The sequence below is a fragment of the Blennius ocellaris genome (assembly GCF_963422515.1).
Source record: "Blennius ocellaris genome assembly, chromosome: 3".
In the NCBI taxonomy this organism is placed as follows: Eukaryota; Metazoa; Chordata; class Actinopteri; order Blenniiformes; family Blenniidae; genus Blennius; species Blennius ocellaris.
Genome location: NC_137652.1, coordinates 1,277,763 through 1,346,283, shown reverse-complemented (window position 1 = coordinate 1,346,283; position 68,521 = coordinate 1,277,763). Strand labels below are relative to the sequence as shown.

The 68,521-nt window shown below is 44.3% G+C and overlaps 3 protein-coding genes across 5 annotated transcripts in view; 2 read left to right on the top strand and 1 right to left on the bottom strand.

Annotated features, from left to right (window-relative positions):
* Positions 1 to 2,853, bottom strand: part of LOC308128618 (cytoplasmic phosphatidylinositol transfer protein 1-like) — a 75,322-nt gene extending 72,469 nt beyond the window's left edge. The window contains exon 1 of the mRNA XM_080494247.1: positions 2,564 to 2,853. Coding sequence (XP_080350373.1) covers positions 2,564 to 2,611 — 48 coding nt within the window. The 5' untranslated portion in view covers positions 2,612 to 2,853. The remainder of the gene's footprint in view (positions 1 to 2,563) is intronic.
* Positions 2,854 to 8,562: 5,709 nt separating this feature from the next.
* On the top strand, positions 8,563 to 14,824 carry psmd12 (proteasome 26S subunit, non-ATPase 12). Its single transcript, XM_080494243.1, has 11 exons — positions 8,563 to 8,747; positions 9,123 to 9,182; positions 10,412 to 10,540; positions 10,925 to 11,032; positions 11,185 to 11,289; positions 11,372 to 11,521; positions 11,739 to 11,873; positions 12,643 to 12,755; positions 12,938 to 13,112; positions 13,269 to 13,346; positions 14,291 to 14,824. The coding sequence occupies exons 1-11, from the start codon at positions 8,640 to 8,642 to the stop codon at positions 14,498 to 14,500; spliced, it is 1,371 nt and encodes a 456-aa protein (XP_080350369.1). The 5' UTR covers positions 8,563 to 8,639; the 3' UTR covers positions 14,501 to 14,824.
* A 2,114-nt stretch (positions 14,825 to 16,938) lies between these two features.
* helz (helicase with zinc finger) lies at positions 16,939 to 65,576 on the top strand. 3 transcript variants are annotated; one of them, XM_080494242.1, is made up of 33 exons: positions 16,939 to 16,989; positions 26,578 to 26,823; positions 27,394 to 27,430; positions 28,901 to 29,025; positions 29,372 to 29,428; positions 30,516 to 30,564; positions 30,774 to 30,849; positions 31,446 to 31,644; positions 32,019 to 32,126; positions 32,279 to 32,420; positions 32,962 to 33,111; positions 33,235 to 33,505; positions 34,938 to 35,064; positions 35,209 to 35,421; positions 36,474 to 36,604; positions 39,061 to 39,240; positions 42,185 to 42,286; positions 43,177 to 43,355; positions 46,923 to 47,041; positions 48,366 to 48,511; positions 49,473 to 49,620; positions 51,021 to 51,204; positions 52,092 to 52,320; positions 53,740 to 54,052; positions 56,888 to 56,933; positions 57,822 to 58,009; positions 58,182 to 58,386; positions 58,527 to 58,609; positions 58,713 to 59,304; positions 60,871 to 61,141; positions 61,338 to 62,010; positions 62,632 to 62,926; positions 64,126 to 65,576. In XM_080494242.1, the coding sequence occupies exons 2-33, from the start codon at positions 26,596 to 26,598 to the stop codon at positions 64,500 to 64,502; spliced, it is 6,243 nt and encodes a 2,080-aa protein (XP_080350368.1). In that variant the 5' UTR covers positions 16,939 to 16,989; positions 26,578 to 26,595; the 3' UTR covers positions 64,503 to 65,576. The 3 variants fall into 3 exon arrangements, with proteins under 3 accessions (XP_080350368.1, XP_080350366.1, XP_080350367.1); XM_080494240.1 differs by having other exon boundaries at positions 32,956 to 33,111; XM_080494241.1 differs by having other exon boundaries at positions 32,956 to 33,111; positions 58,527 to 58,613; positions 58,717 to 59,304.
* Positions 65,577 to 68,521: the final 2,945 nt, after the last annotated feature.

The window sequence follows — 68,521 nt, the reverse complement described above, 5'->3', positions numbered from 1 at the left end:
TACCTCCTGCCACAAGTCTACCTCCTGCCACGAGTCTACCTCCTCCTGCCACAAGTCTACCTCCTCCTGCCACGAGTCTACCTCCTGCCACGAGTCTACCTCCTCCTGCCACGAGTCTACCTCCTCCTGCCACGAGTCTACCTCCTCCTGCCACGAGTCTACCTCCTCCTGCCACGAGTCTACCTCCTCCTGCCACGAGTCTACCTCCTCCTGCCACGAGTCTACCTCCTCCTGCCACGAGTCTACCTCCTCCTGCCACGAGTCTACCTCCTCCTGCCACGAGTCTACCTCCTCCTGCCACGAGTCTACCTCCTCCTGCCACGAGTCTACCTCCTCCTGCCACGAGTCTACCTCCTCCTGCCACAAGTCTACCTCCTGCCACGCGTCTACCTCCTCCTGCCACGAGTCTACCTCCTCCTGCCACGAGTCTACCTCCTCCTGCCACGAGTCTACCTCCTCCTGCCACGAGTCTACCTCCTCCTTCCACGAGTCTACCTCCTGCCACGAGTCTACCTCCTCCTGCCACGAGTCTACCTCCTCCTGCCACGAGTCTACCTCCTCCTTCCACGAATCTACCTCCTCCTTCCACGAGTCTACCTCCTGCCACGAGTCTACCTCCTCCTGCCACGAGTCTACCTCCTCCTTCCACGAGTCTACCTCCTGCCACGAGTCTACCTCCTGCCACGAGTCTACCTCCTGCCACGAGTCTACCTCCTCCTGCCACGAGTCTACCTCCTCCTGCCACGAGTCTACCTCCTCCTGCCACGAGTCTACCTCCTCCTGCCACAAGTCTACCTCCTGCCACGAGTCTACCTCCTCCTGCCACGAGTCTACCTCCTCCTGCCACGAGTCTACCTCCTCCTGCCACGAGTCTACCTCCTGCCACGCGTCTACCTCCTCCTGCCACGAGTCTACCTCCTCCTGCCACGAGTCTACCTCCTCCTGCCACGAGTCTACCTCCTCCTGCCACGAGTCTACCTCCTCCTTCCACGAGTCTACCTCCTGCCACGAGTCTACCTCCTCCTGCCACGAGTCTACCTCCTCCTGCCACGAGTCTACCTCCTCCTTCCACGAATCTACCTCCTCCTTCCACGAGTCTACCTCCTGCCACGAGTCTACCTCCTCCTGCCACGAGTCTACCTCCTCCTTCCACGAGTCTACCTCCTGCCACGAGTCTACCTCCTGCCACGAGTCTACCTCCTGCCACGAGTCTACCTCCTCCTGCCACGAGTCTACCTCCTCCTGCCACGAGTCTACCTCCTCCTGCCACAAGTCTACCTCCTGCCACGAGTCTACCTCCTCCTGCCACGAGTCTACCTCCTCCTGCCACGAGTCTACCTCCTCCTGCCACAAGTCTACCTGAAGGCTGATTGGCTGTTGGAGAGAGGAAGATGCTCCGGAGGCTAGAAGTCGCTGGTAGTGACGTCCCTCTGAAGAACAATATGAAACACAAACTCACGGCCTCCTGCTGCCAGAGGTTCGGAGACCACAACATCTGGTTCGGTGGATTTAATGACGGATTAATAAACGCTGCAGAGAAGCAAGCAGAAGGAGTCCGAGTTCGGATCTGAACCACCAAATAATCAATAAGCATCAGGAACAATGAGGCGTCATCATAAAACGAAGGCATCGGTGATTTTATCTTTCTTTTTTTCAAAAAGCCTCCATGTTTCATTACTACCAGTAAGCTACCAGTCACCAGGAATAATGCGCTTGTAACAACAGGAAGCAGTAAGTTCAGGGGTTAATGCAACACTGCGTCACGTCACACTGCTTTTTAGTTTCAACAGAAATACAGAAGTACATGTGTTATTGGTGTGTTTATTCATTAACCAGGCTACAAGTTAGAAGCTTCACACATAAGAATTATTCCAAGTAAAACAAATCACGTTTCTTGGGGTGCAATGGGGGTGCTGTGGCTCTCCTGGGGGCGCTGCAGTACCACCAAGCCCCCCCCCCCCCCCCCCCCCCCCCCCCCGCATGTGCCACACGTCTTCCTCCTGCCACACGTCTTCCTCCTGCCACACGTCTTCCTCCTGCCACACGTCTGCACATAGAAACCCTCCTGCCACACGTTTTCCTCTTGCCACACGTCTGCACATAATAACCCTCCTGCCACACGTCTTCCTCCTGCCACACGTCTTCCTCCTGCCACACGTCTGCACATAGAAACCCTCCTGCCACACGTCTTCCTCCTGCCACACGTCTTCCTCCTGCCACACGTCTTCCTCCTGCCACACGTCTGCACATAGAAACCCTCCTGCCACACGTCTTCCTCCTGCCACACGTCTTCCTCCTGCCACACGTCTTCCTCCTGCCACACGTCTGCACATAGAAACCCTCCTGCCACACGTCTTCCTCCTGCCACACGTCTTCCTCCTGCCACACGTCTGCACATAGAAACCCTCCTGCCACACGTCTTCCTCCTGCCACACGTCTTCCTCCCGCCACACGTCTGCACAGGGAACCCCTCCTCAGCCAAGGTCGCCAGGCGGCTGGACGTTCCGGGAGCATCACGGAAGCCCGGAGCACCGGGGGGGGGGGGGGGGGGGGGGGGTCTTACCTCCTCCACCGTGAGGGGCATGCATATCCGGTACTCCTTCAGCAACATCTTCCCCCGGAGCGTCTTTCACGGTGAACCGGGCAGTGAAGCTTCCCTCCGCCGCGCCGCGCAACGGGACGACTGGAACGTCTGCAGACGATCAGAGCATCGGTCCTTCCGAGTTCCTCCTCGACCTGCTCCGAGTTACCACTTACTTCTAGTGTGGGAAACTCTCTCGCTCTCTCTCTCTCGCTCTCTCTCTCTCTCTCGCTCTCTCTCTCTGAGAGACGGAATGAACTGAGTTCGCTTCTCGTCTGTCCCCTCCTCTCTCTCCCTTTCTCTCTCTCTCTCTCACTCTCTCTTTCGCTCTCTCTCTCTCTCTCACACACACACACACACACACACACACACACACACACACACACACACACACACACACACACACACACACACACACAAAAACACCGTGTCAAGTTCGTGAAGCGCACGCCGCACCGTGAGCGGAAGCTCAACCGTGTCACACTTTCACAATAAAGGTAGGGTGTCAAATACATGGGCGAAATTTTTTTTTTTAAAGTTGGATAAAGTAGCGGAACAAGATTGATAATTATTTAAAAACCTTCCTCCAGATAGAACAATGGACATTTCTTATATGGAGCCAAACAAGTTTTGCTTATACAATAAATATAGAACAGCCAAACCTATTTATAATGTAATAGGGCACTGTAAAATGTAATTTCATATTTTTTTTTAAAACATCAACGACATGTATTTCTTAATCAGAATTTGAATTAAAATTGTATCCCTCTCTTTTTATTTGCAGCCTTGTGGTTTAAATTTCATCGGTAGCATTTTTCTAAAGCAAATAATAAGGCTAATAATACATTCGGGTTTTTTTTTTATTCAGTTTATTTTTCAGAGACTGTGTACTAAAACATTCATCTTAAAGAAAAGATGCTTCGTGTCAGATTTTAGCCGTAGCTAGTTTTCCTCTGCAGTCCTAGGGCAGTTCATTAAAAAACAATTAACTAATAAAAATATTATTTAATGAGCGTAGTTTCCTGTTACTTGCTTGGTTGTGCAATGTCCAATTTGAAGGGTTGAAATTAGGAGGCAAATTTACAGATACGTAACAGACACTGCTGTCATTTCTCAAGGGTTTTCTAAAAGTCACAGAAAACTAAAGTTTGTTTTGTCTGTCACAAATATTTGAACTAAAGGTGTTGGATAAAAATGTTCAATTGTGGATTCATGTTCGGTGGGCTTATACATAATAATTTAAAAAAAGGTAGAATTTTATATATATTTTGAGGGTATAATCTATTTTTAAAAGCGCATGGCGATGAAGGGAATGCTTTTACATTGAAGAGTCCTCCACCGGAAGCGCTCCTGCTTTGTGTTGAACGGCTGCACGTGGTTCTTCTCGGGATAGCGCCACAAGTAAACGTGTAATCCAGCGGTAGAAGTGATCGCGCACTTCAAGCAAGCTTTTTGTTCACAACCCGAAAACAGACGTCAAGGTTTTCTGTCAAGTTATAGAGGAAACTCCCCGAATGGGAGGAAGAGGAGGAGGAGGAGGAGGAGTCTCTCCTTCCTCTTCTTGTAAAACAGCTTGCGGAGGAATCGGAAAATGTTTAAAAGCAGCTCCGACCCTCCTCTCCCTCGTCGTCTTCTTCCTCCCCCGCCTGGTTGAACTGAGAGGCGACCGGAAGCCTCAGCTTCTTTCTCACGTTGACGCACGTGACTCACCCTGTGGGGTTTTTTCTGGTTTCCGTTCAGCTTATGACAAACTTCATTTTATCATTAATCCTCTGCAATTTGTAGAAATTTGGTAATCCTGACCGCTGTTGACACAAACACACCCTCACAAGTCCGACCTCCCTCCTGGACGTCTGGACGTCTGGAGGTTGACGTCTTGATGTAAAGCAGACCGAACCTGGAGGCGTGTCCCTTTTACTTTCAAACTGAAAGCCTCTTTCTCAACAAACGTCTTCTTTTTTTTGGAGTTAGACCAAAACGTTTGTACCTATGGTGAGTTGAGGGTCCCTATGTTTAAAGTGAATCCATCCACCCACCGTCTCTGGAGCCGGACACACTGGACAGTCCATCACTGACCCAGAGAGACGGTCACTCCTCTGGGGATGTCGGGCTCAAACGTCACCTCATAGACGTGGTTCTGCACAGATGCTTCCGTTTCACTGTGGTGGTTTGAGGTCCTGCTGTAACGCGCCATTTCTGGGTCTCAAACCATAAACATCTTTTTTGGGGGGGGGGGTTGAAGGCATCGAGAGTACGTTTCAATGTAAACACATCGGGATTTGTCCTGTACTTCCTGGTTTGGCCTGGTCACTTTCTTGTTGTTGGTCCATCCGTCCAGCTCACATACTGAGGGGTTTTTTTTTTAAACAGGAAAATAAACAGTGACGTTGGTTTTTACAAACATCTGTGACGGAGGAGGTCTGGTTCCATAAATAGTGCAGGAGTGCTCTTCATCTCCACGACTCTTCGTCGGCACCTTGTTTGTTACTGCTACTGTTTTACAACAAACACGGATTGTTTTATAAACACTTCCTCCAGTTGGCGTGAAGACCTGGAAAGGTGTCTTCAGCTGAGTCACTCAACTCTTCCGTTCAAGAGACCAGAGACGATTTGGTTTATTTCTTTGCTCTGTGAGGGGCTGAGCTATTTCCTCTCTCCTGCACCATCCTGGGGCTCTTTGAGCTGGACGTTGCAGCGGCGAGGACACTGATGGCAGGATTCAGGAGGTTGGAGAAGCTCAGAGACGAAGGTTGAGAAGGTCTGGACGATGATGGATGTAGTGGACTCGGGGTGTTTCCGGATGGAGGTCCAGACGGGAGGAGAGGAACCATCATGGTGTGGTTGAAGGAAGCAGTGGAGGAGACAGGAGGCAGGAGATCAGTGAGGCGAGGGTCCTGGCTGGTGAGGCTCCGCCTCCTCTGGACTCGATTCACATTTCTATTGTAAGAAGTGAAAAGAGCTTCTTATTTCACTCTTCATCCAACAGCATCAGCTGGTAAAGCTTCATATCGTCAACATTCCTCTTTCAGTCACACAAACGTAAACACTGGAACGTGTTGGTCCTACAAACAGTTTCTTCTATAGAGATGATAGAGCGCCTTCTTGTGTCCGAGCTCTTCATATTTACTGTACACTCATTAAAGTGTAGAGATTTAATTTTGACCTTCAGTAAAAGTGTAATGAATTTATTGAATTTACTGATCGCACGTCACTGGAGGAGACGGAGGCCGAAAGAAACGTCTAAATGAGGCTGATGGGGATTGTTCTGTCATCTCAAGAATATGTCTTTTGTCAAAATAGGTCTGCCTTCTTACCTTGAGCTCAAAAAGCCACTGTGGTTCCTCCTGTGGTTCCTCCTGTGGTTCCTCCTGTGGTTCCTCCTCGCCAGAGCAGCCGGAAGACAAAGAAGAAGAAGAATGACGAGGGTTTGTAGAAGTTCTGTCTTTCTTGTTGCTTGTCAGTGTGAGTGACGGCCACAACAAAAGATCCATCCTCTGTAATCCCATCAGTCAGAAAGCCTCCACACTTCCTGTCATCATTCCAAAGGTTTTGTATTGAACACAATAAGGTTCCACGATTCACACTATTGCTCATCCAACAGGACGACACTGTTGCCATTCATACAATTAGTCACTCATAGTCACTGCAAGGCCTCTTGGTCTCCACAAAATGGAGACACAATGTCAGTGCGTTATTAATAAAGTCACTTTTAATTAGAGTAAGAGTTGCACTGCTGGCTTCCACACTGTTGATGTACTGAGGCCGACTCAGCAAAATGTTAATTCATGTTTATTCACTGAAAATGCTGGCAAACAAAATTATGCTTCAGTCAGCAACAAGTTTTCCTCAAGAACTATTTGAAGGCCGAGGTGGGATGACGTCTGACCATCAGTCGTGTTCGGTTCGGAAAGACGCCATGGGAAGTGAGTACACGACAACGTTTGGTGACGCTGGCTGAAAGGAGCTCTTTTCCCCGGGGCTTTGCGGACAAATTATACTCTCAAAACAGTTTATTTTATTAGCAGTTAATCAAGCTCTCCCACTAACAGGCTTCTATAGATTTGACTTCCTGCTTTTCCCCTTAAAGGCCCGGTGGGCGACACGGTGCAGATTATATGGATTTGTCATGGGTGAGTGGAAGAGGAGGATTTTTAGCCGAGTCATTCTGAAATCACAAGTTTCAAAGGAGCTCCGGCAGAAGCTAAAGAGCTGCGCGCTCCCATGACATCGCAGGATGAAGACGTCCAGGAACTCCGTTAAACCTTCAGAGATGTCAAAGATCAGTCGTTCTGTCCTCAAGATGGACCGACGCCCCTGGACATCTCCACAGAGGACAGTCTGTGTTGTCACACAGGGTCAGTTTTCTCTGGAACCACCATCTTTTATCTCCGACAGCTTGTTCCCCTCACACCCAAACTTCCTGAAGGTGAGAGGCCATGAGGCGGCGGCAGGCTCTCGTGTGACGGCGCGATGACGAGCCGACAGTCTCAGTAAAGTCTGCCTTGATTAGAAAGGAGATTAAAGCAGGATGTTATCTGGGCAGCACTGCGTTAATAATACTGAACAAATCTGTAAGCTCCCAAACAGCCAAATAAGCACCTCTGCCCTACTTTTTGATCGCGGATTCCTGCTGAAGTAGGAAAAGACCGGCTCCAGAAACATTCTGGTTTTGTTTTGCATTTGTGTGGATTGTGGTTCGCTCATGTCAGCTCGCCGAAAAATACAGGAAGAAAGTCTTAATCTAGGAAAAGGTCTTCGGATTTGCCAGTGTCATGTTGTAATGTCTTCAGAGGAATCCGGGATCATTTTGTTGAGGACGGACATTGAAAGCTGCGATTCAGCTGCTCCTGAATCTAAAAAGTGTCTTCAAAGCGCTGGGATTATTTTTACGTCTGCACAATCTGAGTTCTTGTTCCACATTCCATCTTCCTCCCAGTGGATCCGGTCATGTTGGGTTTATCAGGCCTCTGAGGTCTGAGCCTGCTCTGGGATCAAAATGATTTGAGCTCCGGGCTTAGGGGCTTTCTCTGCCACGAGCAGGAAAATCACTGACCCACATTAGCTTTATTTACGGGAGCTTTCAAGGCAGTGACCTGGGTGAAGACAGGAATTCATAATGAAGAGCTCCAGAGGACATCTAGCGGTGGATCGTGGTCACTACAGTGTGAGTTCATTCACAGAGTTCTTCATTCATTCATCTCTCCCACTATTTGATTCACGAGAAGAGGACAGATACTTTATTATTCTATTATTGGCCATCATCGGTCAGTCAAATCTGTATTTCAGCCATTTTAACGATAAGCCTCCCGTCTGTTAGAAAGTGCCACTGTCACCAACCCAACATAGTATTAACCCCGAGTCTCATCCTCACCCACTCTTTCACCCCTTGTGTGCATTCTGCATTGTTGTGGATTATTGACCTCGGGTAAACTCTTCTAACCTTCACGCCCTCTTGTTTTTCCACATCCTTCTTTCCATTGACGTACACTTGGAGATCCTCCTGAAAAGTGGACATGAGTCTGAGGCATCACAGTCAAACACTATTCGTCTTAACTTATTGTGGCTTGGCAGACATGGAGTGACACCTCAGATGTGGGGTTATGGCCAACAATGTTAATAAACTCTCTTTTCGTAGTGGTGCACAATAAACATTCTATACGTTATGGTGGCAGAGGCTATCAGTCGACAGCAGAAATGTAAAAAAAAAAAAAATACACCTGCATTTTGAGTAATAATTATTAGCTTTTTGTGGAAATGCAGACAGTTTCATCTCCAATATAATCTATATTCTGATCCACAACAAAGAAAAACTTTAACGTTCAAATCCAAAGATTATTATGACGCTCCAGTACCGTCACCATACGGGCAGGCTGATGTTACGCCTGACTAAAATACACGTGGGTCCGCAGCGGGTCCTTCAGGCGCTTCGGGCAGCCGTCTGGCGCTCCCTGATTGGTCACCTTTCCTCCCGTGCGTTTGACAAAACAGAGCTCGGCGGCGTCTGGTCGGAAGGGGAAAGAAAAGGTCTGCAGATTGTTTTCATTTATTCCCCGCAAACATGTCGGACGAGCGATCTGAAAGGTCCGATGGACGGATTGTGAAGATGGAGATGGACTACAGTGTCACAGTGGACCAGCGCCTCCCGGAGTGTGAGAAACTGGCTAAAGTAAGCGGGGCGGGGGAAGGCCTCAGCCGGCTGAGTCATGGTGCACCGACAGCCTTCACTTAGCATGCGAGCTAACATCTAACGTTCTTAGCTTTAACACCTCGTATAAACACACTATGACATAATATCTTCAGCGTCATGTTGTTGTTTTTTTCTATTATAACGCAAATGGTTTATAAATTACAAAACCCTGTTGCCGTAGATGAAAGTTTAAGTTCAGGATAACCGGTTGAAGATCTTAGTCATCAGTAGCATCTTTAGCTGAGGAGTTAGCCTGGCTGAATCGAGTATAAATATTATTTTACAAACGTTAATGTCTTTCATTTTTAAAGTCACTAGCATGAACAATGTTTTTGTTTTGTTTCTCTGCTGCAGGAGGGCAAATTACAGGAGGCCATCGAGAGCTTGTTGTCACTGGAGAAGCAAACAAGAACTGTAAGTCATGGCAACTACGACCACAACTATACATCAGTAATATCGAACAGGAGACGAGTTAAACATAAAATTCTACATATTTGTTTGTTGCACTTTATTGGTAATTGTAGATTTGATTGGAGGCCGGTGGGTAAAAGTCGATTATATGGAGGTGATGTTTAGGATGTAACTATAAATGTCATTCAGTCTAATGAATGAACCTTATTCGTGCCAAATCTGCAATTATAATGCAGAAACCCAACGCATTGTTATGTAAACTGTGTTCTTCATGTCCTCAATGTACTGGCATGTTTTTTTTCTTAAAAGAACCGTTTGTGTTATTTGTCACCCCCAAAAAGAAAAAGTATTAAACTCCAGTGAACCATACATGCTGGACAGTCTGGCGAGGGGGACTTTTTGTTGTTGTTGTTTTTGTTCCAAGATATTAAAAGTTTGGGAAAACAACTGGAAGATCATGAATATTATTATCAGGAAAACATGCTACTGACATTTCAATCACTTTATTTAGGAGACCCACCAGAAGAAATGACAGATACCTCCTGGAGATATTAAGAGCAGCTGCAAAGAAAGCAATTACTTGTGATTACAAACAAACCCACTTTCGGTCATTTACAGGGTTGAAATAATCAGGGATTCATGAAATGGAAAAGCTACCGTAACCTTCCTCTTGAGATTCAAACACTTCAAGCACTGGGTGAACCTGAATTTCTCAGTCCTGTCGTGGAAATCTTAATTCATTATTAAATCACATTATTTTCCCTCTACAATGGGAAAACATCCCTGCCTCCATAGTTTCTATTAATATGTGTGCAGTTTAGACATTGCTGTTTCTGTTGGACCTCATATCAAAAAGGTAAACAATAACATTCACCCATGGAGGTAAGATAGAATTCAGCCACAATGCAAAATGTAGAAAACCGTCGTAATATTAATATCATTATGGAATCTAAAAAAATGGTTGAAAAGACAAGTTTGTCTTGAAGTTATATAATGAGTATGAAGCCAACTAAACACACAGTAAGTTTTTGGCCATAAATAGAATAATTATACAACATTTCAATTAATCATAGCAATTACAACTGTCTTCATCATTTCATATTGACTTTTTGGGGGGAAACCTCCGACTAAATCCAGTTGACCGGATGAATTAGCTTTAGGAGCTGAATGACGATATGCGTTTGTATGTTTGTGTATATTTCTCTTGATTTATTTGTTTTATTCTTTTCCAGGCATCAGACATGGTGTCCACATCGAGAATCCTTGTGGCTGTGGTCCAGATGTGTCATGAAGCCAAGGACTGGGATTCCCTCAATGAAAACATCATGCTTCTAACAAAAAGGAGGAGTCAGCTCAAACAGGCAGGATGCTTCTTGTTTTTGTTGGGTTTTTTTTTTTTTATTGGGACATTTTTCCTGAACACGTGATCACAAATTTGTTAACAAACCAGCGTTTTTGTTTTTAATTAATTTAGTTTATTTTTCAGGGACCATGTACAAAAGCATTAATGGTAAAGAAGAGATGCTTCGCAGCAGTCTCCCTGTTTCATAGCTAACAGTGTTCTAGTTAGCTGGAATATTTTGCAATATTGTCTTTAGGATTCAGTCTGTCCTATGTGTCCACAGTTTGTCTTTTCTTTTGAAATGAATCTTCATGAATTGGAAAAACTCTAGGATGATTATATAAGATTACATTGAAGCTGCTTTCCTCAGTTTGAGACCGTTGACCGTTGTCTCGTCTCTCAGGCCGTCGCCAAAATGGTGCAGGAATGTTACAAGTATGTGGACGCCATGACTGATTTGACCATCAAGCTGAGACTCATCGACACACTTCGCACTGTGACTGCTGGCAAGGTCTGTATGAGAAATGTCACATTTGATGCGCGTTCTATGGAGTTGAGCGGTTGTTGGGCTCTGTGGTCGAGCTGGGAAGCTGAACCATTGTGTTTTAACCAGGCTTATAAGGTTGTTTTTGTTTTCCACACTAAATGTGTTCTCCCCTTCAGATCTATGTGGAGATCGAGCGTGCCAGGCTGACCAAGACCTTGGCCAACATCAAGGAGCAGAATGGGGAGGTGAAAGAGGCAGCTTCCATCCTCCAGGAGCTGCAGGTGAGTGACCTTGACCTTGGGAGAGGCTTTCTATCCCCGTATGCAGAAAGTACTTCACGTTCATGTACTTCTTATTGTTCAGGTGGAGACGTATGGCTCCATGGAGAAGAAGGAGAAAGCGGAGTTTATTTTGGAACAGATGAGGCTCTGCATCGCCGTCAAGGATTACATCCGCACGCAGATCATCAGCAAGAAGATAAACACCAAATTCTTCCAAGACGAGGGCACTGAGGTAAGAGAGCCTGGCAGCCGGGTGCTGATTAAATCACGTCTTCTTACTTTCAAACAAAGTGATTTTGAGCCTGTTATTTGGAAACTCTTCCATCTTTTTGTTGAGTCTGATCTGAATCAAACAATTAGGAATTCCCACCTTGGAGTAATAAAGTGTCTTCTACTTCTACAATAACAGGAGAATTAACATGTTTCCTTTGATGTCATGTACAACCCAGGAGTTGAAGTTGAAGTACTACAACCTGATGATTCAAGTGGATCAGCATGAGGGCTCCTACCTGTCCATCTGCAAGCACTACCGGGCCATTTATGACACCCCCTGCATCTTGGAGGACGCCACCAAGTGGCAGCAGGTACACACACTGTGCAGGAGCAGCGTAAACATCACAGTTACAATGTCGCCTTTGGTTTGACGCTCACATTTTTAAGTTTGGACTTTGAAAATCAATTCAAATTCAACTTTAAAAAAAAAAATGTTTTAACAAGGTTGATTTAAAGGTTGGCTTCATAAGCCTCATTGAAAAGGTTTTAAAGTAGTTGGTGAAATGTACTTATAAAGTACATTTTAATATAGTGTAATGTGTCTGTATACAATCAGGAGTACCAGTGTCGCCACAGTCTGGAGGAAAACCTGATGGCTTTTCTTTCTTATCAGAAACTGACAATCCACAACATTCATTTGTGGGTAACTTTTTAAAAACATTTTCATCAAAACACAATATGTCAAAACAGTGGCATTAACAAACATTTTGTTAGTATAATTGTGTGACTGTGTAGCAGGAAGGACCCCTGAAAGCAGGAAGTGGATCAGCCTTTCTTTATGTTTAAGAATTAAAGGTTTCACCCTCGCAAAGTCAACTTGACATTATGAAGCTCATTTGTGGGGACGGAAATAAAGGAGAGACGTTAACTCACATTGCAAGATAGAGTCTGAGCTGGTGATGTTGACCTCTGTGCTCCGTCTGGGGTTTACAACTTCCTTTGGCTGTTTTCAGGGCACTCAGAAATCCTTCTCTCCTCAAAGATTGACATGATAATCATACATACAAATGTCTTAAAGTGGCAGAGAATTTCTGAACGCATATTTTACCATTGCTATTTGTTTTTAATTTGTGTGTGCAGGCCCTGAAGAGTGTGGTTCTCTATGTGATCCTGGCTCCATATGACAATGAGCAGTCGGACCTCGTGCACAGAATCAGTGCCGACAAGAAACTGGAAGAAATCCCCAAATACAAGTAGGACACACGTTGCTCTCTGGCTCCTGACCGTAATGACGTAACGCCGTCCTGCTTTCTCTGCCGGTGCCGTTACTGTGTGTGGCTCCTCCAGTTGCTAAGTGACCTTAGCAACTGTTGTCGCCCACGATGTGGGGCTCTGCCCCTCTGAAGGCATTGATGGAGTGTGCATTTCCTCCCAGGGACCTTCTCAAGCAGTTTACCACCATGGAGTTGATGCGCTGGGCTTCGCTGGTGGAGGATTATGGGAAGGAGCTGAGGGAAGGCTCACCTGACAGCCCGGCAACAGACGTCTTCTCTTATTCAGAGGACGCAGAGAAGAGGTGGAAAGACCTGAAGAACAGAGTGGTGGAACATGTAAGTGTGTCACGACAAAGGCTTCTCAGACACAGTTGAATTAAATAGAATCTCCGCAGGCTGTTGCTGGCATTATCAGCATACTGTTTCAAGTGTTGCTGCTGTACTATGTACCAAGTACCGTCCGCTAAGGACTTTCCCCCACTGTCGCCGCAGAACATCAGAATAATGGCCAAGTATTACACCAGAATTACAATGAAGAGGATGGCTGGACTCCTTGACCTCTCCGTTGATGTAAGTATCATTTATTAATATATAAAGTGACACAAATGAGGTTAAACAGATTGGGGCTCTCAGAGGCAGCAGATTAAACTGCTTTAAGAATCGTGTATTAGTTTATTTGTCAGGATTCTTGGCTCAGTTCCAACATTACTGATACAGTCCGAGATGTATTTATTGTGTAGATTCCATGTAGGCATTGTACTTGTGTATATTTAGATATTGCCATTGAAACGGGGATATGACAAGATGCAACTAACCGTGATTCCTGTGGCCCGTATTAGAGCAGATGAGTGGTAGAATCCCCCACAGTGTCCAAGACACTGGAACACAAGGTGACGGCATTGGTGTGAATTAAACAAAGTCTCAGGCTCTGAAGCACTTGGACACTGCTGAAAGGGAGCAAGCATAGTTGGACGAGGCAAACAATGGAGTGTAAAGTAAAGTGGCGTTGTAAGACGTTGCAATTTTAATGAATCCATCAGCCCAGCCGTCCACAGCTGCTTTACTCTGCACACATGGCAGAGTAAGGACATTTAACCGTCCATGTTGTCATCAGTCATGTGCCTCAGCCACACACGTATCCGTCCTCCAACGGGAAACCAGTACTGGTGGCCTCATTAAGTTCAACACCGTGACGATTTGGAACTGTTTCAATTCAACTCAACCAAAACGTTGCTGTTCGGTCTTCTCTTGGACTAAAGGAAATACAGCCATGTTTTATCAGCACTGGATTCAACTTCAGGCTTTAATTTTTACTGTAAGAAATGGTTTCCAAGCAGGTCAGATTACAATCACAAGATGTGTCACAACAATCACAATAAGATTGTTCCTGCGAGGCCTAGCCCCGAAACCTGCAGTGTGTCGTTTCCGCTCTTAATCAGTCTGACCTGCAGATGTGACTTCCTGAAGAAAACGTTAAATCCACCAATGGGGGGGGGGGGGTCTTTCTCTGTCAGGAATCGGAGGAGTTCCTCTCCAGCCTCGTGGTCAACAAGACCATCTACGCCAAGGTGGACCGGATGGCGGGCATCATCAACTTCCAGAGGCCCAAAGACCCCAACGACCTGCTGAACGACTGGTCACACAAACTCAACTCGCTCATGTCGCTGGTCAACAAGACCACCCACCTCATCGCCAAGGAGGAGATGATCCACAATCTGCAGTGAAACCAAACCACAGCACCGTGTTTTATATTTCTTTGTGTTCAGTGTCCTGCCGTGGGAATGTTTTGGAATAAATTGCAGACTAAACCCTGTCTTATAAAAACTTTCTCTCACACCCTCAAGAACTTTTTTTGTTTTTTCCCCCTACTGTCCAATAAAACATTGACGATAAACTCATGGGGACATCTGCCTTTTTGAACAATTCTTTTAAAGTCCCACAAGGCCGCACCTCCGGATCGTACCCGTGTACTGTTTAGTCCTGTAAAAGCCTTTTTTGTTTCATTGTTCATTCTTTGCAATGTAAACAATAAACCCCTTCATATGTTTTTTTGTGTAGCTTCATGTTTAACCTGACAGGATTACAGGCTTGTGAAAAGGCTTAAGTCACACACACACGCACACAACGCTGTATGGAAATCCTGCTTTTATTGTGAAGTTGATGTCCAGTTGGAGCCGCCCTCAGTCGACCTGCCAGCAGGACATTGAAGTTGTACTGCGGTGCAGCGGTTTTCCTCGGCTCTAGTCTCTCACAAAGAAATTCATCAATGTAACATCAGACTTAATTTTGATTTATTTTCCACTTTAAAATATTGCAGCATTTATTTTCAGGGCTGCGACGGCTTCCTGTTGGACGCACCTGAAGTGTCTTGTGGCTTTATAAGTGCCATGATTTAAAATACTGTACATGCTTAATGTGATCTATGGATCACTTTTATAGGCTTCTTTGGAAATACATACGTTAAAAGTGCTTCAGTTGTATAACGATGCACGACTTTTAAAATCATGAAATGCAGTATTAGCTGTACATATCAGATCCCTTCGTTTAAAAATATACAATGCATACAAATGTAAATTATAATGAGCTATATTTTAATTTAATGTAATAATAGAAACTTCCTGGTATTTCTCACAATGCATGTCCTTTACCATATTACACAAGGTATTTAAAATGAAACTATAATTTTAAGAATTAACTGAAAATATTCACTTTGTTACTCAAAAGAAGGCTCACAGATATTTCAGGCTTTAAGTGGTATTCATATTTATTAATTTTTTTCTAAACCTAGGTCAGTTGTAAATCTATATTAAACAGTCTCCTTTTGTGTTGCACATTTTAGGATTCACCATCGCACCTCTGCATAAACTTCACAAAGTATTTCTTGGTTGTGCAGAACACGTGACGAAAATGTCTATTTCCACAAAAAACAAACGCTTTTTATAGAAAATTGCTACAATCAACAGTCAGACACAAAGCTAATTGTACTGATATGCTCTGGTGCAAAGTACAGAGAAACGACCAAAAAGCCTCTATAGCGGCTTTGTTATGCAACATTTTACAAACTCACTCAGGCAACATGGCCGATATCTCCGCTCGGGTGTCACTGTTGTGTTAAGAAATTTGTTAAGAGAATCGATGTTTTCCTTGCAATCTGCTTGGTGGTCAGGCGGGACAGATCGGGGCTTCTTACGAGCTGGTTCAGGCCCACGGGCCTCAGTGTTTAGCACCACTGAAGGAATAGAACCCATCCAGTCGCTTTGTTTACTGGAGATATCTTCTCTACGTACACCTGGGTTACATCATCCTTTCTTTTTAATGCCGCCATTTTGGCCAGGCTTTGTAAAAGTGATCATTTAGCTCCGAAGCAGCTGCCTGTTTAAATAAACTAGAGGTTTGGAATTCCAGAAAAAAAAAATGCAAAAGTGTAAAATGCTGAAGCTGAATAAAGCTGGACTGTAATGCTGATGAAGCTGAAGGAAGTGAGAAGGCATCTCCTCCACAAGGGGCTTCTTCCATCCACTTTGTATGGGACGTTTTTTCATAGTTTTTTGGCAAAGTTGCACATGTTGATATTTGAATTGTTCAAATTGATTCTTCTTCTTTTGGGTTTAATGGCAGTTTGCATCCATAAAGTTGCATTACTGCTATGTTCAAATTGAGATTGTAGGAGAAAAGGTGTGGTACAGAAGAAGTCATACTACTACTACTACTACGACTACTACTACTACTACTACTACTACTACCACCACCACTAATTATACTACTACTACTACTAATAATGATAATTATCATATTATAAAGATAATTATAAATGTCTGAATGCTTTTCAGCATTCACATGATGCAAACAAACAAACCAACGAAAAAAGAAAATATAAAAGTATGGGGTGTTATTAATCTAATCAATCAAACAAGTTAAGGGAAATGTTTTGATAGGGCTGATAGTTAATAAGATCAACTCCACAATGTCACACTTTATCACTGGAGCTGATCGTTGAATAAAAACAGTTACGAACAAATAAAGAATGGATATGAAACAAAAACAAACACTTTTTTATTCTACACCACCACAGGCCTCAGATACACTGATAGACACGCGCACGTGCACGCAGGCAGACACGCGCGCTCGCCCTCAACCTTCAGATGAGTGCATCCCATGATGCTTTGCGATGGTCTGACAAGTGGATCCAAGATGGCGTAGAAAGTAAAGCTAGGTAAGTGTTGACTTCCCATTTTCAGCCCTTCCAGTTGTCTTTTTCACCCCAAAGACGCCAACACGAATCCCCGCCATGAGTCATTAGGGCAACAAGGGACGCTCTGAGTCCATGCACCCACAACAACACGGTGTCACGGCGGTCCTGTGCGCCCGGAGCCCGCGGCCGGAGCGCAGGCCCGAACCCGTTTTGTTTCGGCGAACCTGGGAGCTAGCAGCTAGCCTGCTAACGTGAACAACCAGCCAGCTATTCTTGTTGTGAGCTCGCCACTTTGGCCCGGGAGAGGCCGTGTTCTGGGCCAGTCAGCTCGCCGCCAGCTCCGCACACTGTTTTTAGCGTCAGCTGTGTTTGCGCTGCGCTAAGTTGACCCACACAGCGGGATGTTGCCGAGGCTTTGTAGCGCTGCCGTCATCGCTCCGACTGGCAGCAGTCATGGCAAGTTTTCCAGACAAACAACCACTAGAACTCCCCACCGACTCGCCAAACTGGCCATTTACACAACGCTCGTGGTTTTTTTTATTTTATTGTGTGCTTTCTTGACGGCTACCGATCTGGTTGTGGGTGGAGGGGGGGGGGGGGGGGGGGATCACAAGTTTATTGCATATTGTTGCTAACGATGCTGTCAAATCAAATAACGTGCGATCCGGATGAAATGAGTCTATAATCCTGCGCGGCTTTCTTGTCGCTTATCAAGTCCCGTTTGTTGTGCATCATTGTGCAGACGAAGCTGCTGACCATCTTGCAGAAGCCCCGCGGCTGCACACCTAAAATAAGGCAGGTGTTCGTCCACCGCATCCCGCCAAACTATTTGTAGTTGCTGCCTCAGTGAGGTGGTTGGCTTGGAGCTCCAGCTTTAGGTAACAGATATTCCCGCAGTTGCAAATAGATGTGTGAAACGCTGCGTAGGGTTCGAGCTACCCGCTCTTAACTGGGCTTCGTATCGCAATAATAACATAATTAGTTTCCACTTGCAATCACCAACTCTGTCCGTGAGTTCAGACCAAACTTAACTCGGTCCTTAGATCGCCACAGTTTGTTGGTTAACCCTTGAAATCCGGAGGCATTTCAAAGTATATTTTGTCTTCATCTCTCATGGTGTAAAAAAATGCGTTGGTTATTTTAACTGTTTTGATCACGATCGCGTATGAAAACAGTACTTTTTTTCATAACAACGAGGGCTGTCACAATATGCATGCTGTAGTGCTCGCACGGGTGTAATCCACACTATAACGCAGAGAAAATGATTTAAACTGTACGGAATTGAGTAAAGCATACATTATCCACAAACAAGCTTTTAGTTTTGGAAATTACTCTCCCGAATCTTGTTTATTGGGTGAAAGAAACAAACCTGGGAATAACAGACACACATTTAAACTATTTCTAGTTTCGCTTAATCTTGCCTTACACTTGTATTCAAACACACTTGTATTTATTTGCTGTCTGAGATGAGATGAATGGTGCCATGATTCACAGGGGGATAGTGAACTGATTGAAGCCGGCAGGTAAATGTCGTAGTGCTCGTTTGTCTTTGGATTTGACTGAATACTAAAGCCAACCATAAAAACCAGAACTAAGATCCAGTGGGCCAGCTGAACTTGAAGTCAGCACGGTTATGTTTGATGTTGACAATGCAGCTGTGGTGTGTGATGATGAGAACAATCACAGATTTATCATTGTGAATTAAATCAATCAATCCAAGGCTTCGGTGTCCCTTGACCCCCGACTGGATAAACTATTGAAGATTGTGTACGAGGTGGCTGGATGAATTTGATCACAAAAATTGCCCGGAGCCCATTGTAGAGCTGCAAAAGAGTAAGCTATTGATTCCATATTTTGAAATATGATTGATTTAGGAACAATAATATAAGCATATATGGAGCCAAGCTGTGGTGTGATCACACCAGCAGAGGCCTGAGGCTTAATGACACTGTGATAAATATATACTGCTTCCTCAGGATGTTTACAATTCAATAGTGTAGCTGCAGCAATTGTAATAATGTTGTGACTGCCAGTATTTGTTAAGCACACGTATCTGGTCTGCCTTTAAGTAAATCCACTCTTCACTAATCTATGTTGTGGAAACTGTGGCTGCATCATTTTGTTTAAAACGCTCCACATGAGCAAAGTGTGTTATTGTGGTATAACGGTGTGCTTTGTTACTGATAAGCCGCCTCGTGTTTGTAACATACAGGATGCTTTATAAACCAGTTTACACAAAAAAAATAATAATTTTATGTGTAGATTTGAACTTTCCAGCAAGGGAATTAGTCAGCGCTTTACTTTTCTGTATATTGAAAGCATTTTCTCAGTGAACGTCATATTCTGTCCCGTTTGGTGACACATTCACAGAAACAAGGTTGACTACTCAAGCCAAGCACAGGTCACATGATGGCCCCCTCTTCCTATTCCTTCTGGTCCGTCAGCCAATTTCCTAAACGAAATAAAATATTAGTTTCACACGTGATGGGAGGAGGAAGGTGATTTCAACCACAGTTGAACCAGAGGACTCAATTTATTGGGTTTCAAAATGTATTTCAAGATGCATGCATTAGCCCAATGTGGAGGCATGTAATTAATTCTTTTCGGAAATTTTGTGGTCCCAATTCTTATATATATTAAAAGAGTTTGGTGACGTCTGGCCCCCTGACAATGTTAGAGAAATATTTGTGGCCTTCACAATGATCAGAACCCCTCATGTCAGGTGTAGGTCATAAATAAGCCCCGTCATTCATTCCACACTCACTTTGTATTTGTTGATGTTGCACATAACTTTACATTGAGATTGGGATGCATTCTACAGGAACTTTTTTTTGCCAGAGAAAAATGCATGTTATTCAAATACTGCGTTTACTGCATATAATGTTAATTCCTAGCTTTGTGAAATTAACAAAAAGCAATGATATGTGGGCCTCAGTATATGTTATGGAATATGTCTGTATAATGTTCAATCAAGTGAGAACAGTTTGTTTTTGCAGTGTCAGGGAAGTGTGCTGGAAACAGCTGCCCTCCTACGCATATCTCGTCCTCTGATTCAATGAGTAACTTTCTGATATTTATGCTATTTCAAATGCTTTTACTTCACCTCTTTCTGCTGTAAATGTACATACTGTATGTGGGCTGGTGATTGAACGTTGTGATATAGGAAATAGATTGAGTTTAGTGTGCTGTTCTTTGTGTGTTTATGCTCTGTAAAGTTTAGTTTCAGCTTGTAGAAGTTTTGTTGTGTGCTTTCCAAATGCTTCCTGTAACAATTCCACTCTTTTCCTGTTCTTTCTGCACCATTTTTGATCAAAAGCTGTGGATGGAAATTCAGCATGAGCTAAATGTTGTGGAATTTTAATTCGCAACTCAAATCTTATTCTATCAGCCATCTTTTTCTCATTGAAACTAATAATATTTTTGAGGTGATGTTTTGTTTTTTGTTTGTTTTTTATCGACAACCCTGACGTAAGTTGCAGTGATAATGCTGAACGCGTTGAGGAATGGCAGTAACATTGACGAGGCTGGTGGCCAAGGCTGAGTGTTTGAGGCTGTGTTGTTTACCAGCAGGTCGCAGCGTCTCCCTCTATCCTCGTGTGTGAAGGAGGAGACGCCGCCTCGTGTAATCTCTGACCAAGGTTTCACTCCACATGCTGCTGTTTTTGCCAAGGTACCGATTAGATGTTTCAGAAAAGACTTTAGTGGTGCGTTGTGCAGTGAAAAGAACTGAACCGTAGACCAACAACAGGTTGACACATTTTAAAATCCAATCATTTATCGAAGCAGAAACACTCGGCAAACATACGCTTGTATTTTGGTTTGTTGTGTTATCAACTGGTATCTGGCCGGGCCGTTGTCCAGCCTCCAACCACAGTTCAGAATGGGGGAGAGGTTGTTTGGCAATGTTAGGAATCGTGGAAACTGTCGTCTGTGGCAGCTTTAAAAGCAGTGTCCTGTAAAGTAGAATTCATCAATACCAATACTAATTCTCAAACTGTTTCATTAAAAATATATATTTTCTATATGTGGTGATTTAAATGTTTTTTTGGGGGGAGTTGAGCTCACTTGATACGTTTAGAAAAAGCTATTTTGAGCCTTTTCATTAGGATTGCTTTCATGTATTGGTTCTCACAGCGAGAAGACTGCTGTTGGTATTTGGCATTATGGACAGTGATTAACTGTTTTATTGAGTTTTACTTTGTGCTAAGTACATCCTGAAGTGCTGTAATCACAGCCCTCAGACTCAAGGAGACACGGAGGAGGCTGCTTAGAGTGCTTAGTAAAGTTTATTATTTGTGATGCAGTAAAACGATATCACAAATTCACAAGCTGTGCAGGATGGTGAATGAAACAAACAGATACCCCCACCTCTGACTCTTGGCGTCAAGAAAGCAAGTGGGACAGTTGAGAATGCCAAATTGTGTACCGCACATCCCGTCACCGTGATCTGTTTTTGCTTCACTTTATAAAGTGAGCAGAATGTTGTGTGAGTTGATCGGCACTGAGGATATCGATCACTTCAGTCTCATAATGCTTTGGACTGTAATGTTGATTGTTTTGACTTCTCAGAAAACCCACCAGCACATAAGAATGATTTGTTGGCCTGATTATTGGTTTGAACTGCAATATTCTCCCTTCAAGGTCTGATCAGGATGAGATACTGCGTCTCCTGCGTCGGCCATTTAGGCTTTTCGTTTTTGTCCTCAAAGCTGTGATGCATCACACTTGATTCTCATGTGAAGACATGCACACAAAGGACACTTGGAAGAAACATGGACTCTGATTGGATCATCAACAGTTCCGTGTCACCGTCTCGTTGTAATTTCAGTCTGATAGGGTCAATTTAATCACGTAGTGGTGATTACACAGTGTCATCTTAATGGGATTACTTCAGTTCCACGGAGCCTTAGCTCGTGTTGCACTTATCTCAAATTTGTTTTATCTTTTTTTTTTATGGTCATATTGGATTGCTCTGCAAGTTAAAAGCTTTCTGAAATCATCTTTCATTTGTTATGCCAAAAACTGCTTCCAAGTGTTGACAATATGTGGTGTATTATCAACCCTGAACCAAGTGCATTGTGAAAAACACTTATTTAGAAATATTTGAGGGATTCTTGTAAGTGGCTTGAGCAACTTGCGTGATTTTTCTGACTTAATGTATGCCTTGCTCTTCCTGATGGTTCAATCTGCAGTAAAGTAGTTGCCACATCTTCCCACACCATTAACAACCACACAGCTTCCGCCTACATACAGAATTTATTTGAAAACTCTTATTTGGTGTCTCTTCAAAAGTGCATTTAAAAAAAAATTCCTTCCTTGTCTGAAAACAAACAGCTGTTGGGTCAAGGACCTCTAATAAACAAAATGTGTATTTACATGAATTTATTCATGTCGGCTGCAACATATTTCGGGAATCGAATGTAATTTCAATCAAAACAAAAAAACGATTAAAATGGTACAATTACTATTCGGAAAATTCTTCGCTTTTTCCAGCCCTCAAATATTCCCTTAATGAATATATAGTTTTAACCTGTGTTCACAAACTTCATGAGCGAACTGTAAGCTAGCACATCAACATGCATCACGCCAGCAGTGTTTATAGTCTAACAGCTTGGAGGCCTGTGCACCTTGAAATAACAAAGATACTTAAGGATGATATTTAATAAGACTATAGAACAATTTTTAAATCTTTATTGGCCAGATACCATTAAAAAAAAAAAACCACATTAGAAAGTAATCATTTTTAGAGTGATGGGCAAAATGTGTTGACATAAATAATAAACCCAGCAAAACTAAATCCTAATAAATAGATCTGTTTTTATGAATATAAACGTATCTGTGTTTTTGAGGACAATATGTAAGCCAAAGTTTGAGCTTCACCCAATTTATGTAGCGTCTATGATGTGTCCTCGGCACTCCGTCAGATCGTCTCGCCCTTAAAAAAACCTTTCGCCTTCAGTCTGAGCGCTCACATGACACCAGCTGACTCCACCATTACACATTTACGAGCTTGAGATTTTGTGTGTGTATATATATGTGTGTGTTTGTGTGTTAGTGCTGTCAATCGATTAAAAAAAAATGTAACTAATTAATTTAAATATTTTCTGTAATCAATTGCGATTAAACGTATTGTTCTTCTACTGAAGACTGAAGGTTGTAATGGAAAACCACTGAATTAATGTCAACTCAACACACGCAGACTATAGTTAAATTATATTATACTGCATTTTATTGCATGAAACGGTTTCTCTCCAAGATTAGCAAAATAAGAAAAACATAAATTAATAAACCTCCAACACAAATATGGGTTTGTTAGCGTGCAGCTCCACCACTTTGAGGATTTGCGTATTTATAGAAACAAAGTTGTAAAGTTATTACATGAACTAAGTGATCATATACTGTAACACACAGTATACAGGAGAGCCAGGGAAAGAGTATAAATTAATATTTTACCAGTATTTCCTCCAGTTTCAGCAGTTTGGTGGCTCCTGGTCAGCCAACATGGCAACCTGCTGTTTTGTTGCAGAATTTCATCTGTGCTTGTTAAATTCGACTTTTCAACGTAAAGCTAATGACTTTCACTTTCTCATTCAGCCGTCAGCAAACTTTTAAAAGTCATACTTTCTACCTTAATATTATTCCACTGAGTGTTCTGCAGCTCTGTTGTCACAGTGCTGCATCCAGAGAGGCACATGCTGCAGCTCCGGTAAGGGACTTTGGGGGGAAAAGAAAAAAGGAAGTAAACAAAACTACATTAATTAAGTAAAAAATGTTTTAACAAATGCAATGTTTCAAATCAATTAATTAAATGAACACGTTATTTTTGACAGCACTATACACACACACACACACACAAAACTTCACATATTGCTTCGGGCTTCTCACATGACCAGTGTGTTTTTATTTACAGCGTGAGTAGAGACAGGGAACATGTAGGAAATGCTTTTAGCAGCCTCTTCCTATCTGCACACTGATTCACCCACATGGATCTCCACATGTTCGCCCAGCTGCTGGAGGGCAGACGTCTGCAGCGCTTGTTCCCCCGGTAAAGATAGGTGGGGAGGAAAAATAGGTTGTTTTCAAGAGCTCAGTGTTTTTGTCCACCATGCCCAATCTTTAAAAGAAAAAAAAAAAAAGAGAAAGTGGCAGAAGCTGCTAAGTTGAACACGCCAGATGCTCAAAACAGAGTTAAATGGGGTTTTTTGTAGTTGCTTTTTTCGGTGGTTGCTGGCCTCGCAATTTGTCACTCGAGAGTTGGCAAAAAAATACCTATTTAAAATTCACAATTAAGTAAAATTTAACCTTTAGGAGATCACAATTAAATTCATTCCACTTTTCATTTTTTCGTGGCCCCGCTCACTGAAAATGTCTTCACACAAGAGTTCATAAAAACATCTAAAGAACCAAAAGTGAAATGTGGTGATTCAGCAGGAACAAAAATAAGCTGGGGGAAGACGCATTCAAACAGTTTTAACAAAGCAGGATATGAATGTGTCTTTTGCTGCACATCACACTGATGCATTGCGCCTTTCTCTTCAACTGCTTCGGTCATCCCCTATATTGTCATTTAGAAAATAAAGTCTCCACATTTTCCCATCGGGTGACCCAAAGAAACACGGTTCATCTTCCACTTTGAGTCCAGAATATAACAATGTCATAACTAAAGCACTTTGTTTTTGACTTCAACACATTGGTAGTGTTTTACGCTCAACACTGCGTAGATGTGTAGTTTTATTTATTCAGTATGAGTTTAGTTTCTCGAACAAACTAATTTATTCTCGTCGGCTCTTAATATTGTAATTCTACATTGAGTGGATTGATGGATTGCTGCTTGCTGTAAAACGGGGGTGGGGAACCCTTGTCCTGCAGAGCCACAGCATGTTTCCCATGTTTCCCTGCTCAAACACGCCCGAGTTCTCATGATGCGGCGCTGCAGAACGCTGGATAATGAGCCACCAGTTGCTGTCAGCTGTGTTGATGTGAGGACAGGTTGAAACTCTCCAGAGGACCGGGGTTCCCTACCCCTGCTGGAAAACAACCACATTTAAAACTCGCAAATGTCAACATGGAATCAGTGCTGCCAAGAAAGAAGAAAAAGAGGAACTCTCTCATCTGTGTCTGTGCCCTTCCCCCTTTTCAAAGCCCGTGTTGTGGATAAATGCTTCATTTGTAAGACTATGGAAGTGGAGGGCTGTTCTTCTCTCAGGAGGTGTGAGAAACACACTTCAAGGTTTTATACATCGTGTTCACAGCCAGTCGACTTTCACTTTATGTTTTATTAGTTAGACAAAACATTTGAGCTGAAACTTCAGTAAATGTTTTTTTTTACCAAGTTAGGTAGTGATGAGAAATATATTTAAGCAACGTAGGCTTTTTGAATTCTTTGTGTTGGAGTTCTTTCAGGCTCTGAGTTCGTTTGCTATTGCTCTACTTATTGTGAGATTTTTTCCTTTACAATATCTAAATGCGTATTGGCCATGGAAGTGATAATGTCCCTTTCATGATCTCGGCAGCCACAGTTTGGAGGAATTAGTTCATTTTTTCACACCACCTTATCCGACTCAGGGTGGCGCTGTTTTGCAGCCAATCTTCAACCCACTATAAGTGAATAGTACATGGTGGGCAGATCCCCGGTCGACCAGTGGCCAGCAGAGAGAGAGAGAGAGAGCGCTGGAGAAAACTACGCTCTCGGAGGACATCCATGCTTCACTCAGAAACACCCTAATCCTGAACTCAAACCAGGGACATGTGAGGAAAGGATGATAACCACGACACCCCCGTGCAGCCCCCAAAGTTTATCTCTGCATTTCATAATATTTCATCCCATCCACGTATGATCACTGTCGCTTTTTTGTTGACATGTTGGAATCTTTGCAACGGATAATGGGATTGAGCTACAAACGTACACATTATATTCTTTGTCCGTATAAGACACCACATTAATCTGATCTCTGTATTCACTGATTATGTAAACGGGACATGAGATCTCTCATCAATTTCATGCTGGCTGTTTGTGACATGTCACATGATCCTTACATCCAGCTTTACCTCGCAGCTCGCCAGTACGAAGAGGGATTTGTTAGCTCCACCAATGAAGCGTGTTTTGTTTCTTCTGGGACCGAAACATTCCCCTTCTTCAGTCTCTGATCAGGAAAAGACGAGTGCTTGTTTTAAAAATGTGTCTGGGGCCATGTGTCAGCATTCTCTCCCGTATCACTCACTTGTGACTTTTATTGAGGGTGGTGGAGTCGTTGGCTCCCGACCCCATTAGCTTCTTATCTACATGGCGAAACAACTCTCTTTGTGTCAAAACCCCCCGAAGGAGCATTAACAAGGTTACACTACCTCCTGTGATCTCATTGTCATCTCAGTGGGATCCATTATATGGGATCCAATCCATTTATAGGCGTGTACTTGCACATGATTCTCATCAGATCATTATATAATAACCACGAGTTGTCCGTGTGCCAGGTGAAGCTGGACAACGTAAGAAAAGAGCGAAACACAAAAGGTTCCACTGCTAATGCTGTTTGTACTCGGGTTCAGGAAACAACTGGTCGTCCCCAAGAGCAGGTGTTGGACTGAAGGCATGTTCTCTTGTGCTTCCAGACGTTTTGTCCCTAAGTCATGGCGGACAGGAGAGCGGAGAAGTCATGTGAAGAAGCCAGCAGATCGTTAGCCAGACGGGAGTACGAGGTGGCAGTCAGCCACAGCACGGATGCCCTGGTGGTCCTCGCGCCCCAAGCCCCACCCTCCGGTGCCCCCGTCCCGCCCAGCCCCCCTGCCCTCGTCGCCTCCACGGGACCCCTCCGCAGCCGTGCCCTGCTGTACAGGATCGCTGCCTTCCTGCAGCTGGTGAGGACGCCGCCTGGCCCCACTTTTGTTGCTCAACTAGTGATTGGAATGGCCTAATCCAGAACCACCTCCCGTTTTCTACTTCTTCTTCTGGGCTGTGAGCCTCAAACTTTGTACATCTCTGTGAAACAGACCATTTCCACGTGATATTTCACTGAGTTTACTAAAAAAAAAAAAAAAAAAAAGTAATTATGTGGCAGAAGCCTATCATTGAACAAAATATAATAACTCCTCTTCTCAAATGAATACATTACACCCCAATGACATATGCTGATAATTGTGTTTTAAACCCTTTGTGGTAATAAATCACTGGGCAAATTACAATGAAGAGAAGGTTGGGATTAGAAACAACAGACTGGTTTTTCTCTCTCTGGTGCTGTTCTGTTCTCTTTCCGCAGCACTCAAATTACACCAGTTACCAAAGCCCCGAGGTTATATAAACTACTTAATTCTTGTAATGATACAGTAAGGAAGCCTGCTGTGTAGGGAAGATATCTATACATGAAGCTTATGTGACGTCAGACTCAAATATCAACTATTTGACTTGTTCTCCTCTTTTTGTTTTGATAGAAAAATTATGACGAAGCAGATGAAGACTGCAAACATGGTGAGTGTCAATCCAGACTGAAACCAGGTGCTGTCTGCATGCTCCAACAGTCTGTTGCTGGAACTTACTTTGAACCTGCGTTGGTCTTGTCACGTTCAATTCATGATTAATTAAGACTTGAAGTTGGGCCGGCTTGATTTGCAGAATCCATATGGTATATGTAAAGTCTCTTCTATATGCACCCACAGCTCTCCAGACCAGTCAGACTTGATGATTTGAGTATGTCTGTGGGTTAACCGTTCTTTAAATGCACTCTATGTGTAACTAGGCAATGGTGGTGTGGACAGGCCTTAACAAACGGGGACGATAGAGTGCAGTAATGATTTAGTGCTTCAAAGTAGCATGAAAGACGTCTTTGAGTTTTATCTTTGACACTATTAGATATTTATTGGTTCATGACCATGTGTGTGTCTCATACAGAATGTGTGTAGTCAACATTTAACAAAGTCAGTGATGAACAAATATAAATGTGCGAATACTTAAAATGACAAGTTATAGTTGTGATTATTGTAAATGCTGGCAATTGTTGCAGTTGGAAAAAAAAAATCATAACCTAAACAATGTAATAGACTGATTAATGAATTACTCCTGTTAATTACACTGATTAAACATGAAGTTTTCACATAGTAAACTATGACCCATATATTTCAGACGACCAGCTAACAAATTATTTACCCGATGAAAGCTGCGATATTGAAAAAGACACGAGGCAGGCCTGGTTTGAAACTTGTGATTTATAAATACTAACTGCAGCCCAGCCCTGTGGTTGGTATTGATGTTGATGGATCAGCATTGCCTCATCAATTATGTGCCTGTTTATCCAGCTACTGGTACAAGTGAAAGAGAGCTGTTGACATTGGCTGTAACCGTTGGCACACTTCTGATTTAGGCCTCGCTGGAGTTTGTGGAGGAGAAAGAATCAAGGGACAGGAAAATCTGCACCGTACATGGAAAAGTGTGCTGCAGGAAATACTGAAGCTTCTTTCCAAACGACTTGATATGTGCACGTAGCTGGCCCATCACAGCAGTTTACTCTCGCAGGCTGATGTTTGTACACTTAAATACTACTTGCAATCTTTCAAAAAAAAAAAATCTGGCAGTTCTACGGTGTTTGGCAGCTGTGCTGTTTGTTTTCTTCTCAGCCGAAGTGGTCCGATCTGACCTCTACCGGCTTCGGTCTCGTCGACTTCGTCAGTCTTCGTTTGAAGTCGGGCTAAGAAAATAAATGTGTGGCTCAAACTGTAGGCAGCGCTTTAGTTTGAAGAGTCCTGTCATATAGCAGCAGCAGTAGACTGGTGGTCGCACAGCTTTACTCTCAGCTCCTGTGAAATCTACAAAACTTGATTAAGAAATGTTTGCATTTTCATTAAAGGCTTCCACTCTAGCTGAACACGTTCTCCAGAGCACAGATGTATATTGGGAGGAATTCAACTGACACATTTCCCTCCCCACCTGCTCTCTCTGTCACAGTCTTGGCAGAAGAAATTGCCAGGGGGGGCGGCTCACTACAGGCCAGCTTGCGCTCCATGCTGGTGGATGGCAGCCTGCAGGAGGTGGTCAGCATCCTGTCTAAAGCCTTGTACGGAGAGCCAATGGTATGACCAATATACACTCTGCACACAGACATTTGATGCTGTGGTCAATTATATTGCCTGATGGGGTTCTGTTCAACTTTTCTTCCCCCCCCCCCCAAGCTCTGTGGCTCTAAATCAGCACCACTGTTGTGTTGCACTAGTCTGCCAGCCAGAAGGCAATTGTTAAACATTTCTGATGAGCCATTAAAGCTAATAAACCAAAGAGCTTATGGTACGAAACTGAAAGTGAGCTGTGCAGACAGGCTCCACTGAACAATGTCAAGCAAGTGATTGTCACGTGAAACACGGCGAAAGAAAGGGTTCATCCAGCATTACGTGATTTCAGTTTTTTTCCGTGATTTCACAGAATGGCATCGTTACAAAAGACCTGACCAGATTAAAAATGCTCTTCTCGGAAATCGAGGTGAGTGTATTTGTGATTGTTCCTGTGCATCGTCTTCCTTTTTGATGTTTTTTTTTATTATTATTACCGTATTTTCCGCCCTATAAGGCACCTAAATACCTCAAATTTTCTCAAAAGCTGCCAGTGCGCCTTATAGCCCGGTGCGCCTTATATATGGACGATTGTTCTACTCCAGACTGCTATTTGACAGCTGAACAACCAGAAGCTTTTATTTTGACAACTCTAACTTGGCAACGGGATGTTCAGAGAGGACGACACTCCACACAACACCTTCATCACTCATGGTTGCACACCAACATTCTAACAAACCAAAATAAACTAGATGAAATAATGACTCCCTAAACTGGGGAACAAAAACACATAAACACAATCAACACAACACCAAGCCCAACAACGACCCACAATAACCTCCAACAACACAAAACATGAATTTGTCGCTGCAAGGCATGATGGGACATCATGCCTTGCAGCGACAAATTCAACCTGAGCTCCTCAGTGCAGCCGATAGAAACTCCCATAATTCATTGCAGCTGTTTGTGGTGTTTTAAATGCAATTATTGGGGGTTCTATTTGGTTTGTGGTGTCGGTAATAATTGTGTTGTGTTGTGTTTTTGTTGCTTAGTTCATGTAGTTTAGTTGATTAGCGGTAGTTGTAAGTTGTCAACCAGCAGTGAAGAAGGTTTTGTGTGTAGTGTCGTCCTGGCATAGGCTGCAGGTAGGACTATCAAAATAAAGTGCGTGCACCTCTCTGGGTGTTAGAATCAGTGGAAAATGTAACCTAATGGCTTTGAGCTATAAATGTTGCCGACCACTGGTCTATTCCATGCGCCTTATAGGGCGGTGCGCCTTATATATGAATGAAGTTGTAAATTATGTCAATCAATGTAGGTGCGCCTTATAACCCGGTGCGCCTTATAGGGCAGAAAATACGGTATGTTGTTTTGTTTAATTAGATTTTATTGCTTTTATTCTTTTTCGTAATGTTTGTTCATTGGCCTCGGTGTTTTGGAGCAGATGCTCACATTGGGATATTATACTCGGTGTCATAATGGTAAACCTTTTCCACACTTTCCCAATCCCACTTCAGACTGTAAATAGGGAGATGGCACCAGAATTCACAGACGAACAAGATGAAGGTGAGCAACCGTTTACCGAAATTAAAAAAATAAACAACAACAAAAAAACAGTGTATTTCTTCCTGAAATTACAAAGTAGTGTTCTGTCTGTGTTGTTAATATTCACAATAGCTTCACTTCAACCACCATGAAACCACATTTTGAACAGGTTGCCCACTTCCTGACACGAGGTCTGATTCTGCTTCTTGTCCATCACTTTGTATTGACAGAGGTCCAAGATGGCTGGCAGTTCCGGCCTCCTCCCAGAGGAGTCACCAGCAGTGAGGAGTACACGCTCTGTAAAAGGTAACGCCAGTATTGTGCCTCTGATTTATGTGATTTATTTTGTCCCCCAAAACTCTGCAGAAGAGAATACATATGCTTTGCTTGCTGGTCTATGGATGCAAATTGTCAGTGACTCACAAAGCGTATTCCACCGCAGGCTTAAAAATTACAATTCATGGTATTTGAATAGCTCCTCGCAGTCAAGGACTTTGTTTAGAGAAACAACTACATACTTGCAGCTTTGTGGGAGATGGATACAAACAACCTTAACCCCAGCTTCATGAAATCTGAACTGCCAGCAGGATGCGCGGCTCGAGGGAAGTGTAAGAGGTGTACTGGTCTCTGCTATGCTGCTGCTCCTCACAGTCCAAAGTCGCTTCAGACTGACTTTACTGTATAGATGTAAACACGCTAGAAGTTTCCTCGCAGCAGTATGTCTGTCCAGTTGTATATCTTAGCCTAAAAGTGTCATGGGTCTTAATTGATCAACTAAGCAGAACTTACTATTTGGTCCTACATTCCTTTAAACGGTTGCGCTGAAGTTCTGCTGAGATGTGTTGTTCTATTGTTCAAACGGGTTGTAGCTCCTGTTCAGAATGCCGTCTGCCCCCCTACAGGTACTTGGAGCAGGGTCTGTGTCGGTACGGGGCCCAGTGCACATCGGCTCACTCGCAGGAGGAGCTGATGGAGTGGCAGAAGCGCTACGCGTCACGCCTCATCCGCCTCAAGCAGCAGCAGGAGAGCAAACACTTTGCTGAAAACTACATGGAGACCCTCATAGAGAAGTGGATGAACTCCCTCTCCCCAGAGAAAGTGGTGAGTGGCTCTGTAGTGCAGGCAAGCTCAAACGTGGCCGAGGCGGTAGAAAGCGTACAATAGGCCGTGGCTCACTTTTCTATAGTGAGCCATGACCAGATTTGTGTTTATGAAAAGCGTATACAATGGTTTTCAGTGAACACAACTACATGTGTTGGTCACACAAGCTGAGGCCAAAGAGAAGCAAAAGCTCTGCACCTTCTGCGAGTCATTAGAAATGCATCTTTTCAGTCTGATATACAAGTGATGCACACTGAACATGAACTTTTCTGTTATGCACCAGCCAGCTTGGACTTTTTTACCACTAATTCATTCATACATTTTTGTTGCCAACATGTCTGGACAGTGTCTGATTGTTTGTTCCCCTCCTGCAGCTCAGTGACAGTTTACAAGGGGTGAATGTAGAGATCAGCTCCGGCCACTCTGTTACCGTCACCACCAAGAAATCCTCCCACTCCTGGGTCTTCTCCTTATTGTGCAAGGTATGCTCGGGAATTTCTTTGGTTGCAAATCATCAGCTACACTGACACCAAATAATCAGGAATACGTCTTGATTCCGCCCTTCTCAATATGGTTTTTGTCTGTCTGCATTCTTTTACATTTTCCTAAACCAAATGTGTTTCTGTTCCGCTAGCCGGCCAGAAAGCTGTACCGCATCGCTCTGCTGTATGATGCCCACCGACCACACTTCTTCATCACAGGCGTGTCGGCCGGGGACCGGCTCCAAGCCGTTCCCCAGAGCTGCCAGGAATGGACTCCGGGAGAGGAAACAGCAGGTGGGGTTTTTTCATATGTCACAAAAGGGAATGAGAGATGTTCAGTAGTGCTTTTGTAAACATTGGTCTTCCAGCTGTCGTCACTCACAGATCTTTTGTTCTTGTACGTTGTCACCCAATGTGAGGAAATGTGAATTGATTTCAACAGTTGAACTAGTTTTCTTGTTTCTTCTGGACTGACAAAGAAATGAGGAAGTTTCTTTCTACTTTTCTCACAAACCGCCTCAAAACCAGCTCACATGCATTAACTCCAGTGAGCGTCGAGACAAGTGGACCTCGCATCATATGTCTGTCCAGTGTGGTTTTTTTGAGCAGATGCATTATGTTGCGTTTTAAGGTATTGAAGTAATGAAGTGGGTCCAACAATGCGGCTATCTTTCATCACATAAATTAATATTTGTTGTAAAAAGTCTTCTGTTATTCGGCAGTCATGAATTTAGCAGCGCTTCTTAATAAGAAGTATCTCTTACTTTCAAAACAGCAATGTGTTTGATGAGCAGATGGATTTCTTCACTTGATGTTCCTGTTTGGACAGTTGCAGCGGACAATGGCCTGGACCATTGTGTGTACAAGGTTGCTGTGGGCTTCAGCACAGAGATCTTCGGCACCTTCCGACAGACCATTGTCTTTGACTTCGGCTCAGAGCCTGTGCTGATGCAGCGGATCATGGTGGACGCTGCCTCTATTGAAGGTGTGGATGAGGATTTTGTAAAATGTACAAATTGAAATTGGTATAGAAAGTAATGGCAGCAAAATGGCATTCTGAGTCATTTTCTGTACTCATGGTTTTTTGTGTGTTTTTTTTTTTTTTTAGACCTAGAACATCTGTTGGCAGCCAGGCAGCAGCTGTTGATGACAGCAAAGCGCTGGGACTCCTCCTGCAAGACCATCGTAGAGTTCACGCCCAACGATTCGATGGCTGACCTGGAGCGCAGCCTCCTTTCCCGCTATCAGATACCTCTGTCAGCTGATCAGCTCTTCACCCAGTCAGTCCTTGACAAGACTCTGACCAAAGACAACTATCAGGCCCGGCTGCACGACCTGCTCTACATTGAAGAGATTGCACAGTATAAGGAAGTCAGCAAGTGAGTACTTGCATATTTAGCCTTTCTTTGCACGAGGGCATCAAAAAGCTGACCAGTCTGTCTTTTAATACCAAATTTAAAAAAAAAGACATGAACGATATGGACATTTCAGGGCTGTTCAGATAATCTCACATAAAAGAAATGAGTAAATATGTATTCATAAAAGAAATTCCAATAAATGTAGATATATTCATTATCAAAAGATACTATAAATAATATAATATTGCTAATTCTGTCACAGGCACATGAACATTGCTTGTGAATAAATGAGAAATGTTTTGTTATACCGCCACAAGATGTCAGACTTCTCCTACATTATACATTTGCTGTATGTAAGAGAGTACATCTCATTCACTGAGTGTGAATGATTAATACTGTAGATTTGAGTCTTTTTGAATAATTCCATCTGGTGATCAGTTGGTTTTAGGGGCGCATGCTGTGTCTTACTGCTCAGTTCCCCATAAAGCATGTTGTGTCTTTAAATTGATCTTGTCTAACCGTTTGCAGGTTAATTCTGACTTTTTAATTGATTAATGGAGCCTCCTCTGTTCCTCTAATCTCCACCATTTCCAGTATCCGTATGAATAATCTCTGCCTCCTGAATCCTCCACCTTCTGCAGGGTGCAAAAGTGTTTCTGGCCTATGTTAGACCTCTAAAAGCTCATCTCATCAATTTAAATGCAAACTGTTACTTGATTGTTATTATTATTATTGTTATATATTCTTATTTTCTTTGATTATCAGAGTGTGATTCTCTCTTTGGCAATCTCATGTCAGCAGCATAACGGGCAGGAGATTATCTAAACCTGGAGTGAGTCATGTTGAACCACGAATGCTTTCCTCTCCTCTTCTTTTATTTTCTACAAAGGCCAGTTTTGAGAATCTCTGGAAAGCTGCTGTAAAACTATAAAGCCACAACAACAAACATTGACGTTGCTTTGCTGTTATACCATCTAGTGTGAGCAAGTCACTCCATCAGAATTCATCGCCAATATTGCTTCTGATTTCATCACGTCAGATCCAGCAGCCACTTCAGAGGCTAATCAACCTTAAACAGTTGAAAACTGAATTGATGTTCTGCTAAATATGTGTGGTTGTTAATAGTGCTTTTACAAAATGGCACATCAATACGTCATAAAAGGGCGAATTGCCGGAAAGTAGAATGGATCCAAAATAACTGCATTAAAGATTTGATTCACTTGTAATGTCACAAGAAATATTGTTTTAATAATGCTCGTAAGTATAATGTAATTCCGGAAGTGTTTATATGCAAAACTCACCATCACACAGGGAGCTGAATAGAGGACAAACCCTCATTTGTTTATTTATTTTTTTTAGCAAAAACGCCTGTTTTACATTCAGATCAATAGTGTTTTGCTCAGTCGTGATTCTGTTCAGATCAAAAGTGGGCAATGACGTCTCCGTCTTCCAGGTTTAACATCAAGGTGAACCTGCAGCTGGTCACAAGCTTTATGCTGACCGGCATCTCCGTTGGAGCCAAGTATGCGCAGAATGGACAGCTCTTTGCACGCTTCAGACTCACGGAAACACTTTCGGAGGTAACCAGCATCAGATTCACATACTTGACCTCATTTGATTGTCCCTTTTTAATTTCGTTGTAGCCGCTACTCATTGGGTCCATGTCCGGTCCAATGCGGTGGGCTTGTTGTCTTGTAAACTGCATTGTGGTTGTTTCGTGTCAGGACACGCTGGCGGGTCGACTGGTGATGACCAAGGTGAACTCGGTGCTGGTGCTGCCGTTGGGTCGTGAGGGCATCAGCTGCCAGCCGCCGCCCGGGGTCAAGGAACGTGTTTATGAGGCCGTGATTGAGGAGAAGACCAAGGACTACATCTTTCTGCGAATCTGCAAGGACTGCTGCGATGAGCTGGGCCTGCTGCCTGACAGAGAAATACAGGTGCGGGCCGAGTCGTGCATGTTCCAGCAGCCGGACGGGGATCTTCAGCCAGCCATGCTCGTTCACTTAAGATGATGAGGAATTAGAGAATCTTGCATGAAAAGAAACAAAAAGGTTAATGTGTTAAGTCGTGTTTTGCTTGTTTTTCAGCAGCAAAGGTTTTCAAGGAAATCCAGAGCACTTTCGTATGAGCAGTGACGACACTGCCTTAGGCACAAGAAACCTTTTCTTTTTTCTCCTTGTCACTTCAAAAACACCAAAACATTACCTTTGGCAGCCTGAGCTTGATATTCTCTCGCCTGCAGTCAGAGCAGCGGCACGGGAAACGAGGCACCGTGTTAACAGTTATCAAAACAACCCTCATTCTATCACTGTGGGAACACGTTACTTTTTCTTCTACATGTGCTTCTCTAGCCCACTTATGTGCTACAATTTCATCCCCCCATCTCTGTGGGCTTTTATTTCACCCGGCCTTGATGTTTCACAATTTCTCCACTCTTGCATATCTCCGATTTTTCTCTCAGAATTTTATTTCCTTACACTTCACTCCCCTGTTTTTTTCTTTTCTTCTAATGTTTTACTTTCAATCCCTTTTTTCCTCGTGTTAATCTGTACAAAGCCATTGTTGGACACTTCGGCCCTTGAGCAGTGATTTAATAGAACGGGTGTGATTTCCTATACCTGGAGTAGTAAAAGTGATTGAATTGAAATGTGAGTGAACTTAGTGACTTGGCAATGACTCTTTGAAAGTGTGTGTGAGCCCGTGGTCTCCCTGTCGCTTTCAAGGTGAATAAGCTTTATCTGTCAAGACGCCCCTAATATCTGTCAAGACGCCCCTAAAACCAAGCACCTCATGATTTAAGGAAAAGTGCTCAGGTACTTTGGTTCAAATTGTGAATTTGATTTGGTGCCACAGTTTCATAGAAGTTGTGCCACTGAGTTGTTTGTTTGATGGACTGGATGCTGCTGTTTTGGACAGAGTGTCCCGGGCCTGACTGAATGGAGGTGAAGAAGGGGTTAACAACCTTTGGTCTGTGCCACTTGTGTTCCAGGTGGAACTTCAGTTCCAGCTGAACCGACTGCCACTCTGTGAGATGCACTACGCCCTGGATCGCATCAAGGACAACAACATCCTTTTCCCTGACGTGGGCCTCGTCCCCACCATCCCCTGGAGCCCCAACAGGTGTGCTCTTCAGCCACACACACACTCACCTGCACACACGTTTGACAGTTTGAAGCTTCGGCAAGTCCAGGTGAAGACCTGGCATTGATTACAACCACAATGACGTATGTCAATGCTTGGAATATGAAACTTCAACGGCCAGTTGATTGACGCTCTGGGCACGTTGAATCCAATGACATTTCACTTTATACACAGTGCAGAGTACTTTTAGAGATTCAAGCTCATTGTAGACGGACGACATGTCAGCCGAGGTTTAATATCTGTACAGGTACAATCAGCCTTTAATCCCACATGGGGAACTTTGGTCACTACAACAGCCCCACATAAATAGAAATAATTAAAATAGTATTGTGGCACACAATGTTATTTCACAATAGGTAATTATACACATTACGGTTGTAAAAGTAAAGAAAAGGGGTTTAAATCAGCACATACCCACATTTATGCAAATCAGGTTAGACTAATCCTAAGCATCTTTATTATGCAGGAGCTTTTAAATTCTTTTTAGTAATATTATCTTGACAAATACCGTCACGGGAGGGGGCATCACATCAATTAGACAGTTGACTGAATCTCCGTTGCCTTGTTGACTCACTGGGCATTCAGTAACGCTCGCAGCTTTTCCACAGCTTTAGCGCCGTCTGAAGTCGGGCAGGTGAGAGAACAGAGGCACTAATCTTTATTGACAAGAGCCAAAGTCAAATATAATCCTGCATGTTCCCTTTTGGCTCCTGCTTCTTCTGGACCCCAGAGTAGGATCCACACAGGCTTGTTTGAAATGGAATTTAAGAAAAGTGAACATTTAAAGGGCTGTTCTTGAAAGAACAACGCAACACAACACCGTTACTCTAAACTCGCCACAAGCCAGCGACATGCTTTGTTCAGTGATGGGGAGTTCGTACGATTGGCTTGAAAGTCGTTCAGTAAGCACGACTTTGTGAAAGAGGCGCCCTGAAGCCTGCAGAAGTTATGCAGCCAAGGAAACAACAGGCTTTTCTTAACTTTAAGTTCAAGTCAAACTTCAAGTGTTAAGTTTTGGTTGAGGTTCATTTTCAGACTGAACTCAACCCAAACCTGTGGGGAACGTATCACTGAGTGGATCCATGAAGATCAACTTACAAAGTGTAATGGAGGGTTTTGTTTTTTGGCAGAGATCTTATGTAACCATAGCCCCCCAGGCCCCCACCCTCCTGAATTTATTTATTTATTTATTTTTCAAATAAATTAGATTGACATTAATTTCTTCAACTTTATGTTGTCTTAAACTCTTTTCATGAATCGGTTAAATGTCTACTTTATTTCTACTTTGTAGATTTACCGAAAGGATTTTTTTTTAACAGGCTGTGAATCTGACAACACACCTCTAACCTTTCTGGTAAAAAAAAGATAAACAAAGACACGATGACCATAATGTCGTTGTTTAATTGTTGTTGGTGCCACAATATGTGTTGGTGGTTGGTGGAGGACCCACTGGGCCTCTCATGCTTCTCTGTCAATATGCAATATTGAGAAAGTACGATAGGCGTGATGCATTTTAGGGCTTTTATAATTCTCTCTGAGCTCAGACACTCGTATGAACACATGCATGTATATATATATATATATATACGTTTGCTTTTCATTGCTGAGGAAACATTGTGACGCTCTCCAGCCACATCTCAGTTGGAGTTTAATCAATCGGTGGATTTAGGGCGTCGGACGATGCAGCGTCCATAATGAAGACATTGATGCCTACAGACACGCTGTACGCACATTTACACACTTCTGTGTGTGTGTGTGTGTGTATATATACAATCACATATGTACTACCCATCAGCATTGTTTTAACTCGCATATTATATTATGGTTTTTTTTTGTCTGTTCAAAGCGGAGTGTGTGTGCACTATGACAAGCATTCACAACAATTCTGCTCCTTCAGTTTTAACATATAAAGGTGAAACATATATTTCTGACTTGAGTTCAACTTGAAAACATCTAATGTGTTTAAGCCCTCTGAATGTCACACTTACAATGGAGTCGTGTGTAATACAAACGTCTCTGATATTACAAATACACGTATCTCCCACGTGTCGGACTAATGAACAGAACGTTTGCCCTCAGGACTGACCAATGCAGCTTTTTGCCACTCGTCTCTGTACATCTTCAATTTATTCCTCTTGCTTATTGGATCCACTTGTATCATTCCTATTCGACTGGAATTCAAACTTCACGCAACGCATACTGTCTAAAGCCTGTCTTTGTCTTTACTTCCTTTCTTTCTGTAGAAGAATTCAGCTTCTCACTTTGTTGCTAATCTCCAACGTTACTACTGTATTTATTTGAACTTAACTTAGATGAACTTAATCAAGACACCCACATTGAAAGTGGTTCTATTGTTAGGAAATTGTTGAAGATATTTTGAAGACATTTTGACATGTTGTCAGTTTAAGCGTCTCTCACCGTTGCTTCACCTTCAGGCAATGGGACGAGCAGCTGGACCCCCGTCTGAATGCCAAGCAGAAAGAGGCCATCCTGGCCATCACCACGCCCATTTCAATCTCCCTGCCTCCAATCCTCATCATCGGACCCTATGGTACCGGCAAGACCTTCACCCTGGCCCAGGCTGTCAAGCACATCCTCCGCCAGGACACCAGCAGGTTTCCATACGTTTTCTTCTTCACGTCTAGCGGATGAGTTCGTTTTTGAGATGTCTAGAAAACGTGTTGTTCTCAAAATGTTCCTGATTTTTCTCAACATAGAACCACAATATGAGAATAACATCAACAAATTAAACATGCCCTGATCGCTGGGAGTGTTTGAAGAGGTGATTCCAGATGGTGTAAAGCGTATCGTGACATGTTAGCGGGTGTGAGGCTAAGTGCTCACATGCTCTGTACCTGTGAACTTCATCGAACAAACCCATGAAAACTCTCAGATTGCTGCTGTATGACAACAGCAGTTTTACTCAAGAGCTTAAAAATCCACACTTGCAGATTTGTATATGTGCACAAAGCGTGAGTGTACAGTGTAGTGCTTTTTAGTACAAGACCCTACACAAAGTGTAGGATTTGTATAGTTTTATAGAGCTTTGGATTCAGTTTTATTTGAGTTTTTCCAACGGAGAGACTCTGTACGACACCTTACACTATAATGTGGTGTGTGATTCTCCAAGGCTCTGACCTTGCTTCTCTCAGACATCGTGCATGTATTATCAAGACCACGCACCATCATATGATGTTAACCAATAGCCTTGACGTCACACATCTTCTGACGTGTTTTTAGTAACTGGTCACTGACCGTGTCGGCAGATATGTTCCGGCGTGTGTGTGCATCAGTTGTACCGTATTTTCCGCCCTATAAGGCACCTAAATACCTCAAATTTTCTCAAAAGCTGCCAGTGCGCCTTATAGCCCGGTGCGCCTTATATATGGATGATTGTTCTACTCAAGACTGCTATTTGACAGCCGAACAACCGGAAGCTTTTATTTTGACAACTCTAACTTCGCAACCGGATCTTCAGAGCGGACGACACTCCACACAACACCTTCATCACTCATGGTTGCACACCAACATTCTAACAAACCAAAATAAACTAGATGAAATAATGACTCCCTAAACTGGGGAACAAAAACACATAAACACAATCAACACAACACCAAGCCCAACAACGACCCACAATAACCTCCAACAACACAAAACATGAATTTGTCGCTGCAAGGCATGATGTCCCATCATGCCTTGCAGCGACAAATTCAACCTGAGCTCCTCAGTGCAGCCGATAGAAACTCCCATAATTCATTGCAGCTGTTTGTGGTGTTTTAAATGCAATTATTGGGGGTTCTATTTGGTTTGTGGTGTCGGTAATAATTGTGTTGTGTTGTGTTTTTGTTGCTTAGTTCATGTAGTTTAGTTTATTATTATTATTATTATTACCGGTAGTTGTAAGTTGTCAACCAGTAGTGAAGAAGGTTTTGTGTGTAGTGTCCTCCTGGCATAGGCTGCAGGTAGTCTATTATAATAAAGTGTGTGCACCTCTCTGGGTGTTAGAATCAGTGGAAAATGTAACCTAATGGCTTTGAGCTATAAATGTTGCCGACCACTGGTCTATTCCATGCGCCTTATAGGGCGGTGCGCCTTATATATGAATGAAGTTGTAAATTATGTCAATCAATGTAGGTGCGCCTTATAACCCGGTGCGCCTTATAGGGCAGAAAATACGGTAAATGCATACGACGTTAAAGAGGGTCAGCCAAAGAACAGAGGTGCTGCGCTGTGGCTGCAGCTGCAGCTGCAGGCCGGGTTTGGTTTGACATTCCGAGTTCAGAAAGCACCGTCGTGTAACGCGTCGGCCCGTAAGTGCAGCGCGTCTTGGAGCGTTGGCCTCATTGTGTGTGTGCGCCGCCACTCGGAGGCAGGCGGTGTTGGTGACCGCTCCGATGAATCGGTGTCATTTGTGGTTGATGCACGTGGTTAGTTTGATTACAACACGTTTCCTCTGCCGGGATTGAAGCCCATGCACGCCATAATCTGATCAATCAAGTTATGTCGCTTCAGTGTGCCAAACAATGTGGTGTAAAAATCTAACATGGTGAAATTGCCTTTCATTGGCATTGTTTCCTCATTAGTGCGCTCCCTCGCTGTGTAGATACCTACGGGCCACTGCCATTTCTCCAGTTAGAAGGAAAACATCGTAGTTCAGGCGCCAGAATTGTTCCCCGGTCTTGATGAAATATGGATGCAATATCGTGGCCAGAGTCCCCTAACAGAAGCTAACATTTAGTTATTTCATAAGGCCGAGCAGGGAATGCATGTCGTGTTTCTGGGAAAAAAAATGTCCTGTGAACGATGTACAGCCATGTTATATTAATTCCTCAGTTCACTCTGAAAACATCTAGTATTGTATGGCTCAAATAAATTATAGATATTTTAAAAGCCGGGACACGGGGAGACGTCCCTCTGGGCTCCCGGTGCTCCAGCTCATCGTGTGTTGAAGCCTTGAAGAATGTACGCAAACCTCCAGCAGGTGAAACTGATATATACAGTATGCAACTTTATTTACAGCTGGACGCTTTCTGTGCAGATCAGCTGTGGTTGTTCACCACTAAAGGACACATTTGTTCCAGTTACAGTGTATATACTGCAGGTCAATGTGATATTGAATGAAACCTGCTCTCTTTACTGTCCATACCGTTTATTTTTCTATTTACATTGACTACCATTAGAATGAAAGTTGAAGCTTTGAAAGGCCAGAATGGTAACATAACATGATGTGACAACGCTGGGCCGATGCTGTGTGGCTCTCATTTGTAAATACGTTTCAATCAGTCAAGTTCATTTCCAGATGTTTTTAGACACGATGCTTTACACCCACCATGGATAAATGCACTGTATTATCCTGCTTTCTCTTTAGATCCAGTAGTTGTTGATCACGAATCAATGATGAATATTACATGACATATGAGCGGTCAAAGCCAGGAAACCAGTTTATAAAGTAGGTTTAGGTATTACCCGTCAGAACCCTGCAGGATGTTTCAATCGTACGACTGTCTTTGAGTGTTGCAGAGGTTCACTCTTGCCACTGTGCACCTTTGTTCCGTACAGGGTTCTCATCTGCACCCACTCCAACAGTGCGGCGGACCTTTACATTAAGGACTACCTTCATCCTTACGTTGAAGCAGGCAATCCACATGCCAGACCTCTCAGGTACGGACACATTTACATGGGACATGTAGGTCCATGTGATGCACTGCACACACGTTAGAATAAAGCTTTATTATGAATGTATATTCCTGGGTGGGAATCTCCTTGCTGAGGTATTATTTAAAATTTTTGTATTTAACAGATAATTGATTTTTGTGTATTTAAGTCTGAACTGTTGTTGTTAAAATGATGAAGTCACACCAATATATCCTGAGAGATCATTGTGTTGGTCATTGGGCTGTTTTTCCCATAACAGCTCCAGGCAGACATTTACCCACTTCTGTTATATGACCTCCAAAAGTGTCTCTCTCAGAACTACACCTCCAGGCACCAAATAAACACTCCAGCAACTTGTTTACAGTGTTTGTGGCGTTTAATCCCAGTTCAATAGTCCCAGGCGGCACCAAAGGTTGGATCTGCATTTCTCCCACCTGAGGCCACTAAACCTCCATGGAACCAGTTTCTTTGATTAAGATATAAGATCCAGACTTTCTCTTGTGTGCTTACAAAGACGTACAGTCAAAAAAACAACCTTAAATTAATATTTCCAATGAAAGATCTTCGAGCCTAATCTCTTTGCTTGCAGGCTTTCTTTGTCGATTACTGTTCTGCTGATCTGAAATATTCACTGTTTATAGGTGTGCAGTTTTCTTTCTCAAAGTACAAACCATCAGAATATCACATCGAAATATTTTTGATGTTTTTATTTTTTTTTTAATCTCCTTTCTCCTGAAATGAGACTAAAATCTCCTCGGCGGATCAAAACTACTGCAAATCCTTCAGATCATTTGTAGCCCCGCTTGGAAGTTGAACCAACCCTGCAGTTTCTGGATCTTCACGATGGGCTTCGGTTCGCCGTGGCTGTAACCCAGCGTTCTGTTGTCTGCCTGCAGGGTATACTTCAGGAACCGCTGGGTGAAGACGGTCCACCCGGTGGTCCAGCAGTACTGTCTCATCGCCAGCTCACAGGTCACTTTCCAGATGCCCACAAGGGAGGACATCCTCAGGCACCGCGTGGTGGTGGTCACCCTCAGCACCTCCCAGTACCTCTGCCAGCTCGACCTGGACCCTGGTGAGTCGCCGCCACAGATATCTCGGCCTTTCATATCGGATCAGAATGGCCAGTGGACAGTCGCCGTGTTTACTGCCTTTCATTTACATGTCATGGATTCACAGATGAAAAAAAAAAAATAGACATTTGAATTTAATTTTAATATTTGTTCTCAGACGACCTGAAGCGGAAAAACTAAATGCACATTTCACAGAAACACTGAGTGGGTCTTTATTGTTGCATCCCTGAGAAGTTTCAGAAGAACCTACCCACCGGCTTTATAAATACCCGATATTGACAAAAACAAGATGAAGCCTATTATAACAAAGTATTATTCCAAAATATGAAATAAAAGTTTTTATGAGAGTGTTATACAAGTGTGTGGATGCACGTTTTCCAAAGTTTGCACTGAAGCTAAAAGCGTTTAATCTCACATTGTTGTGTGGTTTCCAGCTGGCGGCCCCGTTCAGAACTAGATGGAAGTCATCTCAGTTGTGTAAAAGACGAGGAAAACAAGCCAATTTGTCAGTGCAGGCTAATAACCGACACTAATGTGTCAGCGGAGGGGCTTGGCCTGTCGCTCGGGAACGCCATCTGCCTGTATCTAATGTACTTTACATAATTAGGCCTCCTCCCATGTTCCATCTAACCTTCGCTCCTGGTGCTTCATGCTGATGAAAATCGCCAGGAAACAAGGCGATTGGGAACCAGTAAGGCTGCTAAGTAGGGATAAAGAATTTCCAGCCCAAAGCACACGGGTCCCTCTTGAAGCTCTGTGAGGCTTTTATCTGTCTTCTGTTCTAGTTGCTCAGGTTTTGTTCTTTTCAGAGCCCAAATTCAGGATTTAGGTCATGGACAGTGAACATGCATGCAATCATGATGTTGTTCATGTCTTGACAAGATTTTGTTGAAATCAATACATCATTTAAAAGCACAATATTTTTTTGGGAAGTGTAAAACTAAGCCAAATCTCACACACACACACACACACACACACGCAATTTATGAATCCAGTCGAAAGAACATCTTGGACTTATGTGAAACGTTGCATACTCACTACGTTTGACTATTATGTAATATAATGGGCAGAAGAACTGCAGAAAGGATTAGGCTGAGTGACCATGAAAATACTGTAAATGAGTCGGGTACTAATTGTAGATAAATGAAGAATTTGTGCCATATATTTCAGGTGGTTTATATAGGATCTTCTAGAAATGATGACTCTGACTAGTACTGCTGTTGAAGCAGAGGCCTGGAATACCGATCTGGATTGAAGTATATTGAATTAATTCCTCCGTAAATCTGCACATATAGTGAACGGCGATGCGTGAACGGTCTCTTTCACACTTGACAAGTGATTTGGAAAACCTTCAAGTGTGAAAAGGGTTGAATGAGTCTCCAAAGGGGGATGTGAGAGACTTGGTGTGTGTGTGTGTGTGTGACAGAAGCTGCATTTATTATTGAACAATCTTTTTCTTGCCCACATGTCACACCTGCAGTTCAGGCCACTTCTCCGTCTCTCTTACACCTCTGCTTATTATCCACCCCTCCCCCACGGCGCTGTTTATTAGTCCATTGATGGATGACAGCCACTGAAATGTAATTTAGGCTGGTGGTTTGGAGGCAGATGAGACATGAAGCACCTTGTTCCTCCGTGGCTGCAGGTCTGGATTTCAGCTCCGTCTCCTCCTCCCTCCTGCCTCGCAGCCAAACGGACCTCCCTGCCTGGGCGCTAGCAAGGGTTATTACACCTTTATGTGTTCATGGCTTTGAAATAATATGTCATGGTTATTGTGAATTTATTTAGAAACAACTGAGTTGCCATGCCCTTCAGACAAAGTAGGATTTTTGCCATTTGCACACATGCTTCTACTTTCACTAAAAAAATGATGATATAACCTTTATTACCGGTTATATTATAGCTTTATGTGTTTTGTAATAAAAACAGGTGTCCGAAATACTTAAAAAACATTGTTCTATTAAAGGGTTGAACATATGATTGATCAGTAAAAGCCATTCTGTAAGAGAACTTTTTAATGTTTGATTTTAAAGCGGAAACTGACTAGAACATTAAGGCTTGTCTGAACGTCCGGGGCCAGTAAAAGCTTTCATCTGCCCACCTTGCCTGAACAGGCTCGTGGTGTTTTGGCAAAATTTTGACTTTTTTTCTGCAAACATCACTTGGTGTCACCAACGGATTACCGATTATCGCTGGGCGACGTTTCAACAAGAGCTCAGTCTCATGGCAGTGACTCAATGTAGTTAGGCATGCAGGTAAGTGCTTGACTCTAGACAACCTGCTGAACCTCAAAGTGATTATGCACATGAGAAATCAGGAGTTTGAAGCGACTTTGAAGGTGGCATGGTTTTCAGGCTGCGGGTTACAGGAAAAGAAAAACTATCCAGTGAGCAGCAGTTGTTTGGGTGAAAAGGCCTTGGTGACACCACAGGTCAGTGAAGAATGGCAGAAACACAGTCGCTCCAGTAAATAGCTGTTCCAGCCAGTAGATTGACCAAATCTGGTCGACGGGAAATAACATGGCCGAATGTGACAAGTGTCATTATTGGAGACAAACTCCAGACGTGAGGGTGTAGTGTGTGTCGCACATATTGTCGTTTGGTGCGTTACTGAGTGGACAATTAACACCAGACTTGTTGTACCAGATGAGTTCACTTGTAGTTATTCCACCGATGTCGGGTTGCCATGCTATCAGGACCTGAGGTGCTCCAGCCGGTGCTCCAGTGAGGAACGAGCAGCTCAGTTTCAGAGCTTCAAAATTAAGAGAAAACCCCCCCCCCCCCCACAGTATGTTTTGTCGGCATTTGTTCAAGCACGGCGCAAATGTTGCCTCAAATCAAACTTCTTCACATCTTCTCCAGCCTGTTGGTTTGTTTACTTTTTGACAGTTGAGTTTATTTCCAGCCGTCACATTTCATGTGTGCTCGTTCGTTCCCCTGGAAATGGTGGAGCTTTAGAGGCTCTGTGCTGGTTGTTATTCAGCGTCTCCCTCTTCCCTGGTGTCTGCTCCAACTCTCATTTGCCATGCCGTTTCATCCCCTCCCCTCACGTCACCCAGCACAGTGAGCCTTTTAAACCGGGGGGAGGCCACCGTTCAGTCCCTTTCAAAACGCCCACACAACATTGCTTTTGTTTTGCAGGACTGCTACCATTTTGTGGTCTTAAACTTGTATTTATTTACACGAGTGTGGTTGTATGCAAAGTAGTTGCAGGCGACTTTCTATGCCTGCATATGTATTTAGTCTATGATTTGCATGACATGGGTGTAATACTTCATTGAAAAAACAAAAGCCCTAACATTGTTGCTTTAAATAAAAAGTGTGGCGATGGCGACTACTTCAATTGTTGGCCAGTTCCAATTTAGTGGTTTAGTGTACTTTCATGAGACTGACCAATTTTGTGTTTTTCTTTTCTTTTCCACTTGTATGAAAATTGTAATATTTGGTAGTTATTATTGAAGAAAATACCTCTGATGTCCCTTTATAAAAAAACAACAACAAAAAAACACCCAACATTTAAATGGACAAATGTTTCCCTTTGTTGATGCTTCATGTGTTTTGTTTTGACAGGGTTGTTCAGTCACATCCTGTTGGATGAAGCAGCTCAGGCTATGGAGTGTGAAACCATCATGCCTTTTGCTCTGGCGAGCCAGACCACCCGCATCGTGCTGGCCGGAGACCACATGCAGGTAAGAAACAAACATGACTGCATCTCCTTGTGACAAAAAAAACCAACAAACTCGGCCGCTCTTTGCTTATCTACTGTGATTTTTTTTAATGTGTTATTCAAAGATGGAAGTGGAGCCGTTAGAGCGAAGTCCTGGGATCTTAACATTTTATTAAAGCGTGCTTTCACCTACTTCTAAATACAAAGCAGCAGACGGCAGCCTCCGTGGAGCTGCAGCTCCAGCCACAGATGACACAAATAGAAACTCCCGTCAGTCAAGCTTTCTGAGCCAACACAAGGAATTAAAACCTCGTTTCCTTGACTCCTGCTTTTCAGACAGTGCGCAGGATTACCAGTAGGAGGTGGACGAGGTTGAGGCGAGAGGCTGCCGTGCAGTAATTACTTGATGCTTCTCAACTCTTTCTCGGCTTAAAAAAAAAAAACGTTTTAAAGGACAATGTCTACTTGTTTGTCCATCTGTTTCCTCTCAGTGACTCTCTTCCTCTTGTCGGTTTACTCTTCACGCTCAGAGCAGCTCAGTCACTCTGCAGGCGCAGAAAAGACATTGGCCTTCATCTTTCTGCTTCCCCTCACTCCATCCATTCATCTCTGTCCTTTCAACAAGCAGAGGCAGCTATTTAGCTTCATTGATGGTCAATGAAGGCCAAGACCTCCATTGATTTCTCTCTTTAGGATTGACTGCTAAATCTCATTAAAGCAAGCTGACCCTCTCCACGGGCACACTTGCATTAATGCTCGGCCTAAAAGTAAACCTCCGTTTTTGATCCGAAGGGCATCAAACAAAAAATTTTAAAGGATTTTTGTGTGTGTGTGTGTGCTGAGGATGGTTTGTGTGCATTTAATAAATCGGTTCTTTCAGACAAACACAACACATTTTCACAGCGGGTTGAAACTTGATTACGCTATATTGTATAAGTATTGGAGCATTTATTTAATCGTGGATTACTCCCCATCTTATTTAAAGCAGTATCTAGGTCTAATAATTGCTTTTATACCAAATTAACTTTGTGGTGTGACTCGGCCTGTTGCCACTGGAAGGCTTCAGAAGTGTCACTTGGTCTAAAGTCTTTCAGGAGGGGATTTCCATCAAATCCTGATTGAGGTGTGCAGTTTTTGAGCAAACGGACTGTAACACTGCTGGAGTCTCGAAATGTAGAGGTTAGAGTTGTAGAGTCCTTCACTGTTAGTTGTGGGTTCGCTTTAGTTGAGAAATTGTACATTTTTGGTTGACGGGAGAGGAAACGTAACGGTGTAGTAGCATTTTAAATGTTTGATTTATTTTGGAACCTTCAAACTAAGAGTCCTTTCTTTCCTTTGGTTCACAGCTCAGCCCATTTGTGTACAGCGAGTTTGCACGGGAGCGTAACCTGCACGTGTCGCTGCTGGACCGACTGTACGAGCACTACCCCTCTGAATACCCCTGTCGCATCCTCCTGTGTGAAAACTACCGCTCCCATGAAGCAATCATCAAGTAGGTGTGAGCCTTCAACACTGCCTTGTGTGCAATCTAAGGGTTCAAGCTGAATAGATGGGGAACCAGAGGACCGGGGTGGTGCGGCGGTTCACTGGTTCACTGGTTCCCAGCCTCTCCGGGGACGCAGCTGTAGTTCATTACTCCAAGGAAATTGAATAACGGCAACAAAACGCTGTTCATGCGTGTGTGTGCGTCTGGCTCATTGTGGTGTTCAGTAAATGACCCAGACTGGATTTTATCCAACATTATAAAGATGTAGGAGTGCAGATTTGACACCATCCAACCATCTGACATGCAGGTCAGACCAAGCATAAATCCTGCTCAGGCTGCGTTCAAGCAGACGCTATATATATATATATATATATATATATATATATCACTGTCAGGTTTGCTTTGTTCTCCATTTCCCTGATGGCTGCAGTGCCTTACTGGCACCAACATAAAATCTTAGAGATTTGATCATCCTATTTTAATTTGATGTAATGAAGTACACTGTATTCACAGAGCAGTTTCAGTGAAACTTGAATATTCATTACAACCTGAGACAAACAAATCACAAATGATTAAACCAAACACAAACATGCACACGATCACAGTAGTTCAGAATAGGTGGATGTTGAGCTGCAATTTCAAACATTGCATTTTACGGGTTTGACTTGAATCATTTGTTTTGATCAGAGAGATTATGGAATATCAATAAATACAATCGTGATTGTATTTCATGGCTGAAATAAGTCAACATCCGTCAAAATCAATGAAACAAGTATGCTATTTTCTTGAAATATGTCGGGTTTGTGAACAAGTTCTGACTTAAAGATGGACATTTCAACAATGTTGATGCTGGGTTTTATTATATAAAATCCTCTGTGGTGTAATTTTTCTTGCAGATTGATGTTGCGTGATTTTATGATAAATTGTCTTGCCTGCTTTTCCTCCTCTGTCCCCCGCCTTCCTAAAGCTACACGTCAGAGTTATTTTACGATGGGAAGCTGATGGCAAGTGGGAAGCAGCCGTCCCATAAGGACTTCTACCCTCTGACCTTCTTCACAGCCAGAGGAGAAGATGTTCAGGAGAAGAACAGCACTGCCTACTACAACAACGCTGAGGTAGGCTGGACAGACGCAGCCTTCACATGCGGTGTAATTGCTCCGTGTGCATCTTTCATGTGAACTGCCACCTGAAGCATATTTTATGTGCTTTGAGTCGATAAAAATTCCTTACTAGAACTTGTTACCTCTTGACTTGTAATTATGTGGTGAACCAAAGCGGTTCAGCTCGACACTCGCTGCTAATTGCTCTTCCAGTTCCTCAAACTCTGAAGAGTTATTAAATGTGCTGCATTTAATCCACACGAGGCAGAGCTGTCATTTTCTCGCAGGATTGTAATCGTGTGCATTGCCTTTCCCGGCGGCTGGTTCACTACCATGTCAACTTTAAAATCCTGGCCCTCACTCTCATAGCCCTCCATAATCTAATCTGGAGCTCACTGAACTCCTGGAAATGAACAATCCTTCTGGCTGTTCGCCAGGGCGCTGAGATCGTTTAGCCTTTCCATAACTCACTGAGGACACTCACTGTCCTTTAAATGTGGCTGGAATTGAAACCCATAAACCTCATTAGGAACCCAACCAAGAGCTTCATGTGACGCCCAGGATCTCAGTAACAGTCCCAGCTGAGAGGAGTGGTTCTGTACCTTCACCAGGCTGTGGCCCCCAGACCCTCTTCAGACACTCCAACCAGTCGGAACATGGACGCATCTTGATTTTACTGCGTTGCTGTCAGACGAATTGTCTCTGGTCTCCCCGATACAGCACCCATGTCAAACAGTTAACATTATCATAATCTCGGGAATTAAAATGCAATGGAGGAAAAAACCGGAGCCGTTTGCTTGTCATGTGGGAGTGTCTTTGATGGGCTTAGCGTCAAGTGGAAGACAATATTTCCACGGCAGTTCAGAGCCTTGAACAGTATTCCTAAGCTCTGACCTCCAGGTGAGTCGGGGGCCGACGACCTCCCGTTGGTGAGGTTGATCCCATGAGCACGCTGCCCATTGTGGGAAGCTATAAATTGTGCTCTTGTTGTGAATTAAAGCCACAGGATCTGTCTCCTGGAATTGTTGATGTTTAATATGGTGATTTAGATCTCGTCAGCCTTTGAGCTTTCACAGCACTTCTATTGGGCACTGCTTACTCTTTTAATGATGGACCTGGGTGGCTCAGAGGTGTATTCAACATAAAACCTCCTTTGTTCTTCAAAGAATTTGTCCCCAACTGATCCCTTTTAACCTATGATGAATAAAAACATCCCCCTCTCCAATGTCTGCTCTCACTTCTTCGTGATGTGAAAGAGAACGTGGACTCTTGTTTCCCCCTCGTTCTCACATCACTATCTTCAAAATATATTCTTCATTGTCTCTACCACTTACTTGAAGTCGTACTTTTTTAGTGCAGAAAGACACCTTGAAGTTAACGCCTGAAAATCTCTGTTATATTTTCCATCTCCTCAGGTGTTTGAGATTGTGGAGCGGGTGGAAGAGTTACGGAAGAAGTGGCCGGTGTCCTGGGGTAAGCTGGACGACGGCAGCATCGGCGTGGTGTCGCCATACGCCGACCAGGTGTTCCGTATTCGTGCTGAGCTCCGGAAGAAGAGGATGCATGAGGTCAGCGTTGAAAGAGTGCTCAATGTCCAAGGTGAGACGAGCGACTGCTGTGGTTTGTATTTGTGTGGCTTGTGATCACGGACAAATATACCGATATGCAGAAATCTACACGATAAATCAGCGGCATGTGAACTCCTGACGTTGATTCTACAGGTGGGGTCGGTGGTACCATTGCTAGAATCCTGCTCTTCCAAAATGTTGGAATATTTTGACCTGGAACCAAAATGATGAACGCATTACAATTAACGGAGAAATTGGCGATAAAAACTGGAACAGTAAGCTTGAATGCCGGCCAGTTTGTAAAGCAGCAGGCCTTCATTCATCTGTTGTGACCAGGATGTATCTGCAGGAGAAGCTACAGCGGTCAGAGAAACTCCATGATGGTTGTGTGAAATGATATGGTACTTCTGAACCCAGAACAATGAATCCATATGGAGCCGCAGGCCTTTGCTGCCCGTATTGCCTTCACACGATGATTTGATATGCATAAAGTTTCCCCTCAGCTTCAGCCTCGTTAGGCTCCGTCTTGTATGGCATCCAGCTGCTTTCTGCCGGCAGTTAACCTCATTAATCACGTGAGAAATGTGCGAAAATATGGTGAAGCTAAAATCTAGTTTGTGTTGTGTTGATGGTGTTTGTGCCCCCAGCTGCTCTGGGTTTTGGGAGATTTGTTTATTACTAGATGCATGTTTTTTTTCTATTTATAGGCCATTTTATTTGGCATTCACATTTATTATAGTTGCGGCGCATTCACAAAACGGCTCACAAGTTGTTTGTGTCGGTTGATAGCAGCATATTGACCACCGGTGGGCAAATTGGAGTCGCACGTTTTTCCCCACTCTCAAAAAAAACAACAACAAAAGTTTGTTTCCTGGTGATGATCTGCAGAGTTACTAACAAAGTGAACTCTTTTGACAGGTAAACAGTTCCGGGTGCTTTTTCTCAGCACGGTGCGAACGCGGCACACCTGCAAGCACAAACAGACGGCCATCAAGCGCAAAGAGCAGCTGGTTGAGGACTCGACTGAGGACCTGGACTACGGCTTCCTTTCCAACTACAAGCTTCTCAACACGGCCATCACAAGAGCTCAGTCGCTGGTTGCAGTGGTGGGAGACCCCATCGCGCTGTGCTCCGTCGGCCGCTGCAGGTACATTTGACCCTTCGGCTTTCTGTTCTGGGACGTTGTAAATGATGTAGTTTTATCTGATTGAGCCTCACTATTTATGTTTGTATTGTTATTGCATTTTAACTTCTAAAGCTTTCACAGAAAACAGAAAAAACAAGGCTCTTGGGAGCTCTTGACACAACACTGAGGCCAGAGCTAGGATACGGGTGATGCTACCAGGAAATGGAGCTACTTCATAGCTAGCAAAGCCTTGAAAACATGATGTCCTGCTCAGTTTGTAAAATCAATCATAATGCAGCAGTTGTAGAAGTGAAATTTTTAATTTATTTAATTTTTGACGTTTCACTGCACTTCGCACTAGAAGGTATCATAAATATGGCTTTATGCTGAGGTTGTAGTAATTTTCTGTAGTAATATTTAGGTTTTTGCCAAAATATAGACATTTCCATCACCTATAATCTGCGCCACAGCAAGGAAAAGTGTAAAAGTTAAACGTTTGAGGGATTTTATGGCACTATTTTGCCAGGCTGGTCCACTTCAGATGGATTTGTGCTGAATGTGATCCAGAGTTCAGGTGAAACTGATCATTGGCTCCGAGCCTTTTTTATTATTTGAATCTGTTTAGCCCACCTCTGCGACTATCTCCATAGCAACCTTGTTTTTGTCTATGCTTGTCAGCACTACATGTCAGGGTTTTTTCTTTATAGTTGCTGTGTTTGTAAATGGTCAGCGGACAGACACTAAGCAGTCATCTGCAGGGAAAGGATGCGTCGTTTACCACACTGAAAGGTGTGGGATTGTACAGCAACTGAAGGAAGTGTGAGGATGTAGTCAGTGAGAAGTCGCCTTGCTGCTTGAGGTGCTGCTAGAACAGTCTTTGGATTCCGGTCGTGTGCTCTAATGGAGTTTAGCAAAGTCCACTAGTGACGGTCTGCAGGCACCAGGAACGACGGAAGAAACAACTTTTAACGAACGCCTTCTCTTCCCCTCCATCGGTGTCCTACTCGGGTTCTAGATAAGAACAAATGGATTAAATGAGTTCCTCAACCCATTTCCCCTCAGGGGAACGGTGGCCTGCACTGAATCAGGCTCTAGTACCAGTTACATTACAGTTACAGTGGGAATCCAGAGTGACCGTCTCCTCATTTGAACCCAGTCAAAGAATCGATTCTGAACTTGTATCTGTAGGAGATAATTATTTCAACTGAACGACAAATACTGTTTGAAAATGATTTTTGAAATGCAACATTTTAACTTCACTATCACGCTTGTCCTTGTGCATTTCAGCAATTTCACAGTTGGCTTATTATTCAGTTCTCAGAAGTTGATTTCAAGGATTTTTCAGCACCATTAAATTTTCCGTCCCAAAAATATGAAGCACATTATAAGAATGCAAGAGAAACTCCATGTTCATTTTTTTTTTTTCTTTCTCATTTTCAGAAAATTTTGGGAGCACTTTATTTCCATCTGCTATGAAAACTCGAGTCTACATGGCATCACCTTTGAGCAGATCAAGTCTCAACTGGAGGCCCTGGAACTGAAGAAAACCTACGTCCTCAACCCTCTGGCACCAGAGTTCATCCCCCGAGCGCTCAGGCCCATGCAAGGGCACCTCTCTGCTCCGCAGGGCCTTCATCCCCACCACCATCCTCATCCTCAGCACGCACAGCCCGCCTCCAACAAGCAGCAGCAGCAGCAGCAGCAGCAGCAGCAGCAGCAGCAGCAGCAGCAGCAGGAGCAGTCGCCCCCTAAGGTACGCTGCTTCACAGGGGGGCCGTTCTCCTCCTCAAGGAATCACTGTTGACATGCTTGTGCCTCTTTTTAGTTTGCTGGTTCCTTTTGCGTTTCGATGACCATGACAATGTTCATCTGAAATAGAATAAACAAGCTGCAACTGCCGGTTTATTTTATATTTTCACATGTATTTGCTTTGACTGAACACAGAAGTGTTAATTATGCGGCCTGGCAGCTCACGGCACCACAATAACACCCGTCTGAGCTCAGAGCCGCTTGTCCACCAGTGCAAAGAATGGAAAGATTTCATCCAGTAAGAAACAAGTGACTCTGAGGTAAAAATGGCAAGCCGAGTGAGAAACGATTTTTCTGTTACGGATGTGAAATTGTCATCCGTCTCTGCCCATGATGCGGTCCGAGACACACGGAGAACCCGGCACTCTGAGTCCTGGTACGGATTCAATCCACACTAGTGACCAGCACAAGTTCAATGTGAAGCAAGTCTTAAAAATATCCCTGAAACCTTTGTTCATAATCCGTCTACAAATCTGCTCGACACACTCAAAGGCCTCAGGTTGTGGCTGTACTCGTCGTCTGTGAAGTGACGTGTCTTAAATTAATTTGTCTGGTAGATCGGGGTGAGTCGCTTGTCCAAAAAAGGCGATTATCAGAAATAAATTGTGCTAAATTCTTTTTGTTTTTACGCTGTATGCCTGTGTGACCACGGAAGGCAATCCTTTTGGAATTAGTGGAAGGTGAACAACTCGGATGTAAAATAGTTTGGAACGAAGTGTGTTTTGGTGGCTGAGCTCAGGTTTTCTCCGTGTGTCCGAGATAAAGGTTAACCAAATCACAGCAGCTGCCAGCCGGCTGCCGTCTCCCACTGGGCTTAATGAGCCAAAGCTCTGCAGCATCGGCCGGCTTTGAACCTGCACCCCGTCTCCCCTTTTTCTCTATACAGTGAGACGGGATCGCTGCTGCAGCGCACACACCAGTGTGGCGCTTCTACATCACATGGCGTCAGTGTTGCAGTTTATCAGCGTATTCTGCTTGAAGCTCCCGTCGAGGGAGTCTTTGCTCATGTTATCTGCCCACACGTTAAAAAAAAAAAACAGTACACCCACTTACCATGCAGCTGTAATTCAGTTATAGCCACTCTTCAGAGTTTAAAATGTGCCTCACGGCCTTTTCTGTTCAGTTGTGAATTTTAATCTTTCAGCATTTTGCATTTTCACACTATAAGCTCTGGTGTCTGAGCTATTCTGGTGTGAACCATCCTCACTGCACACGCAGCACCACGGTGGTTAGAATATAGAGCAGCCTTCATTATGAGACCATTCCCATTTTATTGCCGCTGACAGTTACGAAATGGTTTTTGCAAGCCAAATCTTGTTTTAATAGCAATGATGAAATAATTATTATTATACTGAAAACAGTTGTCATTAATATTTTAAAGCCCATTATTACACTGATGCGCACAGGGATCATGTTCATGCACACACATACTTAGTGGAGGTTTATGTTTTCTTCTCACATCGTGAGATATATATATATATATATATATATAAATCAGATATACTAATTTATTTATTTTATTTTTTTTATTGAAGTTGATCAGTAACATCAAATCAGCAAAATATAGCATATTTATTCACTTTAGAGACACACAACAGATCTTTTTTTATCACATGAGCCGTTGATGAATTTCTAATAAGCCGGCAGATCCCCGGTGTTCACGGTCCTGCTCCTTCATGGCATGTTTACTTTGCCATCCGAAGGGTTTGAGTAGCAGCATTCGAACGGCTCTGGATACCATTTAACACGTCATCATGTGATCCCCGGTGTTTTCACTCGGTCACGGTTCAGTCAGGTCCCTGCAGTGTTCTCAAATATAACACGACTCCACGTCAATGTCCATTTCACTGAATCTTTGTCCACGTGTAATTTGACAGACGGATACACAAGACCTTGGAAAAAATGTATTCATAGTATTATCAAATAAAATCAGTTGGCATAATTACTATTCTTTGACACAAATGAGGTTTTCATGCAAAAACAAAAGCCTTTTGTCACTTGTGTTGAATATGTATCACACATATGAACTGCTAGGTGGTTTTCAGCAGGGGGGGGGGGGTGAGATCAGACCACCAGGACGTTGAGGCACCATGTTCTGCCCGGTGTGTCTGACATCCCACGGTTAATGTTACCGCCTGAAATAGCATCCAGCCAAAGCTGCGTCTGCCTCAGAGCATCACTCCTCGGGTTTAAGAAGTTGTTGTTTCTCCAGATCTGACTCGTTTTGCGCAGCAGCCTTGACGTCAGCCCCGTTTTATTCCACGTCTGTGATGCTGTGCTTAAGCTGCTAGGTTAAGTGGAGTCAGATTGGAAGTGAACAGAACGTATATATATATATATATATATATATCTCTCTGCTGTTGTTTAGTTTGGCTCCTCCTCAGGTTTGCTCCCTCACAACTGTATTTCACACACCCGTAAACATTGTCTTTCGTCTGTGTGACAGAGTCGGACACAAAGATTAAATGCTTTGGCAGGATGTTGCTGAAGTCATTTCTTCGGTGGCACCAGGAAGTCGTTTCTGCTCAGCTCGGCTGTCGCTCTGAACCATATATCGAATACTGAATTCCTGCATTTTCACTTGTGCCCTCACACGTCTCCTTGCAGTGAGTGTGTCTGTACTGCGGAACATGTCTGTCATCATGTCAGTGCAGTGTTCGCTGCTGCCACTCTGCTCAGGATGCAGATTAGATGCTTTTATTAGAATTCCAGCAGTTCAAATAATCCAATAACTCCCTGACTTCTTTTTCATGTGACCTGGAACTCTTTTATCTTTCAGGGGAAACACGCAAACCACACGGAGCACCTTCCTCCTGACGGCTATGGTGAGTTCATCAGGCTTTCTCTAGCAATCCGCCGTACTGCGTCAGAGCCCTTTGCTTTCCAACCAGCTCTTTATGTTTCCTCTGTCACTGCTCTTTCATTCTGCAGTTGTTATAACAGTAACGCTATAGATCTGTCTGAAATCATTCAGTGGCTTCTGTTCTGAAGTCGACTGAACTCCAGTGAGGAGGACAAACAAAACGTTTACAACCCGCCTACTTTATACATATTTAAATTCAAAATACCTGTCCTGTGGTAATAAGGTCGGATAAATTCTTTCACTCCCTCCGAAGTTGTGTTATGATGTACGTTATAACATTTCTGAATTAAAACTGAGAAGCAAACGTGTAGCTCACGACCACAAGGTGCTTCGGACCATCGTCGGCCTGTTTGTGCTGCATGTTGATGTCTGGAAGGTTCTCCATTAATACACATGGAATCCATTCCAAATAGATGGTTCCAAGATTAGAAAAGTAGACGGGCACATATGACGGCCAAATTGATATTCAGCAATGAAAATGTTGCTGTAAAAATTCCCTGCTTTAAATGCAGTATTGTTCTCTATAGTCACTATTTACTGCAGTACAAGTCCCCTGCAGTGTGACATGACCAGATAGACGCATGAAGGCCGGGGGCTGGTGAAGACATCAAAGCACTTCGGCCTTCAACCACATAATGAGGAGCAGTGAACGACAATACTTTGCTTTTGGGGCTCATAAGCAGCCCACATTAATGAAGATTTATCTTAAACATCACATATTCCTGGCTTCCGTTTATCTTCATCTTCTAGTACGTCTTGTATTTATACTACATACAAACTCTGAATCAGATGATCTTTTTGTATTACTCAGGGTTTTTTTTTTTTCAAATGTCTGTGTGTCTCATTGCAGTCCAACCAAGCCCAGCCGTGTTGATGGGAAACCCCATTCGCGCTTTCACGCCGCCTCTGGGCGGCACGCCGGCCGCTATGGGCAAATCACCCAGTCCTGTGCAGAGGATCGACCCTCACACGGGCGCCAGCATCCTCTACGTTCCCGCGGTGTACGGTGGAAACATGGTCATGTCCATGCCCCTGCCTGTAAGACACATTTTAATAGATTCACAAGACACCCTGTGCACTTTTCAACGTCGGACAATTCAACCTTTTGTATTAGGAAAATGTAACAATGCATACTCCGGTATTACTCGAGACTTAAGATGTCATTGATATGATTCAATATGGGTTTTTAAAAAAAATGTTTTATTTGAAGCTTCCCTGGCCTGGTTACCAGAATCGCTTCGCTGTGGACCCTCGCATCATGAGCCACCCTGCCGCCATGGCCTACAACTTCAATCTGCTGCAGGCGCAGAACCGAGGCTCCCCTATTCCGTACAGTGGGGTGACCCACCCCTCTCCGCTTGGAATGGGACAGCCCAGCCCAGACAAGGAGCTGCAGGCGGATCCCATCAGAAACGGTGTGCTTTTAGTTTCGTTGCCTGTTGGGGGGGGGGACAAACAAACAAAACTGGTGAAATGGGGGAAAAACAATCATGTTTTCCGAACAACAAATCAATCATTTATTTATTTAATGGTGTTTTGTTATTTTTTTGCTCAGGGAAATTAGAAGGATGTCCCAAGGCAGAGCAGAGCCGTCTCCAGACTCCAGAAAGAAAAAACACAGATATGAAGGATAAACAGGCAAGTTGTTGAGATTTGAACATTTCCCTGCACTCACATTGAACTGAAGTGGACAACTCTTATGTCCACGTGCCTCCATCTGACTTTATATGTTTTGCTTCAGGGAGACTTGGACCCGGGTCAAAGTCGAGGTGTGGATTTGCAGACGGAGGGGCTGGTTGGGTTTCCCAACACGCTGCTCCATCGAAAAGACCCCTCAGCTGCTCAACGACCCCTCAACTACCACCTGGCGCCCCCCAACCCAGCTTTCCCCCCACATCCAGCCAGCGGGAGAAACTTCCCCCAACAGTATCCCGTCTCCAGGCTTCCGTATCGGGTCAACCAGCCTCCGCACCCGGGGCTGGCCCAGCAGCAGCAGCAGCAGCAGCAGCAGCAGCAGCAGCAGCTCAGCCCTGCCTACTCTGGTGGAAGTCACAGTGCTTCCTTCTTCAGTGGCGCCATGCCCACTCACAGATCGGTCCAGTCGCCCACTCTGGACGGGCCGGAGTCTGGAGCCATGGAGGAGATGAGCAGCTCCATTAGGACTTCAATGGGGCACCACCCAGCAGGGCACCACCCAGCGGGGCACCACCCAGCAGGGGGCCACCACCCAGCCGGCCACCACCCAGCCGGCCACCATCCTGGCTCGTCACAGCATAACAGGGTCAGCAGCTTTGGAGAAGATGGCCAGGACGGGAACCTGGCAGACGGTTTGGGTGAGTGGATTCTATCCCTCGTTATTAGCCCCGGAGAAAATAATACCCATGGTGTTTATGGATAAATAACTAACATCACACAGGAGTTGGCTTTGAATGCACTCGTAAATTAATCTGTGCATGAGACGGAGAGATGAAGTATGTAATGAAAAATATCTTGCATTTGTTGCAATACCAATTTTTGTATTTACTTTGTGATTCATCAGTGTGATTAATTGGATAAAGACACCCTGACATTTAATTCCATCATGTTAATTGTTGCAGCAGTCTGTTGGATAACAAATATATCCAACACACAGTGGCATATTAGAATTAGGTTATTTAATTAGGTTCTTCCAATAAACTCAATAATCATTTTTATAGTTTTTTTTAGTTTTTGGTTGAACTGGCTTCACTCACACATTTTTAACTTCATGGTTACTTTTCAAATTTGTCTCGGTATGTTTTTATTTGAGTTACATGAATATAACTCATTTTGTCCATTAATGTGCTCAAACAAATAGTTGTTTCTTCAGTGAAGTTGTTAATTCTCTATGACATGGAGCACGAAAGACTGATTAAGTCAGATTAGGCCAATACTTTCAGTATAAATGTTCAAATAAGTGCAGTTTGGCTTCAACCAAATGAATTAATTTTTTACAGCTTCTGTATTATCTTGGAAGTCCATGCTACTCTATTACATAAACAATATTTTAAATGCAATTGAAAATCAATATCGAACCGCACGTCGATCAAAACATTGGTGCGCATTTTAAAATGTTAATACTTTGAACGTGGTGTCAACTTGTTTCTTTTGGCTCATGTGATGTGAATTATTGAGGCATTGAGGAAAACTATGTTTGTATTTATATAGAAAACTGAGAAACATGAATATACAAACATATGAGTACTTGGGATTCAAGAATCGACGTCATGGGCGCATTAATATCAAGTTGAAATGCAACTGGATGTGTCCTTCACACTGAGTTTAGTTTGGCTGCAATCAGCCGAGCGTTGGGCAGTACTGCAGTACTGCAGCCGAGTGTTGGGCAGTACTGCAGTACTGCAGCCGAGCGTTGGGCAGTACTGCAGTACTGCAGCCGAGCGTTGGGCAGTACTGCAGTACTGCAGCCGAGCGTTGGGCAGTACTGCAGCCGAGCGTTGGGCAGTACTGCGGTACTGCAGCCGAGCGTTGGGCAGTACTGCGGTACTGCAGCCGAGCGTTGGGCAGTACTGCAGTACTGCAGCCGAGCGTTGGGCAGTACTGCAGTACTGCAGCCGAGCGTTGTGTGCAGGTTTTTATATATTTAGTTTTGTTCAGAAGTGCCAGGTTGTGGGACTGAAGACGGGAAACGACCTTCCTGACATGCTGATTATTCCTACTTTGCATTCAGAACCGCACAAATCTGTGAATTGTGTGTTGCTGGTTAAAATGGAATTATATTTTAGTAACACAAGAAACAGGATTATAACTCCTTTTACTTGGTTTTTATTTTGAGAATCTTGGCATCCTAACCGTTTCACAGACGCGTGCAGACCACAGACCACACCTGTGACTCCCAAACTAACCCCGTGGTTTCCCTTCAGACCTCCAGGGTCCGTTGGCTCTGGAGGCCCTGAGCCAGCAGCAGCAGCAGCAGCAGCAGCAGGCGGCCAGGCTGGGGCAGTGGGGGGAGGCAGCAGGCCCCTTCCTCCAGGGCGGCGTTGCCTTTCCTTTGCCCCAACAACTGGCACACCTGGCTCAGCCCAGCATGGCGCGCTTCCCCCATCAACTGCTCCGCGCAGCCAGCTGGGGGCTCGGGGCCAATATGGACGACGAAGCGGTTCCTTCTGCCTCGACTGGGCCACCTTTCACCAGGTAGGGGGTTTTTCTTTTTTAATTAAAATTGACTATTAGTTTAACTACTTTTCATCATTTCTGTCACTTTGAGATAATGTTGATTAACCAGATTGATATAAAACAGTGCAGACAATGACGTCTTGGTTAGTTTGCTGTCTTTTGCCCCGAGAACATGTCGCATAGTAAAGGAACCATGTTTCCCCCCCCCCCCCAGATACCCCGGCCTCTTGAGAGAAATGCCTCCGCAGGATCAGCCTGAACCCAGAGACGCAGCAGAGATGCAGCCTCCGCCTCAGTCCCGCCTCCTGCAGTACCGCCAGACCCAGTCCCGGCCTTCAGGCGACCCCCCGTCTTCTTTAGCTCCCCTTTCAAACCACGCCGGCCCGTTTCCATCGGGGCTGTACTCCCACGAGGCGAGTCGCAGTCTCCTTAGTGACAACCTTCTCAATAACCCCGCCCTGCAGCAGCAGCACCACCCGGGAGCCCCCATGTACAACGCTGGGGGCTTCTCACATCAGCCGCCGGCCCACTCTGCCAGCCCCCCTCCATCCCAGGTCAAGTACCTCCTCCAGGAGGCTCCGTGGCCGCACGGCGGCGCCACGTCAGTGAGTCCGCCGCAGCAGAACCACCTGCTGGCCAACCAGGCTCACAGCCTTCCTTATGGACTGCCCATCATGGCTCACCCTGGCAGGCAGGACAATGTCCACTTGATGCAATTTCACCATCAGCACCAGCAGCAGCAGCAGCATCAACAACAACAACAACATCAACAACAACATCAACAGCAGCAGCATCAGCAGCAGCAGAATCCGGGTCCTGACCAGGAGTCGTACCACCCGCTGTCTCCCAGGACTTCAGCAGCCACAGCCATTCACAACGTAGACGAGGTGACGCTTCTTCATATTTCGCTTGTCTGACGGGTTTAATACCATTTTCCCCTCCAAATGGAATAAATCACACGTTGGCTCTCACAAAACTATACGTCTTACTTTTTGCATGACCTGTTGTCTGGTAGGACGAGAAGCTTCAGGTGCGTTGATGCTGCAGCTCTTTTCAAATGTTCTTCTCTCCTTGTTGAAGTGCAGCTTTTAAACCACACTTTGAAAATAAGTAAGACCTTTGCTGGAGGCAAACAAAGACGTGTAATTGTGATGATAACTTCCCCGAATCTGATATGTGGAGAGATGAAGACGTGATGAAGGCTTCTTTTCCCAGAGGAATGGAAGCGTGTGTTTCCCCCCCTAATGTCTTCCTTCTGCATTCTTTCATGCCACAGTGACTAAACTGATATCTGGTCTCATGCATTTGAAAGACTGCTAGTTATTAATGATTATAAATATTTGATCAAGTCGTCGACAGGCATTTAATTCGATCTGAGCAAAGCCACATTTTGGTTTTCAATAATTAATTTGATAAAAATGGACGTTGTTCCGATGGCCCCCGTCTTTATCTGCCTCCCTGTGACCCCCCCCCCCCCGTGGTCTAATGCCGTTGTGTCCTGCCTGCAGTATGAACCCAGGGGTCCGGGCCGGCCCCTCTATCAGCGCCGCATCTCTTCCAGCTACCCGGACGAGTCGTCTCCAGCCGGCGCTCACGGCGCCCTCTGCCAGCAGCCCCCGCCCTGTGCACTAGACCCCCAGGACCACCTGCACCCCCACATGCAGCATCATCAGCACCCCCACGCGCCCTACAATTATCCCCCGCACGACCACCTCTGGCCCAGTAACGGCGGGGGTCCCGGTCCGTTCCAGAACATTCCATGTAACGGAGCCGGGACGCTGGCTCAGCACCGGGACCTTCTAGGTGGGTGTCGCTCTTCTACTTCTACTGGAGCTGCTCCGTGCGCTAGCTAGCTTGAGTCCGGGTGTGACGTCAGGGAAGGAAGCGGGGCAAACGCTTTGACTTCCATGTGGACAGTGTGGGGGGGGGGTCTGCGTGACGTCATCGTGTCTAATAAGCTAGCTCTATCTTTAAAACCTCACAATCACTTTATTAACCCCCAGAGGAATTCTTTAGCAACGCAGCACCGACACGACGTTTCCAGCTCCGACCACTGGGACTATTTTCAGGGAGTTTAGCGAGGAGGAGGAGGACGCAGCTTCACGCTGACAGCCTGGGGGCGCTGCTGCTCCTTGTTCTGATGTCAGCTTTAAAACGCTGACGTCTGGCGGCAGAGCGCCGCCTGCTGGACAGCGGCTGTGATAACGTCCACGTTGCTGCGTTACTTTGATAACGTTGCACGTTGCTGCGTTACTTTGATAACGTTGCACGTTGCTGCGTTGTTTTGATAATGTTGCACGTTGCTGCGTTGCTTGGATAATATTGCACGTTGCTGCGTTGTTTTGGTAATGTTGCACGTTGCTGCGTTGCTTTGATAATATTGCACGTTGCTGCGTTACTTTGATGACGTTGCACGTTGCTGCGTTGCTTTGATAACGTTGCACGTTGCTGCGTTGCTTGGATAATATTGCACGTTGCTGCGTTGCTTTGATAATATTGCACGTTGCTGCGTTACTTTGATAACGTTGCACGTTGCTGCGTTGCTTTGATAATATTGCACGTTGCTGCGTTGCTTTGATAATATTGCACGTTGCTGCGTTGCTTTGCAGTGTTTTTAACGTAAAATCCGTCCAAACAGCAACATGTTATGAAAAGTAGGACAGCACAGTGCTGCTACGCTAGCCTGCTGGCCGGCTGCAAACTGTGGACTGGATTTCCTGAACGGTGGCGGGTCTCAATGAGACGTGGAGTAAAGAGACAGGAAATCCAGTCCACAGTTTGCAGCCAGCAGGGAAACACTTTCAGCAGCAGTGAAGCAGACGAGGCTTCATGGATCAGAAATCTCTCACCCATGAATTATGTCGGTATCAGAACCCGATACTGGATCGGATTCAGCCCGGTCCCTAATTGGAACATGTTGCCACTGTTTACTCTCCGGGATACGTTGCCATTGTGCTCGCCACCCTCCCTCAAGGTGTCTCTGTGTTTCCTGTCCCCCACAGCCTCCAAAGCCCTCCGTCAGACGGAGGAGCAGGTGAAAGCCGAAGCCTCGGCGGCGCAGCAGACGCATCCCCACGCCGTCAACTCCCTTCAGCACCAGTTCCCTCCTCTCATGCCCAACAGCAAGCAGCCGCAGCCGCCGCCGCCGCCGCCGCCACCGCCGCCGCCATCGCAGGCTCCCGCCGAGGCCGCCCAGGGGGCCCCGGGTTTAAGCAAAGCACCCACCATGTCCTACGCCAGCGCGCTCCGCGCTCCACCCAAACCCCGAGCTGTTCGCCCGGAGCAGGCGAAGAAGAACAGCGACCCCCTGTCCCTCCTCCAGGAGCTGAGTATAGGAAGTTCCAACGGTAGCAATGGGTACTACTCCTATTTTAAATGAGTGGCGCTTCTTCCACGTAGTCCATAGGCCAGGAAAAGAATGGAGAAAATAAAGGACAAAAAAAATAGAAAAATAGAAAAAAACCACAAAAAAAAAACAGCATAAAAATAGTTCAAAGTGCTTTTACAAATTGTTTCTATCAGTAGATTTGTTTTCTGCTTCTTGTTTCATTTTAACTTTTTGATTTGTAACAGTCCTTTTTTTTTCCTTCCTGTTTCACATATCTGTGAAAAAAAGTAAGTATATATAATGAATGCATTACTGGTATATATACATACTCATTATGTATATATGAATATATACTTATATTATCTACACTTGTATATGTACGTAATGCTAAAAAAACAAAAAAAAAAAAAAAAAAAAAACCTATAAAAAATAAAAACCCTAAAATTAAAAAAGGTGAGACTCAGTTGGCCACTTAGCTTATTTTTCTTTCCTGAAGTTGGTTTTGTTGAAGTATGTTCACTTTTTATTTCTTTTATTCTTCCCCCTGTTTTCAGTGGACGTTAGCGGGCGCAAGCTAAGTGGTCAACTGACAGAATCTACATGGAACAGTGTATAGAAGTAGACACATTCTCCTCTAATCTGTACATAGAAAGAAAATAAAGAAGACTGAATTGTACGCCACAGACATGTCCTTAAATCCCTCTTATGCTTAACCATTCACATTATGAGTTCTCTCCTCATTTTAACCCTTAGACCTCCTGACGGGAATCCTCCTCTGTGACTTGGTGGTAAATGTGATTATTTATGCAGCAACGCCCAGAGTCATGTTGGTGATTTGTTTTACTTTCCACGAGCTGCCAGCAGAAGTAGAGACGCCATTCCTCCTCCTCTGTTCCCTCAAACATCTCAGAGCTCCAGGCCGTCGGTCCTGAACGCCTCTTCAACCTCCGGTCGCCTCCGTACCTGGTGGAGCAGCTCCTACCTGGTGGAGCAGCTCCTACCTGGTGGAGCAGCTCTTACCTGGTGGAGCAGCTCTAAGTGGAGCAGCTCTTACCTGGTGGAGCAGCTCTAACCTGGTGGAGCAGCTCTAACGTGGTGGAGCAGCTCTTACCTGGTGGAGCAGCTCTAACGTGGTGGAGCAGCTCTAACGTGGTGGAGCAGCTCTTACCTGGTGGAGCAGCTCTAACGTGGTGGAGCAGCTCTAACGTGGTGGAGCAGCTCTTACCTGGTGGAGCAGCTCTTACCTGGTGGAGCAGCTCTTACCTGGTGGAGCAGCTCTAACGTGGTGGAGCAGCTCTTACCTGGTGGAGCAGCTCTAACGTGGTGGAGCAGCTCTAACGTGGTGGAGCAGCTCTTACCTGGTGGAGCAGCTCTAACCTGGTGGAGCAGCTCTAACGTGGTGGAGCAGCTCTAACCTGGTGGAGCAGCTCTTACCTGGTGGAGCAGCTCTAACATGGTGGAGCAGCTCTATGTGGAGCAGCTCTAACATGGTGGAGCAGCTCTTGCCTGCTGGAGCAGCTCTAATGTGGTGGAGCAGCTCTTACCTGGTGGAGCAGCTCTAATGTGGTGGAGCAGCTCTTACCTGGTGGAGCAGCTCTTACCTGGTGGAGCAGCTCTTACCTGGTGGAGCAGCTCTTGGTGGAGCAGCTCTAACGTGGTGGAGCAGCTCTAAGTGGAGCAGCTCTTACCTGGTGGAGCAGCTCTAACGTGGTGGAGCAGCTCTTACCTGGTGGAGCAGCTCTTACCTGGTGGAGCAGCTCTTACCTGGTGGAGCAGCTCTAACGTGGTGGAGCAGCTCTTGGTGGAGCAGCTCTAACGTGGTGGAGCAGCTCTTACCTGGTGGAGCAGCTCTTACCTGGTGGAGCAGCTCTTGGTGGAGCAGCTCTAACGTGGTGGAGCAGCTCTAAGTGGAGCAGCTCTTACCTGGTGGAGCAGCTCTAACGTGGTGGAGCAGCTCTTACCTGGTGGAGCAGCTCTTACCTGGTGGAGCAGCTCTTACCTGGTGGAGCAGCTCTAACGTGGTGGAGCAGCTCTTGGTGGAGCAGCTCTAACGTGGTGGAGCAGCTCTTACCTGGTGGAGCAGCTCTTACCTGGTGGAGCAGCTCTTGGTGGAGCAGCTCTTACCTGGTGGAGCAGCTCTTACCTGGTGGAGCAGCTCTTACCTGGTGGAGCAGCTCTTGGTGGAGCAGCTGTTGGTGGAGCAGCTGTTGTCCCAGTCACGACCTACACACTGCCGCACGTGAGAACTAGGAATGATGTGGCTTGTCGTTGTTTTGTTTCCTTTGTGAAAAGGTTTGTGTGACTGAAGGTTTGTGAAAGTGAAGGCCGATGGCGAGCGGCGCGGCGGCGCTGTGATGCTTCCAGTCGCAGGTTTCTGAACAGCCTGGGAGTCTGAGAGGCGGAGCTCAGCCTCACTTGACTCATTGGTGCTCCTCAAGTCCGTCGCCTCTACGTGTTGGTCTCGGGGTTAATCCAGCGAACACGTTGTGCAGCAGCAGCTCTGAGCCTCAGGCTTTTCTATCGTCACACTGAAACATGTTCAGTACAATAATCCCGTTTTACTCTCTCTTCTTCACTGCTTCTAAAAAAGGTAGAGCAAAAAACATCCTTTAGATTCTCCTCACATTCTAAACAACTTGTAAAGAGAAACGGTTGATTTGGAGCTCTTCACTTTGTTTCAGAGACGAGCTGCAGTTTCCTAGTGAACAGTTAAAAATCAAGCTTTCAGTGTTGCTTGAAGAAACCGTCCAATGAGGTGTTTGACCCCGAGGGCTTTGACCTGCTGGCGCTTCTCCACTGCTCAGCTGAAGCACGGCTCCTCCTCTTCCCACACTGATTCTGTTTCTGAGATTCTGTACGGATCCACTTCCAGCCCTACGTTCACATTGAAAACCTAGAAAAGTAGCCGAGTTTTAAAAAGCAAACCAGGCGCTTCGTAAACCTGCGACTGTTTGTGTTGAGAATGGATCAGTAAAGTAGCGTTGCTGCGGCGGCGTTGGGTTCTCTGCTCCCACCGGTTCCCCCCCCCCCCCCCCCCCCCCCCCCAGAACCTCGCCACCGACCATTCCCCTCCACTGGCTGCTGCTTTTATCTCCCTGTCATTTTAAAAACGGTGAAACGCTGCTGCCGGCAGTCGCCCAGCTCTCGTTTTGATCAAGCTTCATGAACTGTTAGCGCTTTTTTCCTTTTCTGCAAATCGGGGGAAAATAAACGGTTAAAAAAAAACAAAAAAAAAATCATTGCGCGGTTTCTCGTTGTTGTGAAACCGAACCGCGGCTCGTTTTCAAGCAGACGAACGGTGAAGTCGATGGATTTTAATTTCTGGTTTCAGCCATTCAGAGGTCCAGATTTGTCGGAGAACAAACTTGTAAATATGCATTTTCTAGATATTTACAAACGAGAACTTTGGGAGCACCTCCATTTTGTAGAAGCTGTTCAAAGAAGAGGTGTCCGCCCTTTTTAATTATGCAAATTCACACACACACAAAAAAAAACAAAAACAACAAAAAAAAAAGCTGATGGTGAATTTAAAATGGTAGAAAAGGACAAAACCTGGCTGGCAGTTGTAAAACCTCGTACGTTTTTAGATCTAGTTTAGTTTTCAAGGTGGAGTCTGATTTGGCAGAGGAGAGTTTCTGTTGCAGCTTTTCAAGAGACGACTTATTTCACTGTACAATACATATTTTGAAGTACATGTTGCTGGATTTGTTCGGTTTCTCTCACCACTTTACAGCTGTACAACAATCGACGCAGTTTTCTTTTTCTCGTTTGTTCTTTTTTTTTTTTTAATGTGAAGTCTGTTTTCTTTTTATGCATGTGGAGATGACCTGGCTGGTTTTTATCAGTTTGTTATTGATTTATGGATTGAAAAAAAAAAAGAAAAAAACAACAAAAAAAACAACAAAAAAAACCCACAGAAAAACAAAAAAAAAAAAACCCAAGAGCTTTTGTTCAACCTACAGAGTCAGATTTTGATATATTATTTGATGTGTACAATAACCTGTGACATTATCAAACAAAACTATTATGCTATTTTACTAATGTGTCAATCAAATATGTAATGCTCATGT

Bases quoted from the DNA above. Each gene is read 5' to 3' on its own strand.
- psmd12 (XM_080494243.1), top strand. From the start codon at position 8,640: ATGTCGGACGAGCGATCTGAAAGGTCCGATGGACGGATTGTGAAGATG. The intron at 9,183-10,411 runs GTAAGTCATGGC...ATTCTTTTCCAG, and splicing joins TGGAGAAGCAAACAAGAACT to GCATCAGACATGGTGTCCAC. The intron at 13,113-13,268 runs GTAAGTGTGTCA...CTGTCGCCGCAG, and splicing joins AGAACAGAGTGGTGGAACAT to AACATCAGAATAATGGCCAA.
- helz (XM_080494240.1), top strand. From the start codon at position 26,596: ATGGCGGACAGGAGAGCGGAGAAGTCATGTGAAGAAGCCAGCAGATCG. The intron at 32,127-32,278 runs GTATGCTCGGGA...CTGTTCCGCTAG, and splicing joins TCTTCTCCTTATTGTGCAAG to CCGGCCAGAAAGCTGTACCG. The intron at 61,142-61,337 runs GTAGGGGGTTTT...CCCCCCCCCCAG, and splicing joins ACTGGGCCACCTTTCACCAG to ATACCCCGGCCTCTTGAGAG.